The sequence below is a fragment of the Papaver somniferum genome, chromosome 9, assembly GCF_003573695.1.
Source record: "Papaver somniferum cultivar HN1 chromosome 9, ASM357369v1, whole genome shotgun sequence".
Taxonomy (NCBI): Eukaryota; Viridiplantae; Streptophyta; class Magnoliopsida; order Ranunculales; family Papaveraceae; genus Papaver; species Papaver somniferum.
The window spans coordinates 179083958-179140350 of NC_039366.1; the positions used below are offsets into that span (position 1 = coordinate 179083958).

General features: G+C 35.9%; 2 protein-coding genes across 2 annotated transcripts; one reads left to right on the forward strand and one right to left on the reverse strand.

Annotated features, from left to right (window-relative positions):
- Positions 1-20369: 20369 nt before the first annotated feature.
- On the forward strand, positions 20370-21272 carry LOC113312925 (uncharacterized mitochondrial protein AtMg00810-like). The gene is made up of 2 exons (XM_026561657.1): positions 20370-20657; positions 20727-21272. The coding sequence occupies exons 1-2, from the start codon at positions 20370-20372 to the stop codon at positions 21270-21272; spliced, it is 834 nt and encodes a 277-aa protein (XP_026417442.1).
- Positions 21273-25993: 4721 nt separating this feature from the next.
- Positions 25994-30548, reverse strand: LOC113313216 (cytokinin hydroxylase-like). The gene is made up of 7 exons (XM_026561957.1): positions 30064-30548; positions 29768-29967; positions 28715-29353; positions 28244-28394; positions 27902-28078; positions 27257-27423; positions 25994-26553 (listed from the first exon to the last, which is right to left on the reverse strand). Exons 1-5 carry the CDS (start codon positions 30335-30337, stop codon positions 27921-27923), a joined length of 1422 nt encoding a protein of 473 aa, XP_026417742.1. The 5' UTR covers positions 30338-30548; the 3' UTR covers positions 25994-26553; positions 27257-27423; positions 27902-27920.
- Between the last annotated feature and the right edge of the window lie 25845 nt (positions 30549-56393).

Sequence of the window (56393 nt, forward strand, 5' to 3'; positions counted from 1 at the left end):
TTTTTGTAAATCAAATAAAAAATATTTTTATTCGTTCCTAGTATAAAGTAAAATGTTCAAGGAGGTGGTACTTATCTTTCATGTGAGTCGCTATTGTTGTCAGAGAAGTGAATAAATGCCTTGAAATGTATGAATTTCGCGCAGCAAAAAGAAGTGTGAGAAGTGAGACTTGAACCCTCGACCTGCTTCTTGGATTTTCTTGCACCATACCAACTGTGCTAAGCCTCTCTTGCGAAATAATCAAATTTATTGCGAAGTAATCAAATTCCAACTGTGAGAGGCAACTCTGTATAAATTTCGCGTAACAAAAATAATCATGCGAGAAGCAAGAATTGATCTCGCGACCTGCTGCTTGCATTCATGCCTCCTGACCAACTGTGCAAGCTTCTTATTTGCAAAATATCTCTGCGAAATTATCATCAACTCTCTTCTGTGCGAAATAATCAAAGAAATATCTGTGCAAAAAAATACGCATGTGTTGGGACTTGATCACACGACCATGAACTCATTAACTTCGCAGATGACCAATTGTGCTGCCTCTTGTTTGCGAAATAATGAAACAATATTGCGAAATTATCATTTTTTCGCTCTCTGTAAAAAAGAAGAAAACTATGTTCGCAGGCGAATTCGAACTTGCGACCACGAACGCACATACTTCTCTCTGGACCAATTGTGCAAGAACCTCTCTGCGAAATTAACGCATAACTTTTTTCCTTATTCTTTTATTCTCCCATGCAAATGAGAAGAAAATGATAAATATGTGTCTCTGCGAATTCGAACCCGTGACCTATTTATTGTTCGCTCAGCCTTGAACCATCTGTGCGAATTTCTGTTTGTGATAAAAATTGCAGCATCTGCCTCTTATCTTTTCTTCGTCCTTCCTTAACTTCTTTCATATTTGCCTTCTTCTCATGAATATGAAAATCTTCCACTGAAACTTCCATTTTTTCCTTAAATTCCACCACAACAACTAATTTTTTCTCTCCCTCTTTTCATGTATTTGAATTGTTGACGATGTTTACTCCCTGAAAGTGTGATTTCTTCCATAAAATTTCTATTTTTGAACCTAAACTTTATAGATCTAGAAAAATATGAACAGTAGCTAATCATCATGAAAATTTATTGATCCAACAAGTTATAGGAAGGATAAATCCTTTACTCATTCCCTGTTTCTAGCGCCAAAAATGTAGTTGCAGGAAATCCTACAACACATCCCTTGTATTATCATGACTATTATTTCTAGATCTAAACTTTTTTGATATGAAAATAAAGATAAAGATAATGAAAATAGAAAATAAGACACAAGATTTACGTGGTTCGATCAAAATGATCTACATCCACGGGGTTAGGGATCTTCACTATGATTGTTTGTAATTACATATGGATTACAATTGAGACTCCACTAATGAGTATTTGGATCTCTCTCTCTGGTTTTTGGGGAAGAATAAGAAGATAATAATAATACAAGTTTTTTCTCTCTCTCCTACTTTTCTCTTTATATAGGATGCTACCTAGTGGATGACATCTCATATACAGTTAAGATTTCCCCTAATTTCGGATCTGGCTTGCGATGATATCGCAAGCTTACAAATGTTAATTTCGCAGATCTTCTAATCTTCGCAAATTTATTACATTTTTCTTATGTTTAAGCTAATATCACCTATTGTGTCGTTTCTCAAAGTGCTCTGCGACATTTTTGTAATGCGTTGTTAAGAATTTCGTGAGCATATCGTTGTCGCGAAATTCTGATCCTACATTCATCAAACGAGTAACATTTGCTCAGATGAGCAATATTTTCTCAGATCAAGGAATATTGGTTTAATTATCAATATTCAACGACTCATCAAATGAACAATATTTGTTCACTTTAGCCATCAATATTTATTCGAGAATTATACCTCTATCTCAACAGACATGTTCAATTCGTGAGTTTCAGAACATTTTCAAATCATGTTCGACTCAATAATACAAGGACTCATCGTCCCATGAAGTCAGCAACTGACTAACTAAATACACGTCTGCCTTGCAGACTCCACAACCACGAGACATCAATCGTGTCACATGGGGGATATTAACTAGGGTTTTGGTATGGCGGTCTATGACACGTATATTCATACACACGATGAGAATGTGAGCAAGTCGTGCAATCAGTTGAAGAAGTTAACGAAGTAGAAGAAATGGAAAATCGACCAAGTCTCAGCACGTTGAGCAACTGGTTTTAACACGATTCTCACTTCTCCACTCCTTGATTCCATCAACTGACATACTTCATGGGATCATGGTGTTTACAATTCTAGCAATATAAATAAGTCTCTGAATCATGATTGAGAGGACAATCTTTCGTCAAACAGACTACAAGATATTAACATCTCAATATCTGAGTAATTACTCTCAACAGAGCAAATTCAATCAATCAGAACTTATCTTATTTCTTGGCGCAGAATACACAACACACTTACAATCTTCGATCACCATTGATCTCACACATTTCTCAGCTTCCCTCTTACAGATCGACCCATCCTCTCTTGTGACCGAATTGACTCTGGAACGACCATTGTCTTGGTTTAGGCCGGAGTCATACAGATTGATCTCTCGAATTCAAAGCACTCCCTTTATGCAGTGCATCTGTGTGAGGTTTGGAAGTTCGCTCGGTTCAAGGAGTTTCCTCCGCACGGTCGTCTCCTCAATTCCGTAAAAAACAGCAACTCGTTTTTCCCCATCTACATGAACATAGAACTGTAGTGGTTCGCATACCGGTTTGGATACTTAAACCCGGTTCCCTTACCAAAGTTCCAAAATGGTTTGCATATGAATATGCATACATATCTGGATCACGAAACAAAAAAGATTTTCCCATGATGTGCATACGAATATACGTATCACACAAATCTGTAGGTCGATATATAGCTACTCTGCTACGTGTATGAGTACATGTAATATGCCTTCAGACTATAACAGTTATCTCAGTTTGTAAGACTGATAACAGTGTCTTGTATTTCGAATATAGTAGTTCTATATTTTTCTCTAAATCAATTCGAAACATTCCCGAATAACATCAATGACACATATAATGGTTCCATGCTTTTTTCGAATGATAAACTTGAATCATGATTTTGGTTCAAAACAATAAATTGTTCTCTACCGAAATTGATCAAGTATGAACAAATGTTCATTAAGCTTAGTCATTATATTTCGAGAAATTTGTAAACTAAATAATTAGTTCTCGACTCAAAATGCTTGTCTCTGCAAGCTAGTCTAATTAGTTATGCGACAAACATCTCCAGGGTAGAAAAGTGAGTATAACTTGAGAAATAGGTGGTTCAGTCTTCACTTACCTTTTGTTGATGAAGTTCTCCAAAAGCTTCGGTTGATCTTTGCCTTCAAACGGTAGATAGAAAATGATGACTGGTTTATTTCCCAACCACCTCTATCCTAGACTTAGACTTAACTAATTGTAGACTAGAAATCAAGATATAGTTTTGACAACTAAATTTGACAACAAGCTTACCCTAAAAACGATGACACTTTTACTTCCATTCTTCCCTGTAATCTCCGGATTCAAACTGTGTTTGTGTCCTTCTTGTATGAAGTACTTTCCTAACCATTCTCCCCGGCTTCAAATTCTTATATAAATTTTCGATTGATTTATCGGGGATTAGCTTATCACTACTCTCATATCGTTCTTAACTTCTGAAATGACAAAGGTACCCAAATGCACCACAATCTTTTAATTTCAACCTATAAGTATGATACCAAGTGTGATCGTCTATGGCCTGAGTCGAGACAATACGACAACTTGATATTCAGTTGATAATAGTTATGCTACAGGACCGATTGACTATAGGATCAAAGTCAAGTGATTAAGATTAACGTACAAGTGTAATGTACTTTATTATAATAAGACATTTATAATGCGGAAGTAAAGTAAATGACACAACGAGATTTTGTTAATGAGGAAACCGCAAATGCTGAAAAACCCCGATACCTAGTCCAGTTTTAAATACTCTCAAATTAAGCCGCTATACAAAGAACAAAATCCAACTTCGTATAGTTGAGACCAAAGTAAACTACCCCTAGTTACTTAGGTCCCTTAGTATCCTTGCACCTTCAACCTTTTGGTCACGCATGTGAATCTCAAGACAGGAATCACTACCCCAAGTTGCTAGTAAAGGAATTAAATTTGTTTGGTAACCACTCTATTCAATCTTTGGTAAAACATATGTTTGAGTCGTTGACAAAAGCTCTTATGTTTAATCTAATAAACTCATTTGTCTGGCTCACAAGTCTACCCAAAGATAAACAAGATCTGGTTGTATCCAAGCCAATCAAGATGCGTGCACAGATCACGAGATACGAAAACTAATAAGAAAATATTCCTCGTCTTCAAATCTTCAATTGTCTTCTTAATAACCTGCACACAAAAAACTTGAATCCTCTTGTGATCAATCACACCAGAATGGAGTCTGTTAACAATGAATTATCACAAGATGTCTTTAGATCTAACAATATTTCTAAAGATCCCATCGATACTTTGGTCTAGTTTGAGTGACCCTTATGTCAGAAGATAAGGCTCTCAAGAGTAATCAAACTAGGATAAATCAAAGTTTCGGCAATCGTTAGTCAGTCAAATCAATAATCGAAAACTAAAATAACAATGCAATTATCTAGTTTCCCACCAATGGTACTAGTAGAGATTCTTGATCCCACATAAGTCTTTAAACAAGCAGTCGTAAGATATTAAACATAATTAGGTTACTTTCCTTTCCGGATAGACAGCTCCACCAGAAACAACACGAATGAAGTTTGCTTAGTAGCTCTTAGGATAGTTTGCAAGAAATGCAGACTCAAGTATTTATAGACCAAGGTTTTTTAGACAACACGGAAATTCCAAAAATGAAAATATTCTCAAGATATGCATTAAAGTACCTAATTTCGATTTTCATATTTCCAATTAATGTCAAACAATATTTCCGAAATCTCTCTTAGAAAATTTATATTATTAGTTTAACACATTAACTAATAAACCTTTTCCAAAGGATATGCTTTAGTTGCTGGTAATTAAAAAATATATATCGAAAATCATAATAAATGCTTTTCAATATCTCGAGTTGGGATCACCTTGAGCATCAAGGAATATTTTCGAACAATTGATGATAAGAGTTATGTACATGTTCAAATAATGTCGACATCTAGAAGTTTCCTATCTTAGAAAACCCTAATTCCAAAAACACATACAACATAAAGAAATATGTGAATATTGTAAACTTGATTTTGCTCTTGGGACCGGTTATACCATGACTCTCAAACTAAGTTAGGACCGGTTATACCATGACTCCCAATATATGTTGTTACAAGTTATACCATGCTTCCCAAAACTAGTTAGGATCGGTTACAACATGTCACTAGATATAGGTTATGACCGGTTATACCATGCTTCCCAAAACTATTTAGGATCGGTTATACCTTGTCACACAATATAAGCTATGACCGGTTATACCTTGATTCTCAACATAAGTTAAAATCGGTTCTACCTTGTCATCTTGCATTGGTCATCCAAATATTATTCAACAAAGAGCCGGGCCAACACACTCATGATTTTCCTTTTGATTATGAAACAATTTCATACATATACTTCCTTAAACCAATGTAATAATACATAGTTTTCTAGGATGAAACCACAACTATATCCCACACATAATCAAGTAATTAAATACATATATTATGTTGGTGTCATTTACTAAGTTCAAAAGATAAACGTTATACTTCGTAATTCAATACAATTCTTTGATACTTTGATTATAATGCTATGACCAAGTCTAATTACTAGAATGTCATAAATATAGCTTCACATGTTATTGTTAGAGCATAGCTTGGTCGACCTCGCATGCGTTGCTATATCAAGCATATTTTTCAATGTTAATGATCAAAAATATGAGTCTTGATTTCTAGTCTATTATAGCTAAGTCTCGGACTAGGATAGAAAAGTGTAGTTGAGATCAAGGACTTCATGGCGATTCATCATACAACGACGAAGATCTACTCAAGGAACCGTGGAACTTCATCAACAAAAAGGTATGTGGAGACTTGAACTTATCTATCACTCAAAAGTCTATCTATTATATCTCCTACTTCTTATGAGGCAAAAAGTCGTATGCTATATAGACTGGATCATACACATTTGACATTTCGAGCTGAGTATCTTTTTCTCGAAATCGTGTGTTGGTAAAGCGTTTCGCTTTGATCAAGTCTATCTTCACCTAGTGACGAAAGTCATGAAAAGTTTCAATTACTTTGAGAATTGCTCTGACGTGAAACGGTCTGTGAATAACGGCTATATAACGTCCTTTGAGAATGTCTCAGTGATTGGAATGAGAGTTTAGTTTACATAACCATGTATTCCTTAATCCGAAGTTTTCGAACTTTGTTGATTGTGAGAAACCGGAGGAATTGGCTTTGCCAAGTCCGCGAACTCAGTTTGCGAACTGACGGAAGTTCTCTTGCCGAGAATTTCTGCTGGGATTTTCCAAAAACTCGTTTGCGTGTTTAGTCCGCGAACTGGCGGAAGTCTCTTTGCCGAGATTTTCTGCTGAGTTTGGAAAACTCTGTCGGTTGTCTTAAGTCCGCGAACTTGTTTGTGAGCTTAAGTGGTTATGATCTAAAGATGTGCTATGAAAATGAAACTTAAATTACTAAGGAATGCTTTATGCAAACCATGGCTATAAAGTTCATGAGGCGATTCAATCGAATTGAATCATCTTTGTTTCAATTGTGTCTTGTGTAATTACATAAGATCTAATAACAATTGAACAACTCTCTAACTAGTTCATTTGAGTCATTTGAACTAGTTATGGTGAAGAAGAACTAGGTTAATATGAACTGCTCATATGGTTAACCTTTTGGGTTACTATGTTGAACCAACATACACGTACACGTTTGGGCATGGTTTTTACAAACCCAGTAAACGTCTACCCAAGTGTGTGTGACAAGCTAAGTTTTCGATCTAACGGTTGAGAAATATTAGCTTGAATCTAAATAAGGTTTTCATCTAACGGTGAATATGGATTGCTTTGTAACTAAGGCAAAACCTGATTTGAAGGCTATATAAAGGTTACATCTAGCATTGTGCAAAACTAATCCCCACACGTCTGTGTGATAGTAGTGCACTCGCTAGAGTCGATTCTCCTTTAACCTTTGGTTTTCTTCTCTAAAACCAGGTTAACGACTTAAAGACTTCATTGGGATTGTGAAGCCAGACCGATACTACTTTTATCGTAGTTGTGTGATATGATCTTGCATCTTCTATCGTACGAGTACAATCTATTGATTGGCTTGAGATCGTGAGAGTTCTCCGATAGGCAAGATAAAGAAGTCACAAACATCTTTGTCTCACTGTTTGTGATTCCTCGACAAACCGCTTGTGTAGTCAAGAAGGATTGTTGAGAGGTGATTGATTAATCTAGGCTGTTCTTCGGGAATATAAGACCAGATTATCAATTGGTTCCTGTTCACTTTGATTTTATATCTTAAGACGGAACAAAACCTAGGGTTTTTTTGTGGGAGACAGATTTATCCTTTGATAAACTTTTCTGTGTGAAACAGATTTGTTTATTATCAAGTCTGCGATTTTGGGTTGCAGCAACTCTTAGTTGTGGGTGAGATCAGCTAAGGGAATCAAGTGCGCAGTATCCTGCTGGGATCAGAGGCGTAAGAGTACAACTGTACCTTGAATCGGTGGGAGACTGATTGGGGTTCAACTATAGTCCAGTCTGAAGTTAGCTTGGAGTAGGCTAGTATCTGTAGTAGCTTAATACAGTGTGTATTCAATCTGGACTAGGTCCCGGGGTTTTTCTGCATTTGCGGTTTCCTCGTTAACAAAACTTCTGGTGTCTGTGTTATTTATTTTCCGCATTATATTTTTTATATAATTGAAATAATACAGGTTGTGCGTTAAAGATCATCAATTGGAAATCCAACCTTTGGTTGTTGATTGATATTGATTGATCCTTGGACATTGGTCTTTGGTACCGTCCAAGTTATCTCTCTTTGATAAAGACTCGCAGATTTCCATTTGCTTGAGTAAAGATCAAATCGAGAGATTGAGATATAAACTCTTTGGTATATCTTTTTATTGATTGAGTCTAAATGTCTAGTTGATTCTCATAAAAAGTATATTGGAGTTTGTCCATACAGATTGCTAAGTGAAATATTGGGTGGTGTTGTTATACCCCCGCTTTTTCAGTTATGTTTTTAATACAAAACAACATGAAAGATATGTTAGGAATCAAAACAAGTCAAGTCAGTATTACTAACCTCAAGTGGGAGGATGATGTTTTCGTTGCAGTCGTTACTTCTTCACATTCTTCAGGTCTTCAGATTAATACTTGTAATTCTCAACATTCCTACACTTTCTAGTCTAACCTTAACGAAGTTGACTCTAATAATTAATCAAGCGACTCTATATGAGTTTTGATATTAAACTATGACAACCAAACTTGACATACCAACGTTTGGTGGGTTCAACCTATGCTCTAACAACAACTATCATCACCAATAATCATCCCTTCCTACTCTTCTTTACAAGTTCAACCAATCCACTCTCATCGAGTCAATCACAGACACACTGATAGGGGAAAATGTAGAAGAGTAGAATTAAAACTCTCAATCTAGAAAATCCAACCCCTCATTTGGAAATCAATTTTAAAAATCATATTCAAGCTAATAAATGAAAACACCTAATAATCTTAGTAATCGAATTCAAGATCAAGAAATAAAAACCCTTGGGAAGAAATCAATATTTCCAACTCTTTTTCAAATGATTTCTCATTACTACTCTTTACTTTCTTTTCGATTTTCTTTCTTATAAGCAAAAGGATTTCTTAATGTTATCCACCAATAACAGTTCTGATAATGATAAAAGAAGACATAAGATGAAGTGTGAGGAAGGGTAAATATGGAAAATTAATTATTTTAATTAAAATTTTATTATTAAAAGAAAATAATAAACAATCAAGTCAAAGCATGGTGGTTGGCGGTCAACATTTGGTCAAGGTACCAACTCTTAATATTTCAAATGTTGGGTACCAAAGCTAGGCGTTGGATATTTGATGGGTAATAAACGTTAAATATCCCACTTATTAGGTCCTCTAGTTTCGTCACATTATTCTTAAAAACAATGATAACAAGCATGTAACCAACAACCGAGATGTATATAAGTATTGAATTTTTCACTAGTAAATGAGTCAAGCCTAACAAGATTATGAAATCCACCTTGGTTAGCATCCGCAGAGCGTGATGAGGTTTTCATGATGAATCATAACTTCATTTCATGGGGATGAGATTGTTAGGATATCGATTGAATTTTTAGGGTAAATATATTTTAAGACTTTCATTATGTATGTTTTATAAAAAAATTAGCTTATTTTTATGATTTAACTTGATGACAAGTTGTGTCTCAAGGGAGTGGAGATGTTGGGATACCAATACCAATTAAGATAGTTTAGTTGTTTTAATAAGTAGTATATGTTTCCTTATTTGTTATGTGCGTATGACTCAAGTCATGTGTCTCTATATAAATGCATAGTTTGTTTTAGGGTTTAAGGAATCAATAAATCAATATCATTAAGCTTTCCTTATTCCCTACTTCAAAGGATTAAGGCGGCTGATCGTAAACTAAATGATTAATTTATCTATCTCTAGTATTAGGATCATCTAGTTTTGGTGTCGGATCCTAACAATGAATGATTTTTTTATCAACTCCTGCGATTACTTTAGTAGATCGTGAGTTTTAATTCACTTACTTAACACATTAAGGTTAAAAAACCATTGTGTATTGATCACCATAGAGCGGTGATTGTGCTTTAGCTAACAGTTAAAAGTTGGTAACACGTTACAATAAATATTAAGTAATTCTATTGTATTTGTAAAACCTAAATGTTTGGGTTTTAGGTTAGTCGAATTGAATATTTGAAATCCTGAAACTTCTTGGTTTGGAGAAATTGGAACACTTGGACCCACCCAACATGCTTTAGCTCCAAATCCTGCTACAATTGGTTTGTGGCTTAGAACTCGATTTCTCAACTTACACGTGCTCCTAAAATGTATTTAGGTGTATGTACCTCATAAATTATAAATTTCAATGTGGATTGCTACTCAAAATGTCATAGCTACGATAAATATTTTAGTTAGAAAAAGATGTCAAATTCCTAATAGCATCTGTTGTCAGTGCCATATAAACCTGTAATCTGTATATAAGTTGTGGTTGCACTTCAATATAGTCAATCTTGGATTTTGGTATCGTCTCCGTCGATTCCAAAATACCAGGACAATTTTATCTTGGTGAAATCTCAGAATGACTTCTTGGAGGAATTTTTTTAAATTTTATACCTGCAACCATGTATACCGAGTTAAGCCGAGACATACGGAGCCAAGACAAAATTCCCCTTAAAATCACGATGAGTTTGGCCGCGAAATACCCATTCAGCTTGAGATTCCCATTAAAATCTCGGATCTCCAAGATTACATGGATTGTCTTTTTTTGATGCCGAAAACGAAAATCCTGTCGAGATCTCTGCCAACATGGTCAAAATTGACTATACAATGGTTGAACTGCAATTTTACAACCAAAATATGGAAATACTTCGGTTGTGGCTTCAACTTGAGATGGGCGAAGTTTAGAACCGATATAAATAAAGGGAGAAAAATACGGTCGTTATTGGTATTTGCTATCCAAATCGCTCACTATGGGTTGAAACGAACAGAAGATTAATGGTTCTCAAGATTTATTTATTTGATGCTAGGAAAATCTGATAATATCAATAAATTAACATATATCACAACTTTTTGAAGGAAATGGACAGTTATTCTCACTCCATTCTCCTGTTATATTCCGAGTTCGACTATTTTTAGCAGCCAAGTCTGCTAAACCGTTCAGATTTATTTTTAAGTATTCAAACCTGAGAACATTAATATCTTTTAAAGGAAAAGATAGTCATCTATAACAGATCAAGAGGTCCAACTAGTTTGGCCTTTCCTGTTATTGAGATAAGCTATTACATTTTTTGCATCACTTCGTATGCAGATTTTTTAGAAATTCTTGTCTTTAACCCATTTGGCAGCTTCCAATAGTGCATGGCTTTCAGCTTCTTTAGGGTGGGTTATTTGATGTTTGAACTTAGATTTTGTCCAATTTTAGTGTTTGGTTCAGCATTTATCCAACTTAGGATTTGGTACCTGGACTTTAAGTTGACCAGGTTTAGTTTTGACTCCTTTCTAGAAATTAGAAGAAAAAATGAAATAAATCTAATTACTAAAAGAGTTTACTATCACACCCCTCATTTTATAAATATCTTCCTAATAACCTAAAACCATCATTGTACCCCTCTTTCTTTTGTTCTACCCAAATTGTTTTTATTTCTCAATCAACAAAACCGTGTTTGACGACTGTTCGGTTTGGCCAGTTTGCCAAAGAACTAAAAATTATTTGATGTTCATTTAAATACCTAAGAATTTAATCATGATACACACATAAGTGTCTAAATGATCAATGAAGTCTTAGAAGTGTTTAAGAGAGTTCTAATAATGCTAAACATATTATGAAAATAAGTCTTTAAGCATATAGTACTAAATTATAAACTGGGACAGTTGGTACAACGGTTCGTGAATCGCAGGGCTTGTTCATGAGTCAGGGTGCTACGGTTCATGAACCGGGTTCGCCAACCCTACTAGACTACCAAACTCAGTTGATCACAGTTCGTGAACTGGGTTCGTCAACTGCTAGCCTATTTATCCAACTTAAAATTCAGTTTACCATGGATCTCCAACCGGGTTCTGAACTGTTCCCAAGTGAACTTGCAGTTTGCGAACTGGTTCGCTAAACTTCATGTATTCCTGTAACTCAGATATCTATGGTTTACGAACTGGTTCGCCAACCTACCCTGAGTAGAAATATCAGTAATTTCATATTTCCCTCTCATGATGTTTGAAACGTTCCCAAGTGATATGATCATTTGCATGGGAAATTTTCAATTAACCCAAAAATTAATGAAACGGACAACTGACCTTTGGTACTCAGGTTTTTTCCAGCATTAGGCTTTGGTCTAACATTTGTCCAATGTTAGGGCTTGGTACCTGGACCAGACGTTGACCCCAATTGACCAGTTAAGTCTTAACTTCTGTTTAGTAAATATTTAAAAAATAAAAATTAAAAAATATTTAGTTAACACCGTTAACATAACCGTACATGAAAAAGAACCCTAATTGATGTTCTTTCCCAAATTGAAATCTAAGACCAACTGTCAATTGATTTTCTTCCCCAAATTGAAACTCCAACTCAACCGTTAATATGAATTGAAGAACCCAGATATATCACCACAAAATCACTCAGCACAATATACAATCATTCAAAAAATCTAAATTGGGGAAAACATGGATAAACTCTATAATTGCAATTAACTATTAAAATTTAATACAATTGGGCTTCACCTGAGTACCAAAGTCCAATTATCCCAATTAATTCAAAGAACTAATATTGTTAAGGACCGTTGAACATCTTATTTGCTAGATCATATTTCGAGATTTTTCACAAGACAAGCTTGATTCGAAACTTCTTTTTTGTAACTCTACTAGAAGTCATACAACATAGCCTCAATAGATAAAATGATGGTATAGTGAGTAAAATAGGGTGGTTCAGTCTTCACATACCTGATACAGAAGTTCTCCAACTATCTTCGTCGATCTTCAGTCTTCGAGGGTGATCTATGATACTCATCTAAAATTCTAACCTAGTATGAGACTTGACTTAGTAGACTAGAAATCGAGATATACTCAACTAAAATTCTAATCTTCAATCTCAACAGATAGAATGATGGTATAGTGAGTAAAATAGGATGGTTCAGTATTCACATACCTGATACAGAAGTTCTTCAAATATCTTCGTCGATCTTCAGTCTTCGAGGGTGATCTATGATACTCAACTAAAATTCTAACCTAGTCTGAGACTTGACTTAGTAGACTAGAAATCGAGATATAATTTTGATCATCTAACATTGACAACAAGATTGAGAGAACAAAACTTGTGGGTTCAACCGAGCAATGCTCTAACAGTATTCATCAACCGGAGTTCTCATATGCAGTGGTAATAGTTATGTGGAAGAAGAATGAGTAGAAAGTTAGGGTAAGGGATTTCTTAAATCTGGACCGTAGGCTTAATGGATTTTTTTAGAGTCGTTGGATCCTAGGCCACATCAAGGGTACATTTGTAAGCTCATACATTTTATATTACAAAAATAATTTAAGTATGGTCAAAAACAGTAAACATGGGTCGACGTTAAAAACAAGTACCAAACACTAAGTTGGACAAAAGTTAGACCAAACACTAATATTGGACAAAACCTAGGTACCAAACACCAAATAACCCCTTCAGGGTTGTCTGCTGATCCAGAGACTAGTTTGCATCCCTTGTATCTTCCTGTAGAATTCATAGCCATAATGCCAACTACAGATTTATTAGTATTTCTATAATAAGATGCATCACAATAAATTACTATGCAGTCTTGAGGGATAATGCTAGATACGAAAGACTATATAACATGATCATTGTTTAGATTAATTTGTGCATTCTCAGTGTCTAATGAATTAATAGTTTCCTCAGCTAGTCTTAGGGCAGTCCTAACTGTATTCTATTGATGAAAATGTTTTTCCTGAAAGAACTTAATGCATATGTCTTTCCAAATGTGCCAGGCCGTGGTCATGACAATAATATGATCTTTAAGATGTATGGAAGTAAACCATTTAGAGATCCAGTTCTGCACATTAATATCAGAATTAGAATCATGTAAAACATATTGACCAGCTGGAATGGCTGACCAAACAAATTCAGAATAAGAGCACTTTAAAATCATATGTTCTGGTATTTCTGAAGCACCAGAATTACACATTTTGTATACATCTTCATGATTATTGTTGTATCGAGCAAGCTTACTAGTAGTGGGAAGGATGTTTTCCACACATTTCCATAAGAAGAGTTGGATTCTTGGCAATAAAGGTGTTTTTCGAAGGGCTTTGTAGGTATCATAATAGGGATTTGATTGGGAGTTATGAGGAAGTTCATTGGCTAGGAGTTTATAAACTGAATTGACTGTTAATCCTCCATTTTTGTTGTGTGGCCAAATGAGTATATCACTGCCAGAAATGAGAACTCTCATACTACATATCTTTTGACTATTTTCACCATTGAAGTAAGCCTCGACTAAGGGAACATTCCAACTCTTAGATTCTTGCATTATAAAGTCAGCTACACTATAATCAGGGTTTGGGTTGGTAATGCAGATTGGATCAGAGGCACTTCCTATCCAGTTATCAGAGAAAGCTTTAACACTATTCCCACTCCTAATATCCCAAAGAGCATGCTTCTTAATAATATATAAACCATGGCATATGCTAGACCAAACCCGTGACATATTCCAGGATTTTTTTTATAATGCAGAGAATCACACTTTTTAAAGTATTTACACTTCAAAATTTTGACCCATAATTCATCCGGAGAGTGTATAAGCATCTAGGAAGTTCTAGTCAAAATAGATAAATTCATTTTTCTTAAATTTCTAAACCCTAGACCCCTTGCATTTTATGAGTACAAACTTTATCCCATTATTTAAAATAATAACCTTTGTGGCCATCCCCCTACACACACCCCACACCAAAAGTCCCGTTGGGAAGGGATTTTTTTTTAAATAATGGTGTCAGGTAGGAGAAAGGAGTTCATAACTTCATGTGATAGTTAGGATTTTTGTTAAAGGGAAAGAGAAAGTGTTTATGGGAAAAGCTGACTTCCGGTCAAATGAAGCTGACTATGTAAAACTAGGAAGAAATAAAATAACTTAAGAAAGTATTCAATTGTTTTTCATCTTGATACTTCAAAAAAAATAATCTTGATGTTACATTTGTGAAGCACTGAACATGATGATGCACCACATGAGCCAAAAAAAGAGAATACGAAAGTCTGGAAGATCGAGGAATATTTTCCCTTTGATTGTACTTTCTATGTGTAACATGAGGCCTTAATACCAAGAATTAACGGAACTGGTTACTGGAAAGCGAAGAATCACTACGTCAATTAACAGAGATCGAAGAATCGTCACGACAATTACTAGAGAGCTAAGAATCAATCATAAATTTTTGTCCAGCATTTATGTATGTGTGGGTGTGGCGACATTTCAACAATGGCCCGATCATAACAATACTAATCTAGGTTCAACCATGTGATCAGTTGATATAAATTAATTATCGTGGTATTAATTTAGTTTACATGCAATAAAACTTCAAAATCCATGTTCTTGCAGGGAATGGTGATTGATTTTATTTATTTCAGCATTCTAGTGGTTTAAATGTAACTTGATCCAAATGGGTATTGATAAAAGTGGCCTTGTTTCAATATACCCATGAAAGATCCGATCACTAGTGAAGAATACAATCAATTCACGAAGGATAAAGATATGAAGGTTTCATCACGAAAGAAGAAATATATGCGAGAGGAAGAGGAACACTGAACCACGGTTGGTGATTAAGATTGATGATATTGAGATTTTTTAATTTTGCCCCAATCAATTTTGTTTGCCAGAAGTCTGCTTTCCCCTTAAACGATTTAGCTTTCCCCTTAACAAATTGAGTTAGTTGTTTACCTTTCCATTTAGACACTTGGAGTCATGATGGTTGTTTAAGCGGGATATAGACTCAGTTCTATATCTTTTTTGAAAAAATGGTATGCCAAGATATTTTTTATGTAGGTGAATCTTCCTAACATTTAAAATCTTAATCAAAGAGACACAATGTTGTGGATGTACATTTTTACTGAAAAGCATCCAGATATATCAAAGTTTATCATTTGATCAGAGATACTGATGAAATCTTTGGTCAAAGATACGAGATTGCAAGACTCGGTGTGAGTAGCTTTTATAAAAAGCAAGCAATCATCTGCAAAAAGCAGATGAGATATACTGGGTGCATCCTTAGTAACCTTAATACCATAGATGAGATGGGATTGCTCAGCATGGAAAATGTATCTTGAGAAAGACTACACACATATATGATAAAAAAATACGCAGACAAGAGATCTCCTTATCTTAACCCTCAAGAGGGTTTGAAACAAGTACAAGGAGATCCATTTAGAAGAATAAAGATGTTAGTGGTGCTTATACATTAGTTGATTAGTTGACACCAAAGATTAGAAAACCCAAATCTCTTAATAACATATTAATCTTGATATGCTTAAACTCCACAATTAACAGTTGATCTATAAGATGAAGCTCTATGGTTATTAGGTTTTCAAATATCTATCCAAATTCTTACTTTGCAAGAGAAATAATGATGTATCTTTGGTGAAAACTTTCACTTAGCATATTTAGATAAAATTTAACTAAACCACCTCGACTAGAACTTTGACACAACTCATAAAATCGTGGCCATAATAAAGGCTTAGATATCGGAAAATAAATTTCAAAATTTTGAATTACCTTAGATTGCGTCTTGAATAAGCTGACATTTTCAATAGTACCCTCATCATAATGTAGGCGGATCACAGACATGAAGAATCTGCTACTGAACTTGGTTGAATTTGTAGAACACTCCTTTGAATGGGAATAGGGACAGAAAGAGATTAATGTTGAAAACTTGTCACATAACTTAGAATAGTTTCCAAAAGCACGACTACTACAACTGCAATAATTCTCTCTCCATCCTGCTCATTTTTATGCATAATTTGTTTTTTCTGGAGAGGACACGACTGTCTCGAGATAAAAGGGATAATGCACTGCTACAGTTAGTTTTCGATAAATATTTTAATACTTACAAAATGAAAAGAAAAATATTGATAAAAAAAAATTAAACCGAGTTAAAAGAATATAGCAATAATTAGATCTCTTCGACAAAAGTAGAAAAACATTTGGCGGCCATGGTTTAATAGAACTTTATTAACTGGTTTGGAGGACTTGCGATCGAAAGTCTTCTACGGAAAAAAAGTAAAAAACAAAAGTGAAGAAGTTGTTTAAATGAAAATCAGTAAATTTTAATTAAGCCATATACATTGGGCTTCTCTTAAATATAGCCCACGTTTTTATTAACCATAACCTAAAAAGTTTAAGTTAAAATGAAAAATTAAACAAGTCTTAATTTTTTACTAACAATTTAACCTAAATTCTTCTTTTCAATCAAGATCAAATAAACCCTAACTCTTCTTTTAATCATATTTTAAATTTATTGTAATTGTTCTTTCAATTTTGATAATCTGACCAATTATAAACCCTGATTTCTTAGTTTTTTCCAGAAAAAAATAAACCCTAATTCTTAATTTTTTTCAAAATGATTTATTCTTTTTCTCAACCATGATTACATTAAGCGTATATTCTAATTATTCCCTTGTAAAACTTCCACAACGATATAATCAAAAATGGAATTAACTAAGGTTTTGATTCTATTCCTAGAACCACTCTCTTAGATCTCCATAAACATAATCAATAAAAACAAAATTTTCTAAGATGATGAAATTTTCTTTCGGTCATGATTATACTAAAATTGATTTAGGGTATTGATCGTTCTTCAAAAACATTAATTATGTCAAATATCTTGTTGTTAATTATCTTACTATTTAGACTACATACAACAATTATGTATAATTTGCGCCAAATGGCTCTCAAGATCTCAACGTCAAAAGATAAAACTTTCTCCGAGGATTTGCATGAAAATTAATAGGAATAGTGTCAAGTCAATCTTACTTGACTTGACACAGTGTCTGATTAGATCAGTCAGCTTGTCTGTTTCAGACAAGCCTTTGGTCATGTAATAAATATGTCTGAGAAGTGCTGACAAACTTTATTATCTTAGTATTATCTTTCTCAGAAACTGTAATATAATTTTCTTCAATTCTTCTTTCTGTTTTGATATTTAATATTTCTTAATAATCAGAAGGATAAGATTTCTCATGGTATCCGTTTTGGTTCGATCTTTCATCATTGTTTACATCAAGCTCAACAATTATTCACAATAATTTTTAGCTTTCACCGATCTGGGTAATAACAAATCAAACAATTTTTCCCAAGTTTCGATTTCTAGGGTTCTTGGAAGAATTTTATGGTAACAACTAGACGATCTACATACAATAACAACAGCAACAATATCATCAATCGCAACAATCGAAATCGTACAAGTAATAGTACTTCTTTACATTCAGATCTGGAAAATATTTCTCAAGAATCTACTACAATGTCTTCCGCTGGTAATTCTTGCTCACTTCCCTTCACAAATATTTCCAATTTCGTTCCCATGAAACTTGATTCAACAAATTTTTTGCTTTGGAGAGATCAATTTGAGGGTGTTCTTTTCTCATGTGATCTTTATGGATATGTTAATGGTGATATCATTGAACCACCACATAAAGTCACAGTAGATAATGTTGAAGTTGTTAATCCGGAGTGGGTATCTTGGAGGAGATTAGATATATTTGTTTCTACTTGTTTAAAGGCAACCTTTACTCCAACTGTTAGTGGTGATGTTCTTGGTTTATCCACAGCTAAAATTTTTTGGGATTATCTTGAAATTATTTTAAGACACAGTTTGTAGCAAGAAAGAGTATGTTAAGAACTCAATTAAATGGAATTAAGAAAGGGAACATGTCTATTGTTCAATATCTACAGAAAATCAAGTCTATTGCAGATTATTTGGCTGCAATTGGTGAAAAAGTAAGTGATGAAGATTTAATGATGTTTGTGCTTAATGGGTTAGGCAGTGACTATGATATTTTTTTCATCTCTTCACAAAGTAGGGAAAAGCCTTATTCTTTTGGTGAAGTAAAAGCTAAATTGGTATCTCATGAACAATTTCTTGCTGAAAGACAACAACACAATTTCACTGTGTATGATGAACAAAATTCAGTTGGTTACTTTGCAAGAAATGGTTCTAATCCTTTAACAATCCAAATAGAAGGAATGGAGGTAATGGTAAAAATGGAGGTGGTGGTAACTACAAGAATAGTCAATTTCAACATGGATCTAGTTCTAGTTCTACTCAACCCAATGGTTCTACTTCAACTGGAAATGGTGACAGGAGGCCTTGTACAGATTTTTCTAAGGTTTTTTGTCAAATATGCAAGAAGAATGGCCATGCTGCTACCAGGTGTTTCTTTAGATATCATCCACCTTCTACTCGAAGTTCAAGTAGCACTAATCAAGGTAATTTTGCTGCTAATCAAGCTAATTTTTCTGCTGCTAATGTTCAACCACAATATCCTTCTGTTATTTCATCTGGTTCTTCTCAGCAAGCCTTTTCAGCTATGAATGATGATCCTTCTTCTAAAACTGTATGGATAACTGACAGTGGAGCTTCAGCACACATGACTGGTGATGCTTTTATTCTACAAAATACTTCCAGCTGCAAAGGCAAGGAGCAAATTTTTATTGGCAATAGTAAGCCTTTGTCTATATCTCTAACTGGTACTACCTCTATTGATACTCCAACATCAAGTTTTACTTTAGCTGAAATATTGCATGTGCCTGCTATGAAACACAATCTATTATCAGTGGCTAGGCTTACTAAACAAAATAATTGTTACATTACTTTTTATCCTTTTGGATATGAGATCAGAAGATTACATAGTCATGATTTGTTGGCTAGAGGATACATGGTTCATAATTTGTTTCCAATTTCTACACCTAGAATGCAATTTTCTTTCTCATCTCTTCTTGCTTCCCCTGAGGTTTGGCATAGCAGGTTAGGTCATCCCTCTTCTAAAATAGTTGATCAGCTTCATTATAATAAGCATATTCTTTCAAAATCCTCTGTTTCCAAAAATTTGTGTCATCCTTGTCAACTTGCTAAGAGCAAGAGACTCCCTTTTAGTCTTTCTACTTCTCATGTTTCTGCTCCACTTACACTGATTCATGGTGATGAGTGGGGTCCTGCTCCTTTGTCTTCTTTGTCTGGTTATAGATATTATATCTTGTTTATTGATGATTTTAGCAGATTTCATTGGATATATCCAATGCAAGTAAAGTTTGAAGCTTTACAGTGTTTTAAACATTTTAAATCTCTTACTGAAAATTTATTCAAAACAAAAATCTTAGCTTTTCAAACTGATGGTGCTAGTGAGTTGGTTAAAGGTCTTTTCAAATCTTTTTTTGACTCTTGTGGTATCCAGTTGAGGATTTCTTGTCCTCAAACTCCTGAACAAAATGGTCTTGCTGAGAGGAAGCATAGACATATTATTGAAATGGGAAATACTCTTCTTTTTAATTCATCTTGTCCAAGCACCTAAGGCTTGGTTTGAGAAATTCAGTACAATCTTACTTTCTTATGGTTTTGTGAAGACAATTTCTGATTTTTCTATGTTTGTTTATGTTGCCGGGTCTGAGATGATGATTCTTCTATTATATGTCGATGATATAATCCTTACTGGGTCTTCAGAAAGTTTTATTTATCATTTGATTTCTTATTTAAGTGCTGCTTTTACAATGAAAGACTTAGGAGATTTGCATTTTTTCTTGGGACTTGAAGCTACTAGATCAATTGATAGTATTTTGCTTACTCAAAGGAAATATACATTGGAATTGTTGGACAAGGAAAAGATGCTTGAATGTAATCCGTGTAGTACACCAGTTGCTAAGGGTCCAAGAGTATAAATACATGATGGTGTTTTATTGTCAAATGCTTTTGAATATAGAACTATTGTGGGAATGCTTCAGTACTTATGTTTGACAAGACCAGATATATGCTTTGCTGTTAATTATGTCAGTCAGTATATGCATGCCCCTACAGATGTTTATCTGTTGTTAGTAAAGAGGATATTAAGATATTTAAAAGGTTCCATAGGTCTTGGTATCACAATGAGGAAGGGAGATATTACAACTTTAACAGCTTACACAGATTCTGATCGGGGGAATTGTCCAGAAACAGCTAGGTCTACTAGTGGTTATGCAATATTTTTGGGTTCTTCTTTGATTTCTTGGTCCAGTAAAAAGCAGCCTACTGTTTCTAGGTATACAGCTGAAGCAGAGTATAAGGGATTGTCAGTAGCAACTGCTGAGTTAGAGTGGCTTTCTTCAATTCTTTCTGAGTTACATATTGCTTTAGCTAAACCAATTACTTTATATTGTGACAATACAAGTGTTATTTACTTGTCAGCTAATCCAATTTCTCGTTCCAGGGAAAAACATATAAAAATTCATTATCATGTTGTCAGGGAGTTAATTACAAGTGGATTTCTGCCAGCACAACATATTGCTTCATAGAATCAATTGGCTGATATTTTTACAAAGGGTTTATGTTCTCCAGTATTTACTTCATTGCTGCATCAACTGTTGGGGATTTCTATTCAGAGTTCTACTGATGTTTCTCTTTTGGAAGATACTGCAAAACTTACAGATGTTGTTGTTAGTGACTCAACCTCTTCTTTAGTTCCTTATCATGTCAGAGAAACTATGGTCTAGTTGTTGTTGAGCTTTCTTTATGCTCTGTATTTCTTGCTTGTTTTTTTGTTTACAAACTGCTTTGAGCTACCCTCTATCAGTTTGAGGGGGGATAATAGGAATAGTGTCAAGTCAATCTTACTTGACTTGACTCAGTGTCTGATTAGCTCACTCAGCTTGTCTGTTTCAGACAAGCCTTTGGTCATGTAATAAATATGTCTGAGAAGTGCTGACAGACTTTATTATCTTAGTATTATCTTTCTCAGAAACTGTAATACAATTTCCTTCAATTCTTCTTTTTGTTTTGATGTTTAATATTTCTTAATAATCATAAGGATAAGATTTCTCAAAAATGGTTTAGAACACAATTTCGAGATTTAATTACCTATCGGAAGGTCATGATAGTCTGTAATTAAGTTCCATCTTTTGAATTTCTGGTATTACCCATTCGAAGGTATACTTTTATATGGGTCATTTTTTTTTCTTTAATACAAATTTGCCTGGCATTTTTAGGGGCCAACAATAAGACAAAAAAGGTCATCCAAACGTAAAATGTAGCCAGCCCTTATCGCGAGTTTTCGTAATGGCGGAATTACCCTTTAACATTCGGACGCTAAAGTACCATTTTTATCACCCGAATGCATTCGGGAGCCAAAACAATTCATATACTTTCTAATACTGCGCCGACCATAATCGGAAGTATAAGAATTTTTTTGGCTCCCGAATGCATTCGGGTGATAAAAATGGTACTTTAGCGTCCGAATGTTAAAGGGTAATTCCGCCATTACGAAAACTCACGATAAGGGATGGCTACGTTTTACGTTTGGGTGACCTTTTTTGTCTTATTGTTGGCCCCTAAATACTTTTCAGTGGCCCCTAAAAATGCCAGGCAAATTTGACCTCCTATCAAAAATATAAAGCACAGTTTGGATAGTTTTTTCTATGTAAGTGGTGGTTCAGATTTGTCCTCACAATAGATAAATCTAGCTAGGGATGTAATCGTTTGTCATAAGTGATTGTTGTGATTGGGACAAAATTTATCATGTCATTAAGGTTCCATAATTCTTCATAATAAATACTCCATTAATTTGCCATGACAATATTTTATTAAATGTCAAATTAAAAATGATAATATATAAATTATTCTACTAATGATGATAATAAATATATTTTTTTATACTCAGTTAGTTTGGTATTGCTGTGAGTTTTACAAAAAGTGTTTTTACGATGTATGTTACTCGGCCGACCTATGTAAAAAAAACAATTGAATGGTTGCCGATGTACGTTACTGTGCCGAGCTCTGTAGAAAAAAGAAATTGAATGGTCGGACATTATAAACTAAAGCTAAAATTTATTCTAATGGGAAAATATCAGGTTTAGCTATAGTTAGTGAGAAAATGACAAAAGCAGACATATATGTAATATTGAATTTACTAATTAGTATTACTACTAAAAAGTATTATTTTTCTTAACCACTTTTTAAAAATCAATAATTGCTTAATATTTATTGTTGATAAATTAAAGTATATTTCAGTCATAAAGTATAACATAAAATGTAGCTTGAAACTAAAAAATAATTATCTTTAAATAATAAAATATAACGAATAAAAATTGGTGATATATATCAAGGATAATTGTTGTCAGTTATAAAAAAAAAAGATGGGATAGAATTAGAAAATAAAATATGAAATTAGGGTGAATTATAACATTTGCTTTTGAAGCTTTTAAAAGCTCCTTCTCCCCCACTTTTAAAATTATAGATTTTGGAAGTGTTTTGCATAAAAACACTTTATGAAATCTTTGTTAAACATTAGGATGAAAAAATATTGCTATAAATATGTTTTCAAAGTACTTTTTTTTTTTGAAAGAAAAAAGCAGTACCAAACTTAGTTAGATTGGCTAACAATTATATAAGTGGGCCATAATGACAGTGACAAGTATTGGTGCCCAGTGAGTAATTTCGCATCGTCTCACGTATTTCTTGATAAATGGTTTCACGTTATTTTTATTCAATGATGATGGATAACAGAGTTTATTGTTAGTAGAGCGTATTGTTATTAGGTTAAGCACTTAATGATTTGACTTACTAACTAATCATGATTTTATTATTTTTATGCAACGAATAGCCTCACATTTGGAAGCGTAATGTAGTAAAATGTAATGGCTGACCCGCTACCGATAATGTCCTCACTTAGCCACTGCGGTCATCTGACAGTTTGTGGTTTTCAATGGCCACCGTAGCGGTCATCCAGCAGCAGCTTCTCACGAGGTCACCCATCCCAGGATTACTCAATACCGAGCATGCTTAACTATAGAGATTTTTCACCAAATATGAAGCCAATTATGCTGAAAAGGACTCGGTGTTAGGAAAGGACAAACCATTACTTATATTCCATTTGACGAATCCTACCTGCCGAGTCGGAGTACTATAATACCACAAACTTAATTTGGAGCCGTCCTCGGCTCCGGAATATGTTCAATCCCTGACTCTGGAATTTTTTCTCACTCATGAGACCCTTTCCCGACACAATCCGTCAAGCATACTCTTTCACCCTCGACAAGTAACCCGTGGTCGACTATAATTCTATTTGTAAGGACCTGATCCTCCGCGAATATTGTCCCCACTTAGTCACTGCGGTTATCCGACAGTTTGAGATTTTCAACTGACATTGATGCGGTCATCCATCAGCAGTTTTCTGGAGGTAGCCATACCTAGATTACTCTCACCCGAGAACGCAAAATACAATGCTTCTTACCAAATCTGGATCCAACTATGTTGAAAAGTCCACAATGTTACGAAAGGACAAGTCATTACATATATTCCATTCGGTGAACTCTTCCTTGCGAATTGAATTATTTACATAATATCTCTAGGAAATTTGAAACTAGAACTACATCGTATATGATTAAAATGGTTGTCATCGGAAATGACTTAACATTTTAAAATATAATAGCTTAATGAATTAGCTTTTTATTATGTCGTTAAAATAGTAAAACTATAAAATACGTTATGTATTCTTGATTCAGTTCCGAGTTTTACTCTTTTAAGACTATTCTTAAAGGGGAAAAAACAACAAGGATCCTAACATTGTTAATATCTACACAATTATTCTTGAGAAGAATGAGTTCAGGTGCTGCATTTTTTTTACAGCTTACATAGTTTAATGTTTTGGTTCCGCTCAGTTGTTGGAGTATGTGGTGCGATAAACCACATATGTGTAGTTAAGGATAGTCCCTCATGGAATAAAGAGGAATACATGTGGAGGTTAATAAGCTTGGGCATATCCATACATAGCACCAAGGCATTTTAGTTAAAAAACCCACACCTCTTATCCCAAGGTGGTCCAGTGGGGTTCGGGGTTATGCGGTCGGGCTCTGAGTAGTGTCCGATGGTCCGTGAAGATCCTAACAATTGGTATCAGGTCAGAGCCCATGGTTGGTCTACTGCCCGAACGTATAAGTGGTTGTGGATGTCACCCGATTTAGGGCGCAAGTGGAGTCGGACTCAAGGTGAAGCAGACAAGGCTCAAAGTCGAACTGGCGCTCAAGGTGAAGTTAGTATCTCACCCATTAACTCAGGTGGAGCAGGGTTCTAGATCGGAAAGGAGATGCTCAAGGTTCAACTGATGCTTAAGGTGGAGTTAATGTATCACACATTAACTCTCAAGTGGAGAAGGGTTCTAGGTGGGCAAGAAAATGCTCAAGGTGGAGTTAGTACTTGCCTTCTCATTAACTTAAGGTGAAGTAGGATTCCAGGGCGCATAGTGACAAAAATCATGATCGATGGGTAGCATATACAGATGGTAATCATATGACGGAGTCCGATTGGACTGGTGAAGTGGTTAAATCTCGCCAAGGTGGAGATTGTTGGAGTATGTGGCGCGATAAACCACATATGTATATCTAGGGATAGTCCCACATGGAAGAAAGAGGAGTACATGTGGAGCTTAATAAGCTTGGGCATCTCCTTACGCAGCACAGAGGCCTTTTAGATTAAAATCGCATACCTCTTATCCCAAAGTGGTCAAGTAGGGATAACATCAATGTTATGTGGTTGGGCCCATATATAGTAGGTTCATATGGTCCATGAAGATCCTAACATCGTTCACTAAAATAAGGAAGATGCAGAAAGGTAATACCATTTCAAAGGATCAATAAGATATCTTTGTAAACTAAAAAACATATAAAATAATGTTTTTTTGGGGACAAAATATGTGAGAATTAATTCCGATATAATTTCATTGTTGGCTTGAGGATGTAACTCGAGAAAGAATGGGCATGGTATACCAGAATGTCAAGACGAAAAATGATGAAAAGGATTTGTGGAGTGAAGAGTAAAAATATTTATCGGGTTTTTCTTTACTTTTGTAAAGATAAGAAAGATAAACTTGATATTAATAAATATTATATTTAATATTCATATTGTCGGAAAATACATAACTAAATAAAAATTATGTCCGTGCCGTTACGGCATGGGTTAAGCCCTAGTATGATAAAAAGAAAACAAAACATGACCTCCTATATAATAAAAAGAAAACAAAACAGAATAAAAGAACTTCATTGCTTCTTAAATTCCGAAGAAACAAATTCAGTACATTCTACCAAAAGTAAAAAAGTGAATCTCCTTTCCCGTTTATGGGAACAGCATAAGATTATAGATTACAGGGTATTCCTCTTCTTTAAAAGTAGAGGAAAAAAAGAGTCTAGATCTAAAGAAACAAAGGAAAGATACACATACATCTCCCATGCCATAACAGCTCCAAGTGCTTCAAAAGCCATGAATGAAATTCATGAATACAACAGACAGCAGTGGAGATGTTAAAAAAACATGGAGGAAAAAGATCCCTAGTAAACACATGGTTGAGACATCCTCCTTATCACCACTAGATATGTCAGAAATGAGAACACCTTCGCCACGCATATATCCTGGCATTCACACCAGTAAAACAAGAAATGTAGAAATAAAAACAGAACGTATAACCTAGAAAATTCTCTGATTTTAGCGGTTCCTTTCTACAAAGACAATCTTCGGAGTAGGAAGAAGCTGGACGATGCTATTGTTCATTGACTTCGGGATCGTTTCAGAACCTGGCTCGAGTCTTACCTGCAAAATTCAAAGCATAACCAGTTTTAGAGTTAGTTATGCAGATTGGGGCTGGTGGTCATTTGCATTTGCCAATTTCTATTTCAGATATCTACTGCTAAATGATAACAACTGAAACAATGAGTGGAACAATTAAGACTGGTGAGAATCAGTAAGCCCAACATTACTAAGCCAGCTCACTCTACCCCCAAACTAAAATTTTCTATCACCCATCATGCCTATGTGAAAGGCACATAAAAACTAACCAGTTCACCCTGATTTAAATTAGAATACACAGAACGGCTTCATGAGATGATGAAGAAGGTCAGATCAAAATGAAAAAGATTTGGAGAGAATCTTATGTGAAAGAACTACGAGTTCTCAATGAATTTTTTTTATCACTCCTTAAATCTCCAAATTAAGTGCATTTTTTTTAATTAGTTTCTATTCATTACTTTCTTATTGAATAACTTGAGAAAAGATTTGGTTTGACAAGAGCAAGTGCCTAACTTACTGCGCACAAATCAAAAGTGCTATAAAAAAATCACTATCCACAAGATACTGGGTCCAGAGAGAAGATTTTTTTTCTTTTCTATATGGTCTTGGCTTTTTGACTGAGGTTTTAGAGGGAGCTATGTCATTGGCTTATGCCCCCATGTATAGCATGCCTAAGACTCCAAGTAATGAACAGAAGAAGAACTGGAAAGAAGAAAAAATCACAAACCTCAAAATGCTGGAGCAGAGATGCAAATAGAGTTGCAATTCCAAGGATTGCAAATTTCTGTCCTATACATGCTCGAGTACCAGAGCCGAAAGGGAGAAAAGAATCAGTAACACTAGGGTCATTTAGCACCAGTGATTCTTCAATGCTCACAACTTCGTCTGCTGCCCCTAAGATTGAATAGTTGACAAGAGTGGTAAGATTAAGCAAGCACACCTTCAACTCAACTAGGAATCTCAAATGTAAAGAGCAAAACACAACTACCATATCAATTAGCAGAATTTAACATAGTCGTAGTTATTTGACTAAAGTAAGATAAAATATACATCAAGACTGAAATAATGGCAAAAATGTGATGTAATGTCTCCAGCTTCTACCAAAGTGATTAAAGAAAAACAAAAGCACAACAATGGGATGTAAGCAGCTTAGCTCGAGATGTGTTTTTCTTTTTCCTATTCTCTGCAAGGCAGGAGGAGTTATGATAGCACGCACACCACAGTTTTGAAAGTTGAAGATGTTTTTACAAATAAAGAGGGACTATACACTTACAAGATACAACTCAGATTAACGCAGTATTTTAGGGTAGGGACTTTAAATGTTATAATTTTAGGATTTCAAGTGTAGACTAGCAGTGGCAGTGAGTGAAACCTGTCAGTGGCACCCTCGGCTAAGAGAAGGATCTCCTTTCATCTTTTGACAAGAAACGATGTGGATTAAATTCACTAGCATCCTTTCCCCAACTAGAACCATCCATCTGTACCAACTGTATTGGCACAACGAGGATAGATCCAGCTGGTACAGTAACACCGGCTTTAAGATCCAAATCTGAATATAGAACGAAAATATGATCAATGATCGTATGTGAAGATCAGGTGAAGAATAAAGCAGTACAGAAATATATACGCCAGTAGGAAAAGTTAACATCACAAACGAGTACGGGAAATAATGCAACAAAAGTCAAAAGTCGTCAATTTACTGTCATTGTCATACCATGAGTGCGAGAACATCTCTGAAGCAGAGGTCCAACAGGAAGAAGACGAGCGGACTCGTACACAGTTGCCATCAAGAATTTCATGTCATAAATATTGTGCACCCCTGATTTAGATGATCTTTTATGCACCATCATTATCTCTGAGTAAATCTACAATACATTAAAGCAAAAGGGTTACACTAGGCAATTAGGTACTCCGTATATGCTATTATGATTCACATAAAGGTGAAGAATCTAAAACCAAACGTGAAATCAGATAAGAGAAGCAGTTCAAGAAAAAACACACCCTGCAATCATGATGCAGTAGAAATCCAAAAATATAAAGGATAACTAGATTTGAATTTTCCATAACTACTGAGATTTCACACCTTAACCTAGTTCAGTTGGTAAACTCAAATTCAAATGCTTAGTAGTTGATTTCAAAACTCGGAAAGAGCAACACTTGGTATAATTAATTTGATAGCAAATACCTTATCCTGTATTTCTGGATGTATCACAAGCATTGTCAAAATGTTACCAATTAAACCCGCAGTTGTCACGCATCCATGGAACATAACACCCATGACATTGCCGCATGGTTCATCTCCATTCAGATGACCATCAAGATCTGCCAGCAGTAGGTCATCTTCCATCAAACCGCCAGAAAAAATAACAGCATCACTTTCAACGACCCTTCCTATTTCCGTAGTTCCATTACAAGGGTTCTGATCCAATTGACTAAACTTGTAATATTTTCTACGCTGTTGAATAATATCCAGAGTTAAGCATCTCAGTTCAGTGCACAGACACTTGAACCTCCAAAATCCTCTTTTCCAAAAGGGAGGAACAGTATACGAAGCCCAAAAGGATGCTTCCTTGGAGATCTTCATAAGCATCTCTTCATAAAGAGTGGCATTAGACCAACCCAAGAACACATCTCCAAAGAGTGTTGACCCAAGAATGGAAAATGCCATATGTTGGGAAATAGATCTACAATCACACACCCTATTAGCCATAGTAGAACCAACATTTTGCACGATGTAGTCCACAACTTTTGAGGGAATTGCATTTGCTCTTTGCAGCAATATATTGTTTAACTGCTCGGCCAAGGATTCCCTCCGCTTTTGTACCTGCAGACAGTATACTAGAAAAGTTGCATGATATCCGGAAACCTCCTATGACGAATCTAAGTAATTCTGGTTTAAACTCACAAATAGGTCAAAAGGTAAACGCCGCATCGGTATGTTAAGCATTTTGCAGAAATACAATTACCTACCACCATGATGCCCATGGTTTATCTAGTATTCTCAGAGTTCTATCTGGACAGTTTACAGCTCAATACCAAATTTGCTTTGACAAGTAAGCTTAACCCCCACAGAAAAACAAAAATTCATTATTTCACACATAACAATACATTTGCAACAAATAAAATCAGCAACAGGATTAAATTTTTCAAAAAATGATCAAGTAAGTTTCGATTATTATAGTTTACCAACAAAGTAACAGAAGAATAAAAATGAACAAGAAAGAAGCAATGACAATACCTTTTTGAAGGACGAAGCGAATAAACTTGATCGGCCAAAGGCCATATGAAAGGCCCTCTCTGTTGCTGGTAACTTATCCTCGGCCTTAATCAACATCTCCTTAATAATCACTGGATCTTTAACAGAAACCATAAGTTGAGTAGGACCAAGCCAAAGCCTAACAATTGATCCATATTTCTCATGTGACTTTGACAAAAATTCTGATTCAAAAAACGAACACAAATTTACTGTTAAAAATCCAATTCATCAGCTAATCATAACCTAGAATAACAAAGCTAACATTTGAACTTACTTACCAATGAGATTTTCACCGGAGAAAAGTTGAGAGTGACCAAATAAAGAAGGACGTGGAGGACCAGGAAGATTTCTTCCATAACTCCATAATTTCATCAATTTGATAACTCTTTTGACTAAAAAAGTAGTGATTGCAATTAACGAAATCCATAATAAAACATTGATTTCTCTAATAGCATAATCTCTTAAAAAATTAGGATATTCACATGAATAATTTGATCTTCTTCTTGATAACAAAACACCTAACAAAGTATATGGTGTTTCACAAGGTTTCATTCTCTCTCGATCGTCGTCTCTCAGTTAAAATCAGAAATGAAAACCCTAGTTATCGTTCGTTGTTTGAGAACTAAAATAAACTAACTGTTGTTAATCAATGTACAGCTTTTCTTCTCTCTCAAATAATACAGTATAACAGTATATAAAGAGGGTTCACATTTCCTGATGATCTATTATTTTGAGGGTTTCTAGGAAGATCTTAACAGTGTTAAATCAAGTAAAGATCTTACCTGAAACTATAACACCCACTTGTCTCCTTCGATGTTGCTGTACTATAAGTAGTGATATCGTACAATCAAAACCATTATATTCTTGTCGCTTGAAAAGGCAAAGCAGTTGGATTCATTTCTAGTAATCGGTAATGCGAACGTGTACTGTTATTAATTTCTTACATAGTTGTTTTGAGGTACAAGTCATACAGGCAAACAAACCCTCGAAGTTGTGGTGAACTATTTAATAAGTCAACTGTCAACTTGCGTTTAATCAAGCTATCCACGCAAGGGGAAGTGACTCGGGATTTTGCTTGTACGGAAGCTTGTTTGGTCAGAGGATGTACGAAGTATGAACCGGTTTCCCGGGTGGAATGGCTAGGCCTCTCCCGATGGCACAAGCTGGGCAGGAGAGGCAAAACGAAAATACTGGGAGTGGACCAAAATAGAGAGCTCATTTTATGAACAGACGGAAGCAAAATAGGCCACCATAACTAAGATTAACGACTGGAGCCAGATGAGCTGGGTGGGCAACAATCCAACGTGCATAGGTTGGCTTTGCCCCTAATTCGGCTACGATGTTATCAGACAGCGTGTTCCAAAATGCCAGAGATGTTTTTCATAAATCTAAAAAGTGGCCTAGTATTGATCTGTTTTTAGGTATAGGCCCACTACAACACCCTTAAAATTTAAAATTTTGTTCTTAGAAGGAACAGTAGGACACTAAATAAGGGAGATTTCTAATTAGTGTATTTCTAGTTTTAGCATAGATATCAGATCATCTATAAATAGGGACCTGGATTTTTTGTAGAGAACACACACGCAGAAGACTAGAGGACTACGAACACCTTCTCTAAAGCAATATCCGTGGTGTTTTGGAGATACATTCGTTTCTGCTTTTTTTTTTTTTGAAGTTCCTGCGATTTTATTACCAAGTCTTGTCTTTCTCTTCTGTTAACAGACGCAGATATAGCTTGACATCACTTTTCAATGGAAGTTCATAATTGCTCATTGGGAACAGAATGTTTTGGTAAGGTCAGCAAGTTAGCCGAAGAAAGGTCTGCGAGCCATAGTGAGGAGGAAGTGCAGGAGGATATTCGCACTTCTGTACAAGAAGTTGCGCGCATGCTTAATCAGCCAAGACTTGGTGTCAATTTGCGAAGAAGACGAGAACATAGATTTTTGCGGGGGAATCAGTCTGAGAAAAAACATGTAGAATCAAAATGCAGAAGACTGGTAAGTGGATATACGTGGATGGATGAGGATGAGGCAATACATGCATCAAACACCAAAACACTGCAGAGGGAGGAAGAGGCCAATGTTATAACTTTAGCTGGCCTCAAAATCTTTCCCAAGAGAGGAGAACAAGGTGGAGAGACCATTGTTGGCGACCTTGAAGTCCATGCAAACGGGTTCTACTATGCAACCTCCAGTCCCAATTTCTGTTTTTCTTTCTTATATACAGATGTAAAGACAGATTTATTTCGAGTTGGAGACGAGAAGATGCCGCCTCTCTTGCACTTCCATTTTCATGAAGGCATCAAGGTGGGGACAGAAAAGAGACAGAATATCCAATTTCGTTTGGTGCAGACCCTTGTGGGACAGAAGAGATCTTATACTGATTCATATAAGATTAACGAAGATTTAAAGAACTTTGTCCACAAGGTTCGAGAAAAATGGAGAGGTATACCTGCATTACATTGTAAACGGTTTGTTAATGCTGAGGTTCGTAAGGCGTATGAATTTCAAGGAAATCGTCCCAACAAGGCACCAACCGTCTTTGGCTTACTCTTTTTACGCTAGTTGGGCTTGTGGATGAACCTTTTATTGTGGTCGACCTATACGAGATAGAGGTTGTTCATCTGAGGCTTAAACGCGAGTTGTCTGAACCTGTGGAAATAGATATGACTATTGTTTTTCAGGACTTCCAGCGTGATCCAGTTCAAATCAATTCGATTCCCATTGACAAGCTCAATGTCATAAAAAACAGCTTTAAATCTGCGGGCGTGAAGTATGAAGAGAATGATATATAATGACATCGACTGCGTTCCATAGAGAAAGAGATTCCTGACCAGAGATGTTTTGAGAAACCTGTGACTATGAACTACTATGTCACAGTGTGAGAGTTAGGGGCTGTAAATTTAGTCGTGTGTTTCTTGTCTGTTGGGGTAGAATTAGGGTTACTCATTGGCTATTAAATGTGTATGAGAATTCATTTCTCAGGTTTTCGAAAAATTAATGAAACAAACTCTTTGGCTGCGTTCATAAAATGAACACATAATTTGGAAAAGAAATTGCTGTGCTAGAGCAAACTTGATCTAGCAGCACAAAGGCCATATATGATGTCAGCAAACCTTTTAGTTAACGGCAGTATATTTCTTTTTTCTGCCGACTAATTTTTTACGTATGTTTACTGCCGTATTTTTTTAGAGAGAATAGAATATCTTTCAGTTTCCTACTCAACCATCGATATTTATTTTTTTTGGCGCAAGAATATGAAAAAACCTCTATATTTTGAATTTACCTGAACCTAGAACAATCAGGGTGCTGAGATCTTTGGGAGGTAAGTTACAAAGAGGTTTCTTGCTTTGATGTATGACGAACAAAATCTGAATAATAGAGATCACAGCGTCCCTGGTTTCTCGAGTTCGTCCATCTCTGCACGTACCACAGACTCTTCATCTAATCTTCCACCATCACCGTTATTATCATACTCAATCACGGACTTCTCAACCTCTCCCTGCATCTTTCTCGAACAGCATCACTGATAACCTATCTTCCAGTTCCATTACAGCAACGATCAACCACCATTCTTCACTGCCATCATCGCCAGATACTACACCACAACATCTCTGTTTCGTTTATAGCTTCTCCACCGATAACACTCAACTCCATTCTTCTCTGTTATGTTCACAGCTCGATCATGTTCCACAACTTCATCATCTCTATTACTGCCAGCAGCAACAGCATCTCTGTTGGTTAAACTTCAACATAGAAGTCACTAACAAGCTGGTTAGGACAAGATTAGGAAATTGATGTAATCCTAAGGGAATTAGAAGTCATCTAGTTCTAAGAAAAGGAAAGACATGTAATAAGGTAATAGGACTAGGAAAAGGAATTCATAGTTCTATATATATATGATCACCAAAGTTGTGGTTGATCATATGAGCAAAATTAGAGCTTGTGTTTAGTTTTGAGAGATTTTCTAAACATCAATAAAGAGAGTTGTCTTTATATAAGCTAAGTTTCATCTTGCAGTTGCCATTAATTGGTATCCGAGCTTGTTTCTGAGCCATGGAAAACGAAACCACCATTGTGGGTGCAAAACAGTTCACGCCACCATCAATACAAGTTCCAATCCTCAACGCCACAAACTACACAGTATGGGCCATGAGAATGAAGGTACTGATGAAAATCTACAAAGTTTGGGAAACAATTGATCCTGGTACATTGGACCCAGACAAAAACAATGTTGCCATTGGATTACTCTTTCAAGCAATACCAGAATGTCTTGTTCTACAAATTGGTGAACAGGAAACTTCAAAGAAAATTTGGGATGCAATAAAGGCACGTAATCTCGGAGCTGATCGAGTTAAAGAAGCCCGTCTGCAAACCTTAATTTCTAAATTTGAAAGAGTGAAGATGAAAGACACTGATACTATTGATAGCTTTGCAGGAAAGCTATCAGAGATAACCTCAAAAGCTGCGTCACTTGGACAATCCATTGATGAAGATAAACTGGTAAAGAAGTTTCTCAATAGTTTACCAAGATCCAAGTATATTCATATCATAGCTTCTCTCGAACAAGTCTTAGATTTAAAGAAGACTATCTATGAAGATATAATTGGAAGATTGAAAGCATATGAAGAGAGAATCCTTGATGAAGAAAACAATGGAGAAACTCAAGGAAAACTCTTGTACACAAACTCTTACCAACAAAACTTTGCGACAAGAGGAAGAGGTCGTGGAAGAGGTGGAAGAGGAAATAGAGGCCGAGGAAGGGGAGGAAGGTTTAACTCACAAGATAGAACAACAAGTCAGAATGATCAAAACCAAGGGAAAGAAAACAAGGATAGATCAAACATTATTTGTTACATATGTGATAAACCAGGACACTTCTCCTCTGTATGCCCTGAAAGAATACAAAAGATGGAAGAAACAAACAAGAATGAAACAAGGGAAGCAGATACAGCTCTTTTCATGCACGAAGTTGTATTCTTAAACGAAGGGAACCTAATACCAAAGAACTACGAATCAAAGGATGGAGAAGAAGGAATCTGGTATTTAGATAATGGAGCCAGCAATCACATGATTGGTAAGAGACACTACTTTTCTGAACTCAATGAGAAAAGTAAAGGACAAGTGAAGTTTGGGGATGGATCTTCTGTAGAAATTGAAGGGAAAGGATCAATTCTATTTCAGAGCAAGACCGGAGAACAGAAGCTTGTCACAAACATCTACTTCATCCCAAACTTACAAAGCAACATTCTAAGTTTAGGACAAGCTACAGAAGTTGGATGTGATGTTAGAATGCGACAAGATTATCTAACAGTTCATGACCCAAGTGGAAGACTTTTAGTTAGAGTCTCACGCTCACAGAATAGACTCTACAATATAAGTCTCATGATTGGAAGGTCATTGTGTCTGAATATGAGACTGGAAGATCATACATGGAAGTGGCACGCAAGGTTAGGACACATAAGCTTTAGAACTTTAAAGGAAATGTCTCAAAACAAGATGGTTCGAGGACTACCACAGATAAATGATGAAGCAAAAATCTGTGAATCATGTTTAGTTGGGAAACAAACTCGTCAAGGTTTCCCAAAAGCAACAACATTCAGAGCCTCAAAGCCATTAGAGCTTCTTCATGCTGATTTATGTGGTCCTATTATACCACAAACCCTTGCAAATAACAAATACATATTTGTTATTATAGATGACTTCTCAAGATATATGTGGTCTATTCTTATGAAAGAAAAGAGTGAAGCATTTGACAGATTCAAACCTTTCAGAAATCTGATAGAAAAATAGCTAAAAGAGGAGGTCAAAATGCTTAGAACTGATAGAGGAGGAGAGTTCACTTCCTTAGAGTTCAACAAGTTCTGTGAGTCAAATGGAATCAAAAGGCAACTCACAGCACCATATACACCACAACAAAACGGAGTGGTGGAGAGGAGAAACAGGACTCTAATGGAGATGACAAGAAGTTCTTTAAAGGCTATGCAGGTACCTAATTATCTATGGGGAGAAGCTGTACGACACTTCACATACCTAATAAACAGGATACCTACGAAAGCTCTGAAAGACATGACTCCATATGAAAATTTTCGAAAGAGAAAACCAAACATAGATCATTTAAGAGTGTTTGGTTGCAAATCATATGCAAAAGTTGATTCTACAACTCTTAAGAAACTGGATGATCGATCTCAGACTCTTGTGCATCTAGGAATTGAGCATAGATCCAAAGCTTACAGATTATTCAATCCAACAACAAAAATAGTAATAGTGAGTCGAGATGTGGTATTCGATGAAAAAGCAAACTGGAACTGGAAAGAAACTAATAATGGACCAAGTAGGGATCCAGGAATGTTTCACATGAGATGGGGTCAAGTAATTGATGAAGGCGAAGGACCCATAATCATCAATATCAATGGAAACAATGATGTTAATCAATAAGAAGAAGAGAATAATGAAAACACTGAGAATAACGAAGAAGTAGAAGAACAAGAAGAAGAAGAGATCGATGAAATAACTCAACCCATTCCACTGCGAAAATCAACAAGACAGATACAAAAGCCACAGTATCTGGAGGATTATGTTCTTCAAGCTGCAGAAGAATGTGAGATAATGCTACTTTCTGTTAATGATGAACCAAGGAATTTTCAGGAAGCAAAGGTCTCGACTAAATGGACACAAGCATGTAGAGAAGAAATTATTTCAATCAACAGAAACAAGACTTGGTTTCTAGTTGATAAGCCAGGTGGGGTAAAAGTGATTGGTCTTAAGTGGATCTTCAAAATAAAACGGAATGCTGATGGTACTGTCAACAAATATAAGGCAAGACTTGTAGCTAAGGGATACGTTCAAGAATCAGGCATAGACTTTGATGAAGTTTTCGCACCAGTTGCTAGACTAGAGACAATTCGTCTCTTAATAGCAGAAGCAGCATCAAACTCATGGGAAATTCACCACTTAGACGTTAAGACAGCATTCTTACATGGTGAATTGCGAGAAGATGTGTATGTTGAACAACCAGAAGGTTTTGAAGTAAAAGGACAAGAGCATAAGGTTTATAAGTTATCAAAAGCTCTATATGGTCTAAGACAAGCTCATCTAGCCTGGAATACAAAGTTAGATCAAATATTAAGAGAAATCAGATTTGTTAAGTGCTCTAAAGAAACATCAGTATACAGAAGAGAAGAAAAGGGAACGCTTCTTGTGATTGTAGTCTATGTAGATGATCTATTTTTGACTGGAAACTCCATTAAGGTGATCAATGAGTTCAAGAGAGAAATGTCATCAAAGTTTGAGATGTCAGACCTCGGAAAACTCACTTATTACCTTGGCATAGAAGTACATCAAGGAGTAGATGGGATTCAGATTAAACAAGAAGCTTATGCAAGGAGAATTCTGAAAGAAGCAGGACTTGAAACTTGTAATCCAACTAAGATACCAATGGAGTTTGGACTTAAAGTTTCAAAAGTACAAGAAGAAGCTGAGATTGATCCAACGAGTTATAGAATAAATGTTGGATGCCTTAGATACTTGTTACACACAAGACCAGACTTGGCTTTCTCTGTGGGAGTAGCAAGCCGTTATATGCAGAGTCCACGCAAGTCTCATGGTGATGTAATAAAGCAGATATTGAGATATCTAAGAGGAACAATCAGCTGTGGATTGAAGTATGGTCGAGGAGGATCAAAAGGAATTGTTGGGTATAGTGACAACAGTCATAATATTGACCAAGATGGAAAAAAAAAAAAAAAAGACAACTGGTCATATTTTATCTAGGAAGCACTATTACATGGTGTTCACAGAAGCAAGACACTGTAGCCTCTCATCCTGTGAAGCTGAGTTATGGCTGCAACAGAAGCAGCTAAACAATCAATGGCTTCAAGAATGTTGGGTGAAATCAAAGGAAGAGAACCTGAAAAGTTCTCATCAAGATTGATAATAAGTCTGCAATTGCACTCACTAAAATCCAGTGTTTCATGGGAAGACGAAACACATTCACAAAAGGTATCATTTCATACGAGAATGTATCGAGAAGGAGATCATCAACGTTGAAACATACCAGGAATGAGCAGAAAGCAGATATATTGACAAAGGCATTAGCTCGGATCAAGTTTGAAGAAATGAGACAATGATTGGAGTACAAGATATGTCACGGGTAAGGTTGAAGCTTAACGGGGAGAATGTTGGTTAAACTTCAACATAGAAGTCACTAACAAGCTGGTTAGGACAAGATTAGGAAATTGATGTAATCCTAAGGGAATTAGAAGTCATCTAGTTCTAAGAAAAGGAAATACATGTAATAAGGTAATAGGACTAGGAAAAGGAATTCATAGTTCTATATATATATGATCACCAAAGTCGTGGTTGATCATATGAGCAAGATTAGAGCTTGTGTTTAGTTTTGAGAGATTTTCTAAACATCAATAAAGAGAGTTGTCTTTATATAAGCTAAGTTTCATCTTGCAGTTGCCATTAATCTCAACTTCCTCCGTCCATCTATCTCCGTCAACTTCCAGTCACAGTTAACATTCCATCACAATGGCAGCAAGCCATTTCATTCTCTTCCAAGCTCTCCATCTCGTTCTATCGCTGGCAGCAACCGAAGACTACCAGCTGCAACTCTTTATTATTCTCCATTGCCATCTTCTGTTTAAACTCTTGTGAACACCCATCGGCAAAGACAGAGGACATACTGTGTTGGTTACAAGACTGGAACTTTAGTTCAGGACTTCTGTCGAGCACTCAATGTGCGTTTCTGCTGCTGATACAGACATGAAGTTTCCACCGATTTCTATGACCCTTTAATCTCTTTCCATGTAAGCAGCCACACATTTAACACAAACCCATTACCCAAAAAGTCATTTCAGAACACTAAATCTTCATCAATCAACCACCATCAGTCCAACAAATCAACAGCAACACCATTCCCAAATGACCACAAACCAGCTTCACATCTTGTTCTTCTCGACCTCAGAACTTTGTTCAAGACATTCTCAAATTCGAATCAAGCCATAACCCGACTAAGACTTCATTTGATCCCTTCGTTCATAACCAAAATCAATGGCAGCAATCGATGTTCTTCACTATGTTTTTTTCTGGTGTTAATTCTGCCCAAACTTTCTAACAACTCATACTCGATTCCCGTGTTCTTCTTACCTTCTTAAACCATCTCGACTGGCCATACAAACCCAGACTTCGCCGGCATGAACTCTTGGCAGCAGTGTCTTCAGTAAGGATAGAGCTGAACTGTGTAATAACAATGTTGGACTCGACCTAATTTTTGGATTATAAGCTGAAGGAGGTCCATCTGGGGTTAGCCCAGTTGGCCAGGAGCCTGACTCTCAAGGAGGAGGTCGGGAGTTCGAGTCTCCGCTCAAACATTGGAGTACTCGTGTAATTATACTAACTTTACTATGGGGTTCATGGGGCCGAGTTTGCTCAGTGGGGAGTAAGCCAGGTGGTCAAGCTGCCAAGGACAGGACGGGCCTATGCCTAGTTTCAAAAAAAAAAAAATACTGAAGGAGGTGGCCCTTAGTAAATTGAGCGGGTGCCTATAATAAACCCGTTTAGAATCAAATGACTGCCTTCTTTGGCTGCCTCCAGTTATTCATAATGGATTTCAGCTGGTTGCTTCTTAACGCCCACACGACTGTCAGTTGTGGTTTCCCTGCAGTGATAATTCTGCCCTTTTTTTTTCTTTTGACACTTTCCGCGGGCAAAAAGCCCATTCTGCCTCTTTTTGTTACCAATTGGACGATTTATTGTTCTTTTTGGGAATAAGTTCCAAAATTCTCGTAAAATATAAAAAAGAACTAATAATACAATTTCACAAGAAAACTATCTAAGAAAGCATAATCAATCAATACTTAGAGGGTGTTTTTAAACACATATCAATAACATCTGCTAGCTGTCCTATAAGCAGCGATATCGTACAATCAAAACCATTATATTCTTGTCGCTTGAAAAGGCAAAGCAGTTGGATTTATTTCTAGTAATCAGTAATGTGAACATGTACTGTTATTAATTTCTTACATAGTTGTTTTGAGGTACAAGTCATACAATAAAACAAACCCTCGAAGTTGTGGTGAACTATTTAATAAGTCAACTTGCGTGTATTCAAGCTATACACGTTAGGGAAAGTGACTCGGGATTTTGCTTGTACGGAAGCTTGTTTGGTCAGAGGAGGTATGAAGTATGAACCGGTTTCCCGGGTGGAATGGCTAGGCCTCTGACGAAGACACGGGCTAGGCGGGAGAGGGAAAAAAGAAAACGCTGGGTGTGGACCAAAATAAAGAGCTCATTTTATGAACAGACAGAAGCAAAATAGGCCAGCTGAGCTGGGTGGGTAACAGAAATAATAACCTTACAAATTTTAATTTTTTAAAATCAAGTTTATGTTATTACTTTTTTTTTTCTCACTAATGGATAACAAAAATAATAGTATACAATCTTCAACAATCTTGTGTACCTACACAATAATAAACTTGATTTCTGACTTATGATCAATTACGCACAGAACGAAGTTTGTTAAAAATAGATGATTACAAGCCAATGTTATACTCTTGATCTAGTTTGAGTGATCTTATGTCAGAAGAGAAGGCTCTCAAGAATAATCAACCAAGGTGCAAATCAAGAAATAACTACCGTCAGTCAATTAAATCAATAATTGAAAACTAAAATAACGTACGATTCTAGTTTCCCAGCAATGGTACTATTGACGCTTCTTGATCCAAAAGAAGACTTTAAACTAGCGGATGTAAGAAATTTCGCGTAATTAGGTTACTCTCCTCTCCAAGATAGTATTACAATAATACTATTAGTCGGCTAGACCAGAAACAACAAAGGTGAAATTTTCCTAGGTCAGGATGAGTTTGTAAGAAGAACACACATAAATTTATTACTCAAAATTTCTACAATTACAATTTATTATGCTAAAAATCTATAGCTTGAAAAGACCTCATTCAATATTGGTATAAAGTCTAGCACCTGTGAGGTTTTTCATCCTCTCTTGAACCTCAACTTTTCCACGGACTCTTTTGTTTTCTTTCAACTGTGTACTTTAGTTACATATGCGCTGCTTGCCAAAAAAACACCTTCATTTCTGAGACATTAATGGATCCACCGCAATTCTTTTTCCTTCCATGTATATGCATTTACTTGATACGTTTATATGTGTCACAAATTTAAATTAGATTTAAAATAAAAAAAATAAATTTTTGGTATTCTCAAAATTACAAGTTTCCTGTACTTGGAAATTTTCTACACCCGAGTATACAGGTATCCAGTCATTTCATTCTCAATCAAATATGAAACCAACAATTCAATCAAGTGTATCAAAACATATAAATCACTTTATAATATGATCATAATCAATCAATCACAATTCCACATATAAGATGCTTGACTAAAAACAACAACAACTACCTTCCTATAATTGTAAGTCTATCTGTAATGACCCGACCCTCCATCAATATCGTCCCCACTTAGACACTGCGGACATCCGGCAGTGTGGGGTTTTCAACGGGCATCGCTGCTGTCATCCGACAACAACTTCCAAGGAGGTCACCCATCTCTGGATTACTCCCACCTGAGCACGCTTAACTGCAGAGTTTTCTTCCAATTCTTGAGTCGATTGTGCTGAAAAGGCCTCGATGTTAGGAAAGGACAAATCATTACTTATATTTCATTCCATCGGCGAACCAATGCCGAAATCGGGTATTACAATACCACCACCTTAAATTGAAGCCGTTCTCGGCTCCGAAATATATTTTTCAAGCCCAGATCTCCGACATTTCCTGCCCCTCATGAGAGAAGCACCTGGAACAACCTCTTCCAGGGTACCTTCCCACCCTCGACAGGTGACTTGTCGTCGGCTCTGATACCATTTGTAACGATCCGACCCTCCACCGATATTGTCCCCACTTAGCCACTGCGGACATCCGAAAGTGTGGGGTTTTCAAAGGGCATCGCTGCGGTCATCTGGCAGCAACTTCCCAGGAAGTCATCATCCCTGAATTACTCATGTCCAAGCACACTTAACTGCAGAGTTTTCTGCCAACCCTTAAGCCAATTGTACTGAAAAAGCCTCGGTGTTAGGAAAGGACAAACCATTACCTATATTTCATTCCATCGGCGAACCACTGCCGAAATCGGGGTATTACACTATCACCACAGTTTGGATCAAAGTTGATCATCTACAATTTTGATATATAATAAACGCACATAGTTTTTATATCCGGTTCAAATTCACCCCTAAAGGATTATATCATTCACATCCAGTGGATACATTTTCTATAAGAAATTAATAATGGAATTGGAACTTCGTTTTTCGTAGATTTTCACTTACTGACAGAAAGTAAAATACTTGACTAAAAAACAACAACAACTACCTTCTTATAATTGTAAGTTTATCACCACAGTTTGGAATCAAAGTTGATTATCTATAATTTTGATATCTAATAAACACACACAATTTTGATATCCGGATCAAATTCACCCCAAAGGGGTCATATCATTCATAGACAGTGGATACATTTTTCTATAAAAAATTAATAAAGGAACCACAACTTCGTTTTTCCGTAGATTTTCACTTTTTGACCGGAAGTAAAATAACTCTTTTTCAAGCTTCCGTTGGTTGTAATATGAAAATGGCAACAACTTGATTATGGTCATCATTAACAAGAACATATGGAATATGGTATCCAGAGATTTACAAAGGAACATTTTAGAGAGATTTCGCAGAGGACATGACATTATATAAAGCAAGAAAACAACAACTTGCTGCTTAAGAAAAGGGATTTTTGATCCAATTGTTACATGGTTACAAAAAAAGGGATCTTCTTTTATATATACCTACAAAAATATAATGGTACCCCTTTATCTTGGTACACCGAATACTTATCTTCCTATCCATCAAACCTATTAACTTTGTATACCCCCATATACAATGTTAGAGGAAAAAACTAAAAACATAACCATTATAAGACGGAAACACAAAACCACTTTCGTATATGTGATTCAACGATTAGAAGACAGTGAAAATCATGTAATAATAAAGGAGGGAAGTCCAAACAAATAAAGAGAAAAACAAACCGGAAATGCTATTGTTTTTCAAAACCGAAAGAATTTAAATAAAACCCTAGAAAAAATTAGGGATTCTTAGTTTGAATTAAGATCTAAATTGAAAGAGATAACCCTTTATTGATATTTCAAACAAGACTAGATTGTCAAAGAGATTCATTATTCCTTTACTTGGACAAATATCGTTGATTATTGATCAAAATTTTCAACGCATTTAGGATTTTTATGTTTGGATTAAATTTTGGCATTGGATTTGCTGATGTTCATTAAGCTAATAGTGTTATATTTAATGTACCATCACATGTTATTCAAGATCGGATGATTATTGTTGATAATTAATTAACTTCCGGCCAAAGCAAAAGAGAAGACTGAATGATTTTTTTTAGTTTTATGTTTCCTAATGATATAAAAATTCTTTATTTTGGATCACTGAAAGTTGATATTGATGTAAGGAAACAAGTTGTTGCATCACAGATTCAATTGGAGAGATGAATGTGTACATGTACCTAGATATATTTAGCTAAGTTCTATCATAAATCATATAATACTGTAGAGTTATTTTATTTTTGATGAAAAGGGTGCGTGCATAAAAAAAATTCTACTATTTTGTGGTTTTCGACTAACTGAACTGTAACTATTTTTTTAACTAACTAGGGGGTGTTTTTGAGGGGTGTATAAAGGAATTCCAAGAAGAAAAAAAACCTACAAAGTTCCCATTAATGATTTTTATTCCCCATTGGTATTTGATTCCTTATCTGTAGAGAGGGTCTTAGCAGAATACTGATTGACAAATAACCCTTTACCGCTGAACTCTGCTCCAAGTTACAACTAGCCTCACTTAAAAGTTTCACTGTGTTGTAAATTATATCAATCTTTTCAGTGGACCGAGCCTTGAGCTGATTTAAGTCCATAATGCTTGTTCAGGTGAGGTTCAGGTTTATGGAACTAAGAAACAAATGAACCTGCAGGCACATGGATTTATAAAGCATGTGATGTATCTTAAGATGACGACATTATAAAAAGAAGGGGCATTATGTCTCTTTTATGGACTTCGTGAGGTGAAATATCCGACAACAATCTTCTCTTAAATGAGAGGTAGTTGGTATGTTCATTTTTATAAGATCGTCCTTAACATATACAAGACCTAAGGCGGAAAAAAAAATTAGGATAATATTTTTGTAATATTTTTATCTATACAGACTACAAGAAAATCTTAAACGACTACATGAAAAATGGTCGACCAAGTTAAGGAAACATAGGTCTCCAACATACACGAAATTTATTCAAGAAGATTTTCTTCCCACTAATTTTTTGAAACTAGAAAAAAATCTGGTCATCTAACTTCGTTCGCATCACAACATAGCAAGTGTATAAATACGTAAGATGCAATGTATGTGAACGCAAATTATTTTGGGAACCACAAAAGTAGGTTAGACGCGATGTATATAAACCCACATTTGATTTTGCAACCAAAAGTACCATAGATGCGATGTAGATCAACCCACATTTTACAGACACCACAAACATACCATGATCACGATGTATGTTAACCCACACTTTTTTGGCTACCACCAAAGTATCTGGGTCATATGATGTCTACGAACACACATTTGGTTTTGCAACCACAAAAGTACCATGGACTCGATATATGCCAACCCATCCTTTTTTGGCCACTACCAAAGACCTTAGACCGTACGTCTGAAAACGTAGGGGTACCAAGTACACACCCAACTTTTTTGTTCGGAAACTTGTATGGACAAAACCTAATACAATTGCAAGTAAACCAACTGAATGATCGTTCACAACATGCATATAGAGTTTATATCTCAACATCTACTCATTCGGTATGTATATAAACACAAAGTTTGTGAACCTGACTGTTAAGCAGAGTACCTGGACGATCCAAAAAATCAATATCCAAGATCAATATAGTTGTATCCAAATAATCCAATCGAAATTTTTCCAAGTAACTAAACTTGTTATCTATCTTTCAAGATACAAATTTTACAAGAAACTAGTCTTGTAATCGATTATAATTAAGCGAATGTATCTATTTAGATTTAATACGTCCAAACCTGTGTAAATCTCAATTATAAAGATAAACAATATAATACGGAAAAGGAAAAATACAAGACACCAGAAGTTTTGTTAACGTGGAAACCACAATAGCAACAAAAAACCGAGACCTTGTCCAGATTTGAACATCAAACTGTATTAAGCCGCTACAGACACTAGCCTACTATCATACTTCAGATTGGAATGTAGTTGAGATCGAATCCAACCTCCAAGCGATTCAGTTACAATCGCGCTTCTTACGTTTCTTGAACCTCGCAGGGCTCTACACAATCGATTCTCTTAATTGACGTCCTTCACAACCTAAGAGTTGCTTCAGCCGAAGTGAAGACTTTTGATACCAATCTGCCTCTAAAATATAAGCCTATTCGATTTTCATTTAGATCAAAGATCAAGGTGAACAAATATGTTTGCAATAGACAAAATTAACAAACTTCACAAATCCGGAACTTACGACTCCTGATGAGCAGCCTAGATTCTTAACCACCTCTCAAGAACAATCTTCAAAAGATCAATTAAGATCAGTTTTCAGATATTTATCCCGAGGAATCACAAAGTCTGAGACGAAGAGAACTTTGCGATTACTATCTATCTTGCCCAAGAGAGATCACGAAAACCTCGATAACATAAAAGCAATATCAGGAAACACGAACTATCAAGGTAAAGATAGTCGGATCCGGCTTCATGAATCCCAAAAGCGAAGTCTTTTAGTCGTAGACCTAATTATGTTTCTCAGAGAAAATCTAGGTCTATAAAGGACGACTTTAGAATTAACTAGGACACAAAGTATCAGGGATTGAATTTCCCAGTTGAAAGAGCATCTCTATTTATAGATTTTCAAGGACCAGCGGTTGCTTAGAATTCAAGATAAGATAACTTAAGAATCAAGCAGACACTTTTAGGTCTTGAAAATACAATAGAAGAATATACACTAGGAACCGATTTTGGGACCGCGTATAATGATTGTTCAGTTTGGCAAGTATGCCAAAGAACTAAAGCAATTTGATGTTCATTTAAACACCTAATAATTTAACCATGATACACACACATAAGTGTTTCAGTGATCAATGAAATCTTGGAAGTGTTTGAGAGAGTTCTAGCAATGATAAACATATTTAAAAAACAAGTCTTTGAGCATCTGCTAAAATATTAAACCCAGACGGTTGGTACAACGGTTCGTGCGCCAGGCTTGTTCACGAGTCGGGGTGCAATGGTTCGTGAACCAGGTTCGTCAACTCTGCAAGACTACCGAACTCAGTTGATAACAATTCGTGAACCAGGTTCTTCAACTACTAGCCTATAATACCAAATTTCAAAATTCAGTTCATAATGGTTTGTGATTTGTCCCTATTTGAACTTGCGGTTTGCGAACTGGTTCGCCAACTGTTAGAGCATTGCTCGGTTGAACCCACCAAGCGTTGGTATGTCAAGTTTGGTTGTCATATTTTAGTAACAAAACTCAACTAGAGTCGCTTGATTAAATGTACTAGAGTCAACTTCGTTTAGATTAGACTAGAAAGTCTAGGAATGTTGAGACATACAAGTATTACCTCGAAGACCTGAAGATCGTGAAGACGTATCGACTACAATGATTCCACTTATGATATAGTGATATTGACTTGACTTGTTTCCGTTCCTATCGTTGCTTTCAAGTCGTTTAAGATTGAAAACATAACATACAAGGTTATATTTAATTCTCTAGTATGAGACTTGGTCATTTTATTATGATCAAAGTGTTAGAGCATTGCTCGGTCGAACTTACAAGTATTTTTATCTCAAGATTGTTGTCAAATTTAGTTGTCAAAACTATATCTTGATTTATGGTCTACAATTATTTAAGTCTCGTACTAGGATAAAAATGTAGTTGAGAAACAGAAGATTACAACAGTCATCATTACGTTCTATCGTTTGAAGGCGAAGATCAACCGAAGCTATTGGAGAACTTAATCAATAAAAGGTAGGTGAAGACTGAACCACCTATATCTCAAGTTATATTCACTTTCTATCATTTGAGACAATGTCGCATAACTAATTAGAATAGTATGCATAGACAAGAATTTCGAGTCAAGTTTATCTTGATAATTTCTCGAAATATAATGGCTAAGCTTAATGAACATTTGTTCATACTTGATGAATTTCGGTTAAGGACAATTTATTGTTCGGAATCAAAATCATGGTTCAAGTTTATCATTCGGAAATAGCCTGGAACAGTGATATGTATCATTGATGTTATTCAGGAATGTTTTGAATCGATTTAGAGAAATATAAAACTACTATTGATTCAGATACAAGACAATGGTATCACTTTTACTGGGAAATCTGTTATAAGACTGAACTCGTATTACATGTATTCGTACAAGTAGCAGAGTAACTATATACATATCGACTTACAAATTAGTGGTAAACATATTTTTTATGTGTATCATATGAAAATCTGTGTGACTCGTCAACCGGATCGGTGTGCATACTTGTATGCAAACCATTATTGAACTGTAGTTACGGAACCGTGGGTGAGTATCCAAACCGGTACGCAAGCTAAAATAGTTATGTGTTCCTGAACTCGGTAGCGTTTCCAAACTGGTATGCAAACCGATTCAGTTTTGTGAACTCCGGAACCAGCGACAGTCTTTGAGTTTCCAAACCGGTACGCAAACCTTAAAAGTTCGGTGAACTCCAGAACTTAGGTTTGGTGGAAATTTTTCAAACCGGTTTGCGAACTGTGGCTGAACCGACTCGCGAACTACTATGTATTTGTACTCGTACATCTACTATTCACGTCGATTATATTTTCAAGTGTGTTTAAATTATTTCTTCGAGATAATTAACATTTGATTAATTTTATATAAACACTAGAGTTAATTGATCACATGTTTGTGACTCAGAGTTAATGTCTTATGTGTTCATGAAAATGAAGATTAAGCTTTTAAGTTCAAACCGGCTAGTTTCGGCTAACCATGTTGAACATAATATTTGTACACGGTTCGGTTACGGTCTCACCTAACCAGAGTGTATATCTTGTTTATGTAAATCAGATTCAAAGATTCATTTAACAATAGATATTGTTTGCTTGGTTCCAAAGCTATCTTAGCTTAAATCTAAAGACACTGAAAACTCTAAGTTTGGGGGTGATTATCACTTCCCTAGTGCCTTACCTTTAACTCTCATAAAGTACCCACACTTAGGACTTGATATCTCTTCCTCGACCATTTTACAAGATTATCTTCATACACGTTTTCCCGAACCTAATGATGTCCAGGAAGAAGTTCAGTCGTTAGAAACCCATCCTCTGGTTGATGTGGTTTTCCCAGGCTATGATCCCCAGATTGACTTTGTTTTCCCACCAAATAGTTTTCTTCCAAATGTGGGAATGTTTATATTTCAAATGTGTCAAATATTAAGTTGTGAGACTAAACCTAAATGCTTTAGAATCGACACATTTTCTTAAGAGTGACCACCACTCTCATTGTGGTCAAATTTGTAAGCCAAATCTTATTGACTTAGAGGATCCTCAGTTATTTAGGTTATTATTGTGCGCTTCTAAGATCATATTTGAGTTTTTCCAGACTCTATGACCTAATGATTCGGATCCCACCTATGAAGAAACGCAACCAATGAAAATATTTTATTTAGACCCTTTCCTAGAACCTGAACCTGAACCACAATTAGATATAAATATCTTAATCAGGAAACTAGGTAAGGGCATGCTATTCTTGTCCATTTTCTTGGTTCACTGCAGTTTCCTATGGTCAGCTCTATTTGGTTTTGAAGACCCACAGTTATTTCGACTGTTACTTTATGGTTCGAGTTGACCAATCTTTTTCTAAGTCTGGCTGAAGACTTTAAACTTAGCACTTCTTGGGAGGTAACCCAATCTCATGCAACACGGTAATATCCTTCTTTAACTCTTTTGCTTCAAATAGTAACCGTTTCTCCTTGTTCATGCTTTTAATTTCATCTTTAGAAAATTGAGGACAATGTTAGATTTAAGTTTGGGGGTATGGGAGAAACTTTTTAGTTGCAATTATTAAACTCCAGAGCCTAGAAATTTATGCCTATTAAGGTTTGCACTAACCAATCTAAGTGGATGGTAACATCTTGGTTGTAGGAGTTGAGGAACCAATCTGATTAGATGGAAACATCTATAGAGTCTATTCATAAAAGCACATAGCTCAGGTGTTAGAAATAACATGATAGTTGCACCATATCTCGTTGAGTCCTTTTCATTTCATTTCCTTTTTTTTTTTTTTTAAACTATGTTTCTCTATGTGATTAGGTGGGGCACACGATTCAAGTTGTTACCACTGCTAGGATGAATTAAAGTGACTAAGTTACTAAAAAAAAAAAAGAGAGACCGGACTAGTTAGACCAATCGGAATAAGTATTAACACTTGGATAGCAATATGCGTGTGTTCTCCCTGTTTCCGTCGCCTAAGCAAGCGTGGAATGCAGGACCCGTGGGAACTATCGTGTAATCTGTCGACAAGAAGCATGCGCTTGGATCAAAAAGATCTATTCATGCCGTTAAGTTAAAAGAAAACAAAAAAAATAAAAAAAATGGTTATTGTTCTGTGTAGTCAACTGCTGGTTCCCTTGTATTTTCCAGTTTGTTGATCTAGATTTAAGTTATTGACCACTGGTTCCCTTGTATATGCCAGTTGTGTTGATATTATTCAGACCGGTATCTCAGTCCATTAGGATAGGTTCATTCTGGCAGTGGCCTTCAGACAGATATGTGAAACATCGATCATTTGGTTAACATCAAAACCATCTACATTTTTCTATTTCCATCTCCTTTTTCTATCCATATGATTAGTTTGACTCCGAATATGATGTCCATAGTGCAACTATTGATGGTTTTTCAAAAGTGATTGTAGTAATAGTGGTAAACAGGGTCTTTTCAGACTTGTGAAGAAAACAGTTTTTAGATTTAAATTTAAACAGGCAAATAAATTTGTTTGAAAACTTTAGGGAAAAACACCAAAACTTGGATTCCACCATTGACCCATTATTTGATAAATTCTAATAATTAATATTCATGCAATGTTTCTTTTAGAGTGATTCTAATATTATGCCTTTTGTAGATTTTTGAAGTAATAAATGTAAACACCAAGCATGAAACATCAAGAGTCTTAAACTAAGCATGCTCCATCAAAATGAATCACAATTATTCAATAAAAATCAATTTTCCAATAAAAATTCCATGCAAATAATCATGTAATAATATTGCAAATAAATAATAAAGTTAGAATTATACCATAAATAAGGACCAATGGCTTCCTCCGTCGCCTTGGCTAAGGGGTTTAGCTCCTCATATCAAAAACTTGCTCAAAATTGCTTAATAGGTGTTTTTATTGATGAATATGGTGATAAAGAGAAGTTTGCAACGCTGTATAAACGTTACAGCGTCACTGTTACAAAGATGAGTAATGCCGTTTATAAACGATACATATCTAGCGCTGTTGAACTACGACAATTGTTTCTGCGTTAAATACTATTCAAGAACGACGGACTTTGAGAGTCCGTTCTTCGTGTTCTTGAAGGTCTTCAATGGCGGACACAACAGCAACAACAAATCTCGTAACTCCTTCTTCTCGACTCTCCTCAACTCCCAATTCTCTCCTAAGGGTTTCTAACCCCTCTTATGACTCGACCCAACCTTTTTATAACTCAACAGGGTCATCAAATCCCGATGAAATCTCCTATTTCTCTTCTCTGCCAGTTACGGGTTTCTATCTTCTTCTCTCTTCTGTACGCGTTTGTTAGCTATCCCATTGCCACAAAACTCTCTCCTGACTTGAACAAAACTAGATACATGTATATCCAGCGTGAAAGTCTCCCAAAAATTTCTCACAAAATATTTGAACGTGAACAGCAACATACGTGTCCTGTTTGGACTTTGATTGCTTCTCCCGGTCATTCCAGCCCAATTGGTTGGGTTAAATTGCTTGTAACAGGCCTGTTTAGTCATATCACACCCAATCCAACCAAAGTTAACGATTGAATATCCCTAGAATCACGTCAGAATCCGATCTCCAAATCTGTTCTTCGCTGCATGCATTTTCCCGCCAAAACCTGTATTTGAATTATGAAGATGACCTCCCCCTATCCAGTTCCGGTGTCCCTTTAGTACATGCCCTGAAATGGGGTGCCCCTTATCCAAATTAGGGGTGCCTTTAGCAATTCTTCTGGGATGTTTTCTGCACTTTTTTAGGGTTCCTCCGGGGTATTTCTGGGGTGCTTCTGGTAGTTATCAACGGAGGTCCAAATGCCGCATTTTTAGCCAATTTCGCCACAAAGCCTTATTCTTCCAAAAACACCTACAAATAAATAAAATAATCAAATAAGTACGATATCGAGCACTAACAATATATACAAATGAGCTATAATAGACACATAAGTGCGTCTATCAATGAGTAGAGCTCTGTCACTTTATATGAATTTTAGTATGCTTGAGTGTAAACTCGTGTACAACAATTGGAATTTCGCATCAGGGTACTTCCTCCTGTAGTCAGTGTTTGTAAGCCAACCATGGAGATTCTTTAGTGCCTTCCAAGGTTCGTTGTAGATAGCTAGGGTCTGGAGTAAAGGTTTTGTCGGTACACCTCTGGTAAACCCTCCCGAGATTAACTCGGTCACTAGGGACACCTAGTGAGTTAGGATTTTATTTTTACTCGAGGACTAGCAAATAATAAGTTTGGGGGTATTTGATAGACGCATTATATTTTGTATTGTTAGACTCGATTAAGTACTTATTGTGTTATTTTGTGTTTTTGTAGATGTTTTTAGAGAAATAAGCCTTTGCGGCGAAATGAGATCGAAAAGTAGTGTTTTACACCCCAGGATAATGTACCGGAGGCACCTCAGAAATGCACCGGAAGTGTCCCAGAAATGTACCGGAGGAACCCAGAAAAATTACTATTTCCACCCCAAAATTACTATTTCCACCCCAATTGCTAAAGGGACACCCGTACAGGATTAGGGGGAGGACACTTTTCTTCTCATAATTCAAATTTTGGAAAAAAGCGGGAAATTTCTAAACAGTTCTGGCAGAATTTCGATCGTCAAAATGAAGGGGTTATGGGTCGATTCAATGGCTGAAATTTGGTATAGAGATGTGATATAGGTTAAGGAACATAGTATGGGTGACATGATCCATCAAATTTGGATGGAATTTGCGGTATGATTCACACACCCAAAACAGAGCACGTGTATTGTAACACGAGCAAAATTGAAGTTCTTGTGTGCATGGGGGAGTTCTGCTGGCGTTGGAAGAGTGTTGAGGCGTGAATAAGTCGAATGGGAGCGTGCAGGATCAAAGTTAACGCGTGCATGGGATTAAAAATGGAAATTTTCGTTATTATTGGCAGCCGAGAATATTTGGATTAAATGGAAAATATAAGCAATCAATGGTCGGATTTTTGGCTCCAATTCACTATAAATACAAGGCAAAACAGTTTGGGAAGGTGTCGAGAGTTGGGAGGAGAAGAGAGGAAGCTGCAGAGGAAGAATCAAGAATTCTCTCTGCTGCTGCTGCTGTTCGTGATGAAGATGAAGAACATGAAGAACGGACCCGCCAGAGCAGTCGTTCTTTAACTATAACAGCGACAGCGAAGTGTGGGTCGTAGTTTCCCAAAGACTACAACATTTCATATGTATCGTTCTTGTGTGACGCTTCTTGTGGGTCGCACATTAGCTGTTTACACCATTTTCTCTTCTTCTCATCATTTGTAAACCATTTTTGAGCCATAATAAATTATTTTGAGAGCATTTTTACTATGATGAGCTAATTCCCTCGTAACCAAGGCAATGGAGGAAGCTATTCACGCAACATAAATGGGTAACTATTTCATTTAATTATATAATTCACCTAATCGCTGCTTTTGCAGAGTTTTAAATTATTTGCATGATTGTCTTAATTATTTGTTATTCAGTTTGATAGGTTATGCTTGGTTTAATCTCTTGATAATCTATGCTTAAGGTTTACAAATAATGTTTGAGAATCTGTATGATTGATAGTGAATTAAAGATAAAAGAGGACTTAAGAATTGAATAGAGTTTTGAAATATTTATCATTCAATTTTGCATAATAGTGGAATCTAGTGTCTTGGTTACCTCTCGCACCCATTGTTAATATTTTTGTATATATAATTTTATCAAATCTTTAAATTTAATCTTCACAAGTCCGAGAGTTTGAACCTCATTACTACAACCAATCAAAAAACTTTAATCATTTTGGCGCCGCCGACGCGGATTTGTGCTTAGGTAGAATTTTTAGGTTTCTTTTTATTATTTTTTTATTATTCCATTTGTTCTTTCCAATCGACCAATCATATCGCTTCTAGCCTACCTGCTGCTACTCCAAATTGTTAGCCAAAATAGTCTAGTCGCGCTGCCTCTTATATAAGAAAAATAATCTAGACCGTCCAAGTCGTGATCGTGCACGACTTTGCCGCGACCAAACAAGTTCCATGGTACTTATTGATAGGTTCACTTTTATTTAAGCCAATCAGAACTCTCCTAGCCCACATGCAACGTTCAAAATTGCTAGCCAAAAGTAGGCTAGTCGAGCGGCTTCAAAAAGGGTTTTAATTAGGTTAAGACCGCCCATGGCAGTCTTAAGTCGATCACAGGCGCCCAACTTAGCCAGCTGAATTGGCTGTCTTAGATTCAATCTTGGGCGAACAATTAGGTGCCATTATGCTCATGGGCGACCCATCTTTGGCCTTGACCAATCACGTCGCTCCTAGCCTGCAAGTTATGCTCTGAATCATAAGCCAAAGTAGGCCGGTCACGCTACTAACAAAAGTCTTAAGTAAATTTAACGCCAACTAACAACTGCCGCAAATCATCTTAACCGCTCAAGTTGACCGACTGATTTGACCGGCCTAGATTTAATTTGAGCTAACCAATGAGGTGACATGATGATTACCGGTCATCCATCTCCTATGAGGTCCAGTCACCTCGTCTCTAACCTACACGAACAACTCTTAGCAGCTGCCCAAAGATGGTCGGTCACATCCCTTTTAAGACCGTGAAATCCGTGATCGACTCAAATAGGCTTTATACAACAATGCTTCATATGCATCGATTATTTTGAGATGCTTGCTTAAAAGCGATGCTTTACATGCATCGATTACAAAAGATTTTTTATAAATATCGATTTTACAAATAATTTAATTATTTAACCTAAAAGCATCGTATGCTATTTTTTGAGCACTGACTCACGACAAGTCTCATTCATACGACTTGACAAATATGACTACCTTCCGCCTAGCTTGCGCGTGATTGATCGAAATAATTAGGTCTTGCAAACAAGACTCACTTAATAACTACCATGAAGGACTCGTTTCATTCTTCATATAACTTACTCCGTATTTTCTACAAAAATACTCGAGACATCAAACATGTCACAACTGGGAGATGTTCATTAGGGTATTGGTCTGGAGGTTTACAGCGTGCGGCGTGCGACATGCCCATTAAGATAAAATGTCTGGAATAGTGGATAAGTGACAGGTAGAGGAGTAGCGGGAGTACAAACCATCCAGTCTTCCAATAACCATAAGACACGGGTTTTCACCATTTACCCATGATCTCCACTACTTCACAACTCCCACTTCCAACGACAACATTGGTTATCAACGCAAGTATTCAGAAACCATCCAGAATTTACAACTTACAGTTTGCAAGCCGATTCTACACTCTGATACAAGTCATAAAAAACTACACTTTACAGAGCTCATCATTCTGATCTCAACACCTTTTCTGCTTTCCTCCCTAAAATCAACCCCTCTCCTTCATTTTGTGACCGAAGCAAGACTAGAACGACCATTTCTTGGTTTAGGCCAGAATTGTACAGATTGATCTCTCAAATCTAAAGTAATCTTGTGCAGTACATTTGTTTAGGGTTTAGATTCGTTTCTCATCGACACACCCAAATAACCATTTTCAGCAGAATCAGCTTTTACCCTACTACAAACAAATTTGTTCTAAAGACAGAGAAAGTGTTTTTCTCACTCGAGAAAAACATCTTGAGGCTGATTTAACTGCTGCTAATGATAATATCAAGTTTTTGGAAGAAAACTTGAAAAAGTTCATTGCTAGTTCAAAAAATTCATCCACTGTGCTAGGAGCAAGTAAAAATCATCGTAATACACGAGGATTGGGCTATAAGGGAATAAATGCTCCAAGTATTAGCAAAGAGGTAAAAATTGTCAAAGCTAGTGCTTCCTTTAAACCAAAGATTTCCACTAAATATGAAATACCTAAGTCAGCAGTTGGAGGTCGAAAGAGAAAATATCAACCTCCGAAAACATCACACGAGGTTCCAGATAATAACACTTTTTATAAGTGCTATTATTGTGGTAAAAACGGTCACCTGCAAAAGGAATGTCGTTTTCGCATAAGGGATGAAAAACTTCAAGATGTACTTATTTGGGTATCACAAGAAATTATCAAACCAAAATCATATGTTAAGACTAATACTCTTAACATTGCAGGTTGTCAACGTCCAACCTTTAGGCAAGGGAATCAGTGCTGTGATAAACCGAGTTTTGCAACTAAATGCTCTACAAATCCTTTTCACAATTGTAATGATTTTCAAAAGGTTAATCTTGTAGAGACAAAGACAAGATCCGATGTTCCCAGTTGGATAAAGTCTAACATGAATGGTCATCCAAATACTTCTCCAAGTAATTTTGACAAAATTTACAGGAAGAAAAGGACACTGAAGGAATCTATCTCAGAAACTCATAATAATATTTTTTTGAACCTTCGCACTAAGGTTAAACATACTATTTCTGAGCTCAGAAAATAGATTAGCAAAATCAAGAAGTTCAGGAAGGCTAAGAGAAGGACGGATACAGGTAAGAATTCTACATCCTTTTTCCCTTAAAGATGAAAATTGTTTATTCACTAAAACAGGTAAATATCATGGATGTTTACCAAAGAATCATGTTGTTCATGATAGGCATTTGATGGATGCCTGCCATAACATATTTTGATAATGGTAAATCATGCCTCTTCCTGAATCATGGAAAGGAAGAAGCACAATTCGTTCAAGAATGATATTCCTCTTGACACATGATGGTTTGGTATTATGTACCGTATTTTCTGTTTTAAATTTCACTAGTAGTTTTTCATATTTGTTTTTGTCATCTCAACTATCTATTATGCTCTAGATTTTTATTTGTTGAGCTAAGAACAAGGTTGATTATGTTTAAATGAGTCTGTACACAACTCTTGTGATCGCGGACCCATGTGCTTTAAGTTCTGAAATCGGCCCAGATCTTGAGTCAAAGCCTCTTCAAGAAGATTCTAAAACGAATCTCTCTTTCTCTAGGGTTCTAAACCTAGAAACTGTGATATATATATATATATATATATATGAGGTTCGCTCACCTTATATTATATTCAAAGGTGCTTGAATAACTCACGAACCATGGATGATTCTAAGTCTTCCA

Excerpts from the sequence above, each read along its gene's own strand:
- LOC113312925 (XM_026561657.1), top strand. The coding sequence starts at position 20,370 with ATGTTTGTTTATGTTGCCGGGTCTGAGATGATGATTCTTCTATTATAT. Across the intron at positions 20,658-20,726 it reads CAGTTGCTAAGGGTCCAAGA|TACTTATGTTTGACAAGACC; the intron begins GTATAAATACAT and ends GGAATGCTTCAG.
- LOC113313216 (XM_026561957.1), bottom strand. The coding sequence starts at position 30,337 with ATGAAACCTTGTGAAACACCATATACTTTGTTAGGTGTTTTGTTATCA. Across the intron at positions 29,968-30,063 it reads CTCCGGTGAAAATCTCATTG|AATTTTTGTCAAAGTCACAT; the intron begins GTAAGTAAGTTC and ends TTTTTGAATCAG. Across the intron at positions 29,354-29,767 it reads TCGCTTCGTCCTTCAAAAAG|GTACAAAAGCGGAGGGAATC; the intron begins GTATTGTCATTG and ends TACTGTCTGCAG.